The following is a 72,089-nucleotide window of genomic DNA, read 5'->3' as shown; positions in this document are numbered from 1 at the left end:
AGTGTTGTATTAAAAAAAAGGAAATCAAATTGGAGAATCCTCTGACATAAAAGGCACATGCCCCTTTCATGACAAACTGGACAGTATTCTGTGTGGAGGCGACTGTCCAAAGCCTACAAATTAACTAGTATGAACGGAAAGAGAATTGAGGCCACATCAGAGCTGAGGTGGACCAGTCATTTTTCCGTTAGTCCACTTTTTGGGACACTTTGGACTGCGTTTGGTTTGTTCAAAAAGGACTACATGTGAAAACACTATAACCCTTGAACTGATGACCATGTTGGACAAAGGCATTCTCATGACAATGTGTTCTGTACTCACTTCCTGTGAAAGGCATGTTGGCATGGCAACACTCCCAACTCGTCTTTGACTTTGAAGTCTTCCAGGCAGACAGCACATGTCTGCTGTGTGAGTGACAGACAAGGAACGGGTGAAAGAGAGAGAGAGAGAGAGAGACGAACAAACAGGAAGAGATACCAAAAGAGAGAGAGATAAGAGCCATTGGCTGAAATTATGATATACTAATTTGTGGCTTTGTTCCACATATTCTCCAAGGAGAGCAACCCATGTTCAGACAAGCCTTGCATTGGCTCAGTCTTATTGATTTGTTTGATTGATTGAATGAATACTTAATTGACATGATTACTAACAGTACAGGTAGTGCAGTCAAAGGTCATGCTAAAAGGATAACACAAAAATGTCCAAAGTTTCCATTGTGGTCCATTGTACTCATTTCATCAGCAATACATATTGTTAAGACGTATTACGAGTTGCAACATATAATACATACAATTATTATTCTTACCCCATGAAGATTCAGCTTCTTAGGATCCCCTTTTAAAACCACCTGCAAGAGAAACACAAAATTATGTTAGAAAGATGCCCAATTAATTGGAAGCCTGGGGGCAGATGTGTTAAACAGCCTCCTGAAGCTTACCTCTCTGTATCCAAACCGCTCACTCTGTGCTTGGTGTCGTAATTTACTGCAGAAAAACAAAAACAAAAAAGGTCAATATTTAAGTGAATTTACAATTTACACCACTATTCTAATTTAGTACAGTGTGGTGCAGTTATAGGCCTGTGGCTGTGTAATTTCTACTGTATGTACTGTGTACTTTGGCATAATGAGTGACCTTGTCAGCCACACATACAGCATATCCTAGAAACTACATACAATATATGCATGGACACATGCATGCTCGAGTGCAAGTCCACACATCAAATAAGATCTCTGTAAAAACATACATTGCCTCACTTCCTCAAACCCTCAAACCCTCAGGAAGTAGAGCAGCTGTCTGGGAACCGGAAGGTCCCTGGTTCGACCGCTGGCTCCTTCTGTGTTCAAGTGTCCTTAAGCAGCAAGACACTCAACCTCTAACTGCTTGTGATGACGAGTGAATGTAATGCACATTATAAAGCACTTTGAATAAAGGTACAGACCTTTTACCATCACTTATGTTATGTACCCACTTATTCACCATGTCACGCACCCGTTCACTTGCGCGCGCATGCACGCACCCACACACACACACACACACACACACACACACACACACACACACACACACACACACACACACACACACACACACACACACACACACACACACAGGGATCTGTTTCTGTCATTTTACCCCCCCACACACACACAACTAATGAGTATGTTGCTTCTTCAAATCCCTGAACCACCCCCATCTTCAACAATGGATATGAGATCTTTATCAGCCTGGCGGCCTGTGTCTGTTCAGTTATTTTTGGTGTGTTTTTACACAACTAAACATAGACTGATGTCTGTCACCGTCTGCTGGTTTGGCCCAAAACAAAATGCAACGTGAGCACCTGAAATGAATGATGAATTTTAGCTTTATATGCCCAGGAAAATAAGAACTGAGTCACCGCTTAAAGCATGGGGAAATGACAGCGTATTTGTTATTATTTCTCTCTCTTGGTTTATTGTTTGCGCTGATTGCTACAAACAGTCTTCCATAGAACAATGTGAGGATATACGTCTGACATGAGCAGAGGTTTCCCAGGCCTGGAAGAAGATGTCTACTGGGTGAAAGGGGGTAAGGGGGTTTGGGGGTTGGGATATTTCTGTTCAGCTTTTGTAGATTGATTACTACAACAGAAATCAACGAAGAAAGCCCTAATAGAGCTTGTTAACCACTAACAGACCTATACTTCATCACATGACTTATAGCAAAAATAGCCAGCCTACAAGCTCACAAAGTGTTGCATCATAATACGTTGTGAGCTTGTACTGTAGATCTGCTATTTTCCCTATTTAAACATATACAGTATATAATTATTTTTGACCCGCATGGTTCCCAGTGTGGTTCTAAAAGAGAATGGCATTCATCAGCATTAATTTGGTGAATCACCCAGGCCATAAATGAATTCACAATCACACGCCGACTCAACGCTACCTTACCTTCATGCATTCATGGCAATGGAGGTGAAGGAAGTGAGTCATCAGACATGATTCACATGCAAGTGCTTCACAAGAACTGGGACGGATCCAGCTTTTTATGACACTGTCATCGGACAACGTTTGACCCTCACTTCAACCTTTATTTTTCCACGACACAACATGATCAGGTCAATAGAAATATAATATAACCTTTTATTCAGTGACACAGACAACCTACACGAAGGTCTTCTTTTCTGTCTCTTAAGGCTGTGATACATGAGGCGTCTTTTTATCTCAGCAACATCGCAGCAATAAAATATGAAGTCCAGGTTGCCAGGAGACGTTTTAATTACTTTCCCCCCAGGCTCACTTTATTCCTCAGTAGTGGAAGTGTTGCCCAGGTAATATTGACAGAAACATCCTCCATTTTCAAGCATTTTCCCCCCCTGTCAGCTGTAAAAAATGATCATGTGTGTGTGTGTAGTTTACAGTAATATGAGGTTGACGGCAGCACGTCTATTTAGCCTGAAGCTAAAACTGGAATCTAGTTTTGGTTAACCACATGAACCCTAACATATCCCTTCTGGGTTTGTCATAATAGGCGAACATTCTGCAAAAATAATTATGCAAACATTCTGCAAAAATAGCAGATCTACCAAGTGTCGCAATGCGACACGTGGTAGATCTGGTAGATCTGCTATGTTTGCTATTTGACCAACAATGAAGTATAGGACCTTGACAGCAGTCCTTGGGACCCGGATAAGTGAGAGCCATATACAAAAATTAACAAAACCTCAGCTGCATACCAGCTGCATTCCAGCTGTATTGTGGCGGTGACATCATTTGTTTTCTGATATCTCTGTCTCCGGTTTGCTGCGCTCTTTGTTATTCTCAGAGTGTGTTGACACCCTTCCCTCAACAAACACACACACACACACACACACACGCAATTGTGTTATAAAGGCTGAGACTTTTAGTCCGAGCAGAGCTACAAGGCTGCTACAAGGTCACAACGTGTCGCATCGGCTATTTTCATTAAACGTTTTTAAAATTTCTGGCATATATTATTGAAAAACGTTTTTCTGAAATATGTAGATTTTGTATCTTTTGAAATAATTGTTATAACAGTTGAAACATTGTTGAAACAGTTGTAGGATTTAAATGGGATATTTACTCGCAAAATGGATCCCGACCTACTGTTAGGGAAACACTGACTTAACACACTCCCTTTGCTGCACTTAAGTCTGTCCCCACACACACACACACACACACACACACACACACACACACACACACGCACACACACCGTATGTCAGACTGCTTCCTGCTGCCTCACATCCTGTCCCTCGGACACAATCATCCCTTCAGCTCATCAGGGAGTTCATTGTCAACTGCAGGAGAGGTTATACTCTTCCTCCTCCCCCGCACACACACACACACACACACACACACACACACACACACACACACACACACACACACACACACACACACACACACAGTGAGACGTCCTGTTCCTCTCACCTGATGAAGTAGCAGCAAAAGATTAGGCTGAGGATGAAGACGAAGATGCCGGTGCCGAAGATGACCATGTAGATGTTGAGGGGCAGGTCCTGGAAGGTAATGGGAGGCATGGTGCACGACTTGTTGGAGTAGACCAGTCCCAGACCACAGAAGCACCCTGCACAAACAGACCAATAATACATATTAGACCACAGACCGTAAAGCTCCAAAACATAGACGGGACTGAGCAGGCTATAGACCAGTGCTTCGCAAACCTTTTCATGTCAAGGACCCCAATTTTATATATATTTGGCCGTGGACCCCCCCATCTGAAAATGTTTTGTGCCAGGGACTCCCTGAAGATTTATGCAAAATTATTCAAAACATTTCAAAACACTTTCAAGTCACGAAGTGACTCGCTGTGAACTTGTATATCTGCTATTTTTAAATAGCCACGGTAACAAATGTTGCTGGGTACCCCCTCCAAGGACCCCTGGGGGTCCCCGGACCCCACTTTGAGATCAACTGATCAACATAGACCACAGACCATAAACCTCCAGAACAGGCTGAGCAACGTTAAGCAGGCTAGACACACAATACACACACGCACACGCACACGCACACATACACATACACGCACTGAATGCTCACTCCCATGGGTAGGCTGCTACAGGTCAGCGTTGCAGCTGTGTCCAACTCCAACTGAAACCAAACAATGCAGCCTCATGCACACAAAGACACACATACAATACACACTATGGTCCTACAGTATATATGTGCAGAACGTATTGAGACAGAGTCATTGTGTGTTTTAGCTGTTCTGTACTCCACATTTCCCTGTTTCTTCCTTTAACCACTTAATCCCTACCTACTTTGGCATAAGAAGAATAGTGTCTACAAGCTCACAGTGTCTGAAAATGTCCAACTTTAATGACATGCACAAATTAGAGACGGCAGGTCAAAAGTGGTTAAACACACAATTTTTTTACTGCTGATATGGACTAAAGCTGTGGAACAAAAGTTCCTGGGCGATTCTCCCATTAAAACTGAGAAAGCATCTGTGTCCTTTTAGATTTCAGCGTCATTTCGTGCCGTGCTGCGAGATTGTACATTGTACAAATGCTTTGAATTTTCTTTAACACAAATCTCCTCTTCTGGGAGATAAATGATATGTTTTTTCAAAATACATATCATTTTGGGGGTTCTTGACATGAAAATGTTTGAGAACTACTGATTTAGAAGGCATTTGTAGAGTCAGCCTCAGGTCTTAATGATGGGTTATTCCCCTCTCTCAGCAAGGCCCAGTGTTTGACAAAGTAGTCAGGTGAGCGAAACACATCTATATCTAGGCAACTGAGTTGTAATTCATGGCAGACCACATAGCCTCATTTGTTTCTGAGTCTGAGAAAAGGTCTTTCACTCGCAAAATCCATTAAAGTCGAAGGACGAGGTGATATTAACACTCACAGATGAAAAAGCTATTGAGTTTGTTCAATCTACTGAAGTTCTTCTCTGTGTGTGTGTGTGTGTGTGTGTGTGTGTGTGTGTGTGTGTGCGTGTGTGCGTGCGTGCGTGCGTGCGTGCGTGCGTGCGTGCGCGTGCGTGCGTGCGTGTTTGTGTGTGTGTGAAATTTACAGCTTATAAAAAGCCATTCCATTGCAATAAAAAAAGGACTCAAAATGATGGCAGACGCAGACACTAAAGCAGGCCTAGCATTTGAAATCATGAGATTGGGCGTTGTTTAGAGGCCCTACAGGAGGGGGTGAAAGTTAAATGGTGCTTTTGTGTCTGCAGTTTTCCTGCCCTGTCCTGAATATCCGCAGCATAATCAAATAATCTGAACCTCACATTCCTTTGCGCACGCAAATGTAATTGTTTGTAATATTATTATATTCCACAAATAACAGATATACAACGTAAAATCTTAAAAGAACCGCAGACTCTACCCTCAATGAACACCATCTATCTACTTCAAACTACACCATATGACTCATTTCTTCAAGAAAAAGCTGACATTTTGCCAGCAAGTGAAGAAATTGAAAATTATTGAACAACATTCTAGCTGTCGCACGTCATTGTTTACATGTACTTAGGTGGCTGCATTCTTTTTTGCTTTAAAGTAGCCTAGTAGGCTAAGCCATTTTTCTAGAGCAGCCTTTGTCTGTACTGTATGTCACACATAGATGTTGCAAGAAATGAGGGCAACCTCAGTGACGTTTCGAGTTTAAATAAATGTTTCAATGTCTCTTCAAAAGTAGACCAATGACAGCTTGCTATCCATGAAGCCAGTAGAAATGCCTTAAGTGAAAGTCCTGAGGACTGTGGAAGTTGGATCATAGTTGAAAATCTATGCATGTAGAAAAATACTCCTCCCCCCCCCCCCTCCAGTCAATCTTTTAGTTACAACATTGTTGTACTTTTGTACTTATAGGTGTATTTATAAAGATGTTTCCATTTGGCCAAATGAGGCGTACATCATCACTGTTCACATGCACACAAGCAGACAGCCTGTGATTTAGATTAGAGGTCTTTTATTATCCACAAGGGAGAATTGTTTTGCTCGGGTCAATACCTACATTCAAGACAAGACAATAAATAAATATACACCACAATTAAAACACCCAGCAACAGACAATAAAAAATAAGCACTACAATTCTACTGCTATAATAAGGCATGTCTAATTTTAAAAAGGGTCTTTAAAGGAAAGCAATGTCCTCTCCACACTCATAGAAGATGTGTGTGGCTTTGTTCACAAACTGCACAAATACAGTAGTAATTTACTAAAGATTGGACAAGGAGGCCACATTGTTATTTGACTGTTCTAAACATATGGAATTATGAAAGCATCTTTCTTTTGCTTTTCCACGTTGTTAAAGAACCTGTGTGTGTGTGTGTGTGTGTGTGTGTGTGTGTGTGTGTGTGTGTGTGTGTGTGTGTGTGTGTGTGTGTGTGTGTGTGTGTGTGTGTGTGTGTGTGTGTGTGTGTGTGTGTGTGTGTGTGTCTTCTTTTTCATGAGGTATATTATCTGTGCAGAACTGCTTCAAGGTCAGAGGTAGAGAAGTGGAGGAGGTGGCAGGGGGATGGGAGGGAATGTAGTGATATTCCTTATGGGCTGCTTGTTGTGTGAACACTGTATACTGTATGTATGCACGTATTTACCTTTATTTCAACCATAGCTGATAGGCCTAATATGATATATACTGTATACTGTACAATGCAACAAGTTAACAACAGAAGATAGATATAAGACACACAGACAGACAGACAGACAGACAGACAGACAGACAGACAGACGTGTATGTGTAATATCAATAATATTATGTGTAATATCATTGACTGACTTCTGAATAAAGGAAGTAAATTAAAAAAGGAAATCAGAGACAGAACAGAATACACCACCACAGTCTATAATGATGCAACACTTCCGACAGTGAAATAATACGACTACAGCATTTCACAAGTGCACACCTTTTCCCAAAGCACTTTCACTCTGTGGGTGTGTTCTTCCATTGATCTCTTTAGATCTAATAACGCGCTAAGGCGGAGGAGGCAACATGTTGACTTCTCCATCACCTCGGAGTAGCTCCTGTTGTAAGTCGAGGATCAATATCCTCCGTGCCCCTTCGCTCCATTCACTCAGACTTCCTCTGCTGAAGTGCACTGAGCTGGGCCGAGGCTTTGATTTGTTCTGCTAAATGACTTCACTCCATGGGAGGCCGCCGGTGGCAGGGACATCATTGACGTCTGGTTAATTCACAATCACGGTCCACACAAACACATGAATGTAACGCAGGCCGGGCAGAGACAAACTGACGTGTTAACGCTCTTGTGTGCCGTACAGTACATGCTGTACGGCGGTAAATGGCTGCTTGATAACCAGGCTTGCGACCATTATTAAACAACACTGCACTTTAGTATTGCACTTTATGGTAGGTGTGCTTGTAGATCCTTTTTTTGCTTGAAACTGTGTTTTGTCATTTATTTGTATTATTTATGGTGTTGATTGTAGCGATGTGTTGCTGTATCCGGTGTATTTACGCTACATTATTATGTACTATTCATATGCTCTGTCCTGTCGAAATAAACAAATGAAGTAAAGTATGCACACAGATGTACTGTATTCTGTAAATGCACATGATTATACATAGAGGGCGTCATTTTGGCAACCGGAAGTGTGGGCACCTAAACATTGTGGCTATTTTTTCCATGGATCTTAAGTAATGTATACGTGATTTGAACATGCTTGAAGATTTGACATTTAAGGCCTAATATTTCTACAAATTGCTACAAAACCTGTGGCTAGCCAGTCATTATCGGCATAAACAAGAAGTTGAAGGGTAAATGTAGGTCTGATAAAGATGTACTGTGCATGCTCACATCATGTATACTTTACAATACCTTTTCTGAAATTCTTGTTTACATTTTGGGGGAAAATTGCCGATTTAACATTGTTTAGGTGGCCACTTTACATTTCTCATTTTCCGTTCAGTCACCCTCACAAATAAGACTGGAGGATCAGGGCAGAGGGGCAGACAGAGAGGAACGAGAAAGATAGACACACAGATGGAGATGGACATAGGAAAAGAGAAGAGACAGAGAGACAAAGAGTAGCCTATCTGTGTGCCTCAGCCTATCTGTGTGTCATCCTTCTGCGTGTGTGTGCGTGCGTGCGTGCGTGCGTGTGTGTGCGTGCGTGCGTGCGTGCGTGCGTGCGTGCGTGTGTGTGCGTGCGTGCGTGCGTGCGTGCGTGCGTGCGTGTGTGTGTGCGTGCGTGCGTGTGGTGTGTGTGTGTCTGTGACAGAGTGTGTTGTTGTAATCATATCAGTTCACAGCTGATGGCACATGTGATGTCACCTATGAAATAGGTGACAGAATAAAGCCCAATTTAAATATTTGTATACCAGGTTGTGCACTAAACATAACTGATCTTTTACAGAACAAAATTACAGTTGAAAATCAACAGTTTTTGTGTCACGTTTTTCTGTGTAAAATCAAACTATTTTCGGTGAGGGCCACGGTATTACGACAAAGAAGAAATTAGCCCTATTAGACTCAGACTTGAAATGTGGGTCATGAGCATGAAAGCCTTTGTGTGTGTGTATGTTTGTGTGCATGGATGGGTGCTCACATCTGCCTCCATCTTTGTATGCTATAGAACGAAGACCGCTACGCTACATAGTAGATTGAGAGGAGCCCCGTAAGACCACTGACCTATATCGGCACTCTCTCGGGAGGCACCCATGTTGCTATGGCACCGGGACCCGAGAACGCAGAAGGAGGATGTGTAAAGTTCTCATTTTAGGACACAGAACCCGACACAGTCACCCTGACTCGATTCTAATGTGTCAGAACAGAGCTGCGCGTCACACAGCTCCTAGAGACGCCTGGTGGGGGTTTGGCCCATATACTAAGCGCTTCACACACAAAGCTTTGGCTGCTTCTTGTTGCTCGTGCTCCAGGCAGAACCTTCTATCAAATATTCAGCAGTTCACAAGAGGGAAAGTAACACCACAGCTGCTAGTTTTCATGCAAAAGTAGGTTGACACAAACCTCCCATCATCATACGCATGACAAGGCAATAGATGTGTCACAGTGACATGCACTGGAGCAGATGCACGCCGTCTTCATCACTGGCGCACACAGATTCTATACTGGGCTGTGGCCTACTGATATTGAATTCATTATTTGAGTAAAATGCAGATTTTCTGTAATTCTTGTGTTTCTGTATGTGCACGCAGACACGTGTTTGTGTGTTTGAGTGTGTCTGAACTGTGCACAGCACTTTTCCCCCCTCTGAATTGAGCAGCACAAAGGGAGTAATTGTTCTTGTCTGGACACCATCAACACTCCACTGAGGTCACTTGCCATGGCTGCTGCACTCAACTGGGCAAGTCAGAGGAAACAGGCAGCACTAATCCATCATCTTCACTGGGTCTTACCCTAACAATGAGTGACTGAACACCAATTTTCGGGCAATAAGAGATTGATTTTGTGGAGTGTGAATGATATAGCATAATAACACAAACAGTGCCACAAGATAGCAGCTGAAAACAGCACACAGCACCTGTTTGGTCTTTTGGAGACACTGGTCAAAGCTGAGGGCTCAAGTGAGAAATTCAACATACAGTCAAAACAAAGCTTTTTTCTTCTCACTGTTCCTATCCTAAACAAATACAATGTGGGTGACAAAATAGATGTAAATAAATAGGTCTACTTGAAAAAAGAAAAAGAAAAGAGGATACATAGTCTATTAACACTATTACATCCTATTGGCTATTGAGGTACAGCAAACAAGGCTATTGCCTTTTTTTCATATTTGAAATGTAGGCTATACCCGTTTAAATTATGATAAAGTATAGGCTAATGTAGTCAAGTATAGTCTAATGTACGAATTCGAATCTATTTTCTACATCAGATCACCAATAACTGAACATGACTCGCCTACTCTCTAATTTGTCAAATATGACAGGGGCCTGCTTATTAAAAAGGCTAAAGCACAATACATTTTCTATGGATGCCAAGCAAGAAATACATAAGTATAAGTATTTTTACTGTGACTGGTCAATGTGACTTTCCTTTTATATATTGTTGTGATGAATTTACTCGGTTTTTACTCCCAAAATTTTTCTTATTTTCTTTTTGCTGATAATTTGATTATGATTACTAATGATTATGATTATGACCATTATTATTATCATTACTATTATATGATTTATTATATCAATCATTTAAACCACATTGTGTAAAATGCTGAATCTGATGATACATTTTTTTTAGAATATATATATATTTTTCAAAAGGCACAATAAAACGATGCTCACCGTTGCACCACTGAAACGGGTGCATCAATGCACCGGAGAGAGTCCTTGGTAGAGGATCCGAGTCGTGTTGATCAACAAGCCGATGGCTGTTGAGAAGAGATGGATGGGTATTCGGACCGTTGGCCAAAGGGCTGCTATAATAACCTCCTATATAATGTCGATCTCTCCGATTCTAACGGTGAAGAAGGCAGATCGAAGCTCAAACAGCCTATTGAAGGCCTTAATATAAGGATAAAATCTTAATCGAGAGTTAAACGGGTAAACGTCAAAGAAAGAATGGGCGATGTTACGTCTATTGCGGACACACCGTCTGAATTAAAACCAGGGAATGATGGATGGATTCCCCGCTGCGCACAGTTGACTCTGTTATTATTAGACGGCAAGAACACTGACCTAGCATCAGGGTTGCCAGGTTGGGTGAAAGAAATAAGCAACCAGCTCTATGAAAACAAGCCCAAAAGAAGCGACTAGGCTGCATGAGGCCTTTAACCTACATACATTACATACATCGGCTATTTGAAAATAGCAGGTCTAAAAGCACACAACGCGTCGCGATGTGACGCGTTGTGTGCTTGTAAACCTGCTATTTTCAAAAATAATATTTACATTTTAAAAACACAAATCTTGTAGGGGGGGTCACCTGGTATAAAATATTTTCATTTTAAGCCTAACCCTAATTTGGGGGTCCTTGACTTGAAAATGTTTGAGAACCACTGATTTAAATAACATTGGGAAACAAGCCCAAATAAGCAACTACACTTTAGAGACAGACAAGCCCCCCCAAAAAACGCAACCGAGCCACAGGGCCACTACAAATATGTACAAGCAACTTACCAGAAAAACAAGCCCAAAGTCGCTTATAATAAGCGGACATGGCAACACTATAGCATCTGTGTTGAAAACTGGTACACTGGCTCGATGTTCCTCTGCCCCGCCCCCTATTGACAGCCGATGAGACCAATCCTCAGCAGTGATGGAACAAGTGCTCAAATGTTTTACTTTAAGTAAAAGTATCAATACTGCAACGTAGAAATACTCTGTTACAAGTAAAAGTATGGCATTCAAAAGTGCAAACGTATTGGTATCGAAAAGTACTTAAAGTACCAAAAGTGAAAGTACTCATTATGCAGAATGTCCCATTTCACATGTTTTCAAATGTATAATTCTTTTTGGAAAATAAAAGATCTACAAACTCACAACACATCACAATGGTCTTGTAGATCGGCTATTTTCAAATAGCCAAAGTTTAAATAGGACTGTGTGGTTAATGTATGTTTTGTAATAATGATCCAAATCTACAAAGTGACCAGTAAGTTTTCAAATAATCGTAGTGGGGTAAAACTACAATATTTGCCTCTGAGATGTAGTGGAGTTGAAGTAAAAGTATTGAAAATTGGAAATACTGTACTCCAGTATTGTACTTGAGTAAATGTACTTAGTTACTTTCCACCACTGATCCTCAGCCCTTGTTCACTTGTGTTAGATAGATGGACTGTGCATGCTGCATGTGCCTGTAGATACTCAACTCTCACATAATTAATATTCCTTCACCTCAAGAGGATCTCTGTAGTCAGTAGGAGTTTCTTTCAACATGTTATTTAATCAAGTTTTGCACATGGTGCAAGGTCATTCTAAACAATGATTAATAGCCACCAATAATTAACAGGACTCCTACTAATCAATGAAAAAATGCAAAACTATTTGAAATGATTGATATCAAGCATTAAATGCCTAAAAGACTGTGAGAGTTGTGGTACAGAAACTGGTTTTCAGTTTGTCAATTTAATACAAATTTTATTCAACACAGAATGGTTTAACTTGAGTCTGTTATGATCAAAACAAGCAGATTGGCTAAGTCCCTTTATAAGTAGAGTGCAAGAAAATAAAACTTTAAGATCTCAGAAAAAATATATTTGTTCATATGCTGTGAAGTTTCCAGCGAAGACAGGAGTGTGGTTGTAAATCAGTGAAGCAGCCTCTTCCTCAGGCGTATCAAAATGATGCAAACTTCTCTTACCTAAAGAGAGTGAACATGGGAGTAATGTAAGTAAAAGAGAATGCAATAATTGTAATTACGTGTATATTATCTTTTTGTGCTTTCTTTTACCCCTTTTCTCCCCAACTTAGTCATTATTCCAATTGATTCCTCCCCACACGTCTGTGTTGTTACTGCTGCTGAATCCTACCAGTGAGGAGCCCCCACCGGGAGAACATAGAGCCTTTGTCCTACTCCTCCCGCCCAACACTCCTGGCTGACAGGTACCGCCCCAGCCCGTAGGATTATGTGCAGTGACAATTCTCACCCTCCCTGCCCGGCTTCCCTCCCCTGAACACGGGCCAATAGGCTCTATGCACAGCAGCCATATTGAAAATAAATAGGGGCCTCTTCCTTACTTCCTTCACAGGTTTTACCAATGATACTAATGAAGGCTCTGTTCCATTTAGTGTAGCACAGTGGCTCTCCAACATTTTTTATTTCAATGACGCCCATAACTCTGAGAGTTATGGGCGTATAACAACAAATGGAACCAAATGGTTCCAATTGTACACTCTCAGAGTTACACACCTGTAAGGGGCCATTTGGAACCCCCTCAAGGAACCATGAGGGTCCCTGGACTCACTGGTGTAGCATAGTGTTTCCAGTGAGCCAACATGCACAATATCTGCACAGTGACTCTGTTTGACCAGAATGGAACAGAGCCTTCATTAGTATCATTGGTAAGGAAGTAAGGACGAGACCCAATTTCTTCCCAATATGGCTGCTGTTCATAGAGCCTATTGTGTTCATGTAGACACTCGACAAAGCCGGATGCACCACGGTGGATTTGAAACCCATGACCTCCTCGTGAGGCGGACAGGAACTTTACCACGGCGCCACCCAAGCGTCATTATATAATTTTAAAAGCAGTAAGCATTATAGTTGTACAATTTGGCCTACAATTCTGTTACCTTCGTTAACAAAAAACTCGGCGAGGAGAGAGGCTACACGGACAGCGTTTTTGGAGTGAGGATAGTGACTTCTGGGATTCCACTGGAAACGGTTCACCTCTGGGTGCCACTGAACACCATAAAATGGATATCTCTTACCTGGAAGAGAAAAGCACACAGTAAAATACTCGATTCGGTTACATTTGTACACTCTCAGCGTCACAAATTGTGAGTGAGGATTTTACCGCGCACAAACATTTTATTCAACTGTTATTTAAAAATATATATATTTGTGTGTGAAACGAAACAGTGATCAAACATCTTGGTGACCTTCCATGGTTGAGACAAAATTGGCTCCATTCTCAGCAATGTTTGTAGACAGGATGGAGAAGAAATTTCGCAACTTCTCATTGTCTTGGAAATTCTGCAAGAAGGAATAATCTCTCTGTAATCGTAATCGTAACCATGCAGGATGAAATAAACCCTTTACATCACACAGTACACAACATTATTGAAGGCATACATATTGGTTATGATTATTTATTATGTGTATATAAATTATTTATATGTTTTATTGAAAAAGTTAGCTCAGGAACCATTGGTTCCCAAGGTTACTTAATACTTATGCTACTTGATCACAAATAGGATAAAGACAAACCAGGGGATGTGAAATATGCGCTGGTTGACATAAGAATCTACCTTTTTCGTGACTCCATAGTGATGAAAATTACCCGTGAGAGGTTCCTGAGACAAGGCCTTCATGACGTCACTGGGAAAGTCCTCAAACATTCTACTGGAATAAGACTCTGGAGGGATAGACGGAAGGAGGATGTTGAGATTGACATACAGATATTTACCATACAAATGCACTAGTTATTTATTAGGAATAGTGGAAATATTGAGCATGAGGCTGTGGAAAAACACAAGTGGTCCCTGTTCAGTTACCAGTTCCCCCTCAAGTTTTAGAATTAGCAACTACTGACACCATGTGGTATAATTTAGCACATGCAGTTTTACAGACATTTCTAAATTCTTCTACAAAGCTTGAGTGAAGTCCATTTAAAAAGTAAAGACTCAAATGACATTTATGGTAATTAATGGCTCATTTATATTTTGTTGTAAATCACAGTAATTCAGTAAATCAGTTATTTTCGGCAAGTCATGTGGTCATAAACTGACCCAATGTTCATCAGTATGTTGCCAAGTCAACCTCCAATGGAAATATAATACACTGACAGATAAAATAATTGTAGGAGGGGGGGCCTAGTATAGACCCCTGGGGGACTCTGGTCAATAAAGTATAGGGTTTAATTGGTTAACTTTGTATGGCACTCTTTTAAACAAAATTACAGCCATCAAAACAAATAGACCATTAAAAAAAGGATTATAAACATATATAAAGACAGTATAAACACAACAACTATGTAATGAGAGGGACATGGCCTCGTTGTGCCTACCTGCAGTGAGGTTAAGGGGCAGCGCTATGTTCTCAGCTTCGGTCTTTGTCAGCAGATTTTCGCCACACACTAGCACAGTCAGTAGCTGCAAGCCCAAACACGTACCCCAGATGGGAAAGAAGTCTCCTGCATCATTGGCCTGAAATACACATATAGCTATTAGCACCTCAAGGTTTCAGTGCAGTGTTTATGTCAGAGGTTTATTTGTTTGAAACCTCTTTTAAAGGTGGATTTAGGGGGCACACCTGTAGGACTACATCAAAACATCCCTGGTTCAATTCTGGCATGAAACATCTGTTGCATGTCCTTCCCCATCTTCTGCTCTCAGTTTCCCATCTATCTACTATCGTATCTAAATAAAGCAAAAATCTGCCTTATAATATAATTGCAATCAAATTAACCAATTTTCTATAAAGTTCTAGTTAGCCCCTCTAAGCATATTGGCTTTCCTGCCTATTTATTAATAGGGCAAATGCAGACAATAATCTGCATTTGTATTTTATAATGTATAGGTAAGTCACTATATAAACATTTGTGGTAAACATCTTCCACTGTGTCCAGCCCTTTTGTAATTATTTCATATTTAGAGAAAAAAGAATCCTTGCTGCTTCAACAGCTGCAAAAAGGCCATTCTTAAGAGCTGGTTTGATGTGGGTATTGTGTTGATCAGAGTATGGGCTGCAATGTTTTGCGATATTTGTCTTCTGAGAGAAAAAAAGCTGAGAAACTAGTCTCTTGGTCACATGCTATACATGGCATTCCAAACTTCTTTTGATATACCATTCTTATAATTTATTTTACTTCTATTTGGTTATTTTCTCCCCAGACCCTCTGTCCTCTGAATGACCTCTTATTTATCTTGTTAAGTGCATTTATAGTTTAAGAGCATGTATGGTAGTTGCCTGCATTCTTTCCCGTATGCATATGTTTCAGAATGTACACATGCCCATTTGTGTTTTATGATTTTCTGTTGCACTTTGGTGGATTTTCGCTCCTACATGCATTTGTTTATGTTTTTTGGCCCAGAGAGTTTGACTCAGTCTATGCATGACACTCTGCATGCTACTTTACTAAACTTACCAGTCTGGTGTGGGATGACCATGATCACTTTGCCTTTAGTTCAATCGTGACTTATAATGCACACTCATATTTACTTTTTCTTTGTACCCCCTTTCTTATATATATTTTTCAATTCCCCCCTTTTTTCTCCATTTATGCTGTTTTGTTAGTCTGCTTGGTTGTCTGTTTTGTTTGTTTATTGCTGTACACCTTTATGTATTAAAGTCAATACAAATGTGTTCATAAAAAAAGTATACTGTAGATAGACACTAACAGAGCCAGAAAGTCAGGCAGTCAAACAGGCAGAAAAGACAAACTGCACTACTGGCAGAGATGTTCTTTACCTTCAGGGCCATCTTGTAGAAGACCCCTGCCACCCTGGCAAAGTCTGATGTCTCTATGTCCGATGATCCACCAACCAGAAGCAGGCTAGACACAGATCATATATTTAAGAAACCTCATATGTCCAAAACTGTTACTTTTCAGGATTCAAATACAAAAACAGCAAAAGTAGCAGATCTACAAGCTTGAAACGAGTTGCCTCGCGCTTCGAGCTTGTAGATCTGCTACTTTTGATGCTTTTGTGTGACGCTGTAGTATGATCAAGTAGAGAAAGAGAGAGAGAGATTTATTGTTTTCTCTATCTGCACTTGTACTTTGTGTTAAAGTTATATTTTTGTGTGGAGCAGACTATATAGGCTATACAGTATGCCAGTGCCACAGAGTAAGCTATTAGAGATAGCTGATGTATAGGGTTCCTCACCCATTAATTGAGTTGAAGATCTTTTCATACTCAGCAGTGCTATGAGTCAGTCTGTGGGGGAAATAACACAGTGGAAAGATGATGGAATGAAGGTAAGCTACATACAGTAATATGACACGACGTCTACAATCTGTAATTATAGTGACCTGTTGTTCCAAACCAGCAGCTCACGTGAATGCAGTAGAAATGCAAGTCAGACTGGTAGTAGCCTTGTTTAATGGCTATTATTATTGTGCAAATACAAATTGAAGACAGGCTTACTTGATTGGCATAACTCTGCTTCCCCCTGATTCAATGTATTTGACATAGGCGGCAGATATATAGGTGCTCCCAAATGGTTTCATCACGTCGTCTACCACAATCTGAGTCAAAATACCTGTGTGATACAAGCGGAATGCGTTGAGATAGCACATTCGTTCAACAAGGCGACCAAATAAATTAAAGTAGGTTACTATGGTACATAATAGGCTCACTTTGCTTTGATTAGTTTACACTTTACTTATGTCAAATTTACAGTGCTGTAAAGTAACTAAGTACATTTACTCAAGTTAGAGGTATTTTTACTTTACTGGAGTATTTCCAATTTGCTGCAGCCTACTCTTACTTCTACTCCACTACATCTCAGAGACAAATATTATACTTTCACTCCACAACAATTATTTGAAAACTTTAGATACTAGTTACATTGTAGATTTTGATTATTATTACAAAACATACATTAACCTCTTCAGCCCTACAGTATATACAATTCGGCCATTTGAAAATAGCCGCTCTACAAGCTCACAATGCCATTGTGAGTTTGTAGATCTGCTATTTTGAAAAGATTTTTATAGGCTACATACATACATCAGAAAACTTGTGAAATCGGACATTTTGCATAATGAGTACTTTCTACTTTTGGTACTTTAAGTACATTTTGATACCAATATTGTACTTTTACTCAAGTCAATTTTGAATTCCGGACTTTTACTTGTAACAGAGTAATACATACATGTACATACATACATACATACATACATACATACATATTGTAAAATATGTGAGTACTTTTTCCACCATTGCAAATTAGTTTTGTTACCTCAATACCTTCACAAACTCTTTCACAAAATGCGCAACTTACCAATGATCGGTCTGTCGTTAACAGGTGTCTGTTGGCTGTCGCGATTCATCGACACTGCCATACTGCAATAACTAACATAAAGTAAACAAAATGACATATATAGTGCCTTGTCCATAGCTACGGTCTTGATTAATGAGACCTGTACACACAGCTAAAGGCACGTAGGAAGTGTTTTTAAAGGAAGCTGTGGTAGTGTGAAATGTTTTAAGGGAAGTGAGGAAAAAACATGCGCTGGCAAGCCTGTACTGTCCAATTTAGCAAATGTTAATATTCCACTGACCTCCTGTACTTTTGGTAAACGCGTGACGCTTTGAGAAACTGCCTTTCTGTAACCCTGTGTTTTGCAAAAGTAGCATAAAGGTCGCAGATGTTGAGTCAGTGCGATACAGTTGGTACAGAATGCAGGGAGGGACACATTCCTGCAGTTCTGTTCAGCAATGCAAAAAAACACAGTATGAAATGACAGTGAATAAAGACCTGAAATAGGCCTACAGCTCATAGTGGTTGCATTAGCCTATACAAGCACTACAAGTAGCCTACTTACAAGTTTTACTGGATGGACTAGAAATTGGATGGACTAGAAAGTTCTAGTTCATTCAGTAACATTTGAAATAAAAGTTTGATGTTTTCTTGAGTCAACTGAGAGTTTAACACTGGAAAAAAACATTAAATAGTCAAAATGAATAAAAGGAAAAATGCATCATAAATGAAGAGTCATTCATTACTAAATACAAATATAGAGTAAAAATGTTGCGATTAAGATACACAACAATGTCCTTACATTATAGCGTAACCCAATCATTGTATTGTGTATAGCGTTCTGCTTATGTTGGTACAGTAAAAATCATGACATTGAGAGAAAACAACAAGGTAATGGCTCCTGAACAGGCAGTAACATACCCACAATGCATTGCACAAACAGCCAGAGGCGAGCTGACCTAATTTCAGGAATAACATTAAAATTGTTGTGTTCAGGCATTATGTTAGAGATGGTTAAGTTCAGGTAAGGTCGAGTGGCTAGTCAAAGCTATATCCCCTCCTCCTCACTGCCTGGCAAATTAGACCAACAACAGTTTGTCTGCAGACAAAACAAGTCAACAGACCCGTGTCATCAGCCTCACCCTCCACAGTTTGCTGAAAACACCACCGTCATTGACCAAATCACAGTCAATGGTGAGATGGCCTACACAGAGGAAATGAGAGCCCTGACATCATGGGGTCAGGATAACGTCCATCTCAACATCTGCACAACAAAGGTGATGATTGTGGACAACAGGAAGTTGCAGGGAGGACAGTCCAACATTCATGGAACTGATTAAAACAGTGCACCACATAAACAGGACTGCCAGCCATGCAGGACCTCTACTACACCCAGAGGAGTAGAAAGAAGCCCAGATAATCATCAGGGACCCCGGCCACCCAATTAATGCATTGTTCACTATGTTACTGTCTGGCAAGTAGAGCCAAACAGAGCCATAAGACCCCAGAACTCTTAACTGAGAAAGTGTGACCCCCACATCCCCATACACTCACATGATACAAAACAAAACAAGAATTTATAATCAATCAATCAGCCATTCATGTTACATAAATGTTATTTAAAAAAATCTGAACATTGCCGTGTAGCAAATAACAATATGACACAAATACATCAGACAAATATTACAAATTGTTTCCTTTGTTTAATCTCTTCTAAAACTTACTGTATAGTTGAAAGGCCTTTCCATAATTAAAATTTTGACATTGAGTTGAGTTGAGTTCAATTCTCAATGTTTTTATTTCACACTGCAGATTTTATACATGCCATCTTATATTCTGTTATTTCTTGATTTTTATATAAAGCACTTTGTAACTTTGTTTTTATAAGTGCTCTATAAATAGAGCATATTATCATTATTAATAATAATAAAAAGCAGCTAATGAATGTGGAAATACTGTACTTGGTGAGCTGTATCTGGTAAAGAATCAAAGTTCAAATGAATAAGACAGACATTAATAATAAAAATGATAATGTAAACAGCATATAGCTCAGTGGATGGAACAAGCATCTCTTCTGTTCCCAGTAGCCCATTCCAGAAGGCTTTTATGGCATCTACTTTATCAGTAGTATCCTTCTTTAAAATGACAACAAATTTAACCCAACCCTTAGTCCTCTGTAAACAGAACGCAGCAAAATAGATGAATTAAGAGGTATTGCAAATGCAAATGCAAAAAACATCAAAAGCCTGTCATCAAAAATCTGGTGTCTGGATTGAGAAAAAAAAGAAAGAAAGAAAAAAAGATACCACAAAGCTAGTTGATATCTCTTACAGGGTTGTACAAAAGTAGTTACTCAACTTGTGTGTAGCGAGATTGTTGAGCCAGCAGATAATAAAGGAACTAGTAGCAATCTAAGAAATTACACAGCCAAACTAATATAACTACGACCCACCTCTGCAACCCGCAAACTAACACATCATCCTTTTTATTTCCGTGGTAACATCTTCATACACAGAGGCCATCAACTCCTTCTTTGACTTTAGTCCATCCAGTAAAACTACAAAAGAGAGATAAATATTGGGATTTTTTGTTTATATTCATCACCATTGAAACTCACTATCACGATCACTTTCATCACTGCTTTTGTTGTTGTTGTTGTTGTCTTTACAACCAACAGCAACCTGTCATAGTATACATCATAATCTTTCATACCACAATCAATCACATTAATAAAAATATCATTGTCATCATCACATTCATCCGAGAAGGGTATCAGCCACAGATATCTCTACTCACCGACGCCAGACACCACCCTGTCCATCTCCTGCCGGTTCTTCAGGTACATTGGCCACACGTATCCGTCAAAGTAGCCTGGGGGATCTGGGGGTGTGTACACCCTTGAACTGACAAACAGAGAAGGGGGCTGAGCAAACACGTTGACATCTAGACCTTGTTTTCCTTGTCATTACCATAAAGAAAACCCTGAAATTCACGTCAAAGCAATCACGTTGCATTATGTATAACATATCAATATTTGTATTGATTTATTTTATTGTTCTTCTTTCTTAAATATTTGTTGAGTATTCTATTAAAGTAAAGGTAATTCTAGAAAATTATGCAAGAAAAAAGAAAGGAAAAGAAAACACCTTCTTCTCTCCTTGCAGACATCATAAGGGATTTCCAGGAAATATCTTTTGTCCATAACTTCACTCAAAGGCCTGCCAATCAAAAATAACTGCAATATTAAGTTATAATATAATATTTAAAAACACATTTGCTCATTCCAACACATAAATGGAATTATATAGAGAAAATGCTACAGCAGGTCAGACTGAACACTCCTTGATTTACCTGAAGTTAAAAATAAGGAAGCCCTCCACTATGAGCAGGAACACCTTCTCTTCCACTGACGTTGCTGTGTGCTTTGCTGTAAGACCTTGCTGTGCCAGGAATGACGCAGGGTCTCTTAACCATGCCTTCACCTCACTCATCATCGTGTCCATGTGCAGGGCATCAAGTGCTAATCAGATAATAATTCAAATATACAGTAAATTAAATGTTAGGCGATTGTGAAGTGAGATTTCCTTAATTTGGTGAAGTATGTTACCATAGGTTTTTACCAGTGACAGATTATGATCTTCACCAATGGTTTGAAAAGAAAAAGTGAACTGACCTACTGAGGAATTTGTTTGGTGAAAGGTCAAAAGTTCAGAAAAATGTAGTGTTGATAATATTTCTAATTATAACACCACCATTACACTATTAATGTCATGCACCCCCTAGAGGCAACGTTTGGGAATCCCTGCATTCAACACATACCAAACATTTAAATTGTCATGGTGGGGACAGGGCAATCACAATCAGGCTGACAGTCACAAACAAGTGAATCAAAATAATCAAAATAATCAAAATGTAAAAATGAATTTGTAAATAATAACAGAATTGGGGAGAAATTATAAATCATGATGTAATAGGCATGCAGCATTGCACAAATCGTGATTATTGCATATCGTAATATACTGACTGAATGACATGTATAGGCAGATAAAGCAGCCCTACTGTCATATTGCTTGAAGCTATTGCTGTCCACAGGAACCACAGAATCATCCTAAAGAGGAGAGAATCCACAGTTAGGGGCTCACTTTCTCATCATTATGCCTATAGCCTACATGTCGAGATCAAACTATTTGATATCACTGAGCAAGATAGCAGTAAAGTTTCAAGTTAACCCCATCTACATGTAGTGCAGACAGTATTTGTGGTTTGTGGTGGGCGTTGGTCTGCTACCTTGAAGAATGCATCCTGTGCAATGATGAAGCTGTTGGGTATTTGCTGGTGTAGACCTACTGAAAGGGTCGACTTTCCTCCATTCGTCATCCTAGACAGACCACACAGGACAGTAGATAGTACAGCAGCTTAGTGAAATGATACTTCACTTTGGTATAGAAGCATGAAATTTGGCACAGATACTCTCCAAGGTCTACTCTTTAGGAAAAAGGCGCGTGCCACTCAAAATTCCAAGATGGCGGGCCCCAAAATCCAAGATGTCCGCCCAAAAATGTGTTTTTTCCTTTATAACTCAAAATGCCTTGATTTTAAGCCCCATAAATATATTGAAGTTGAATATAAAGTTGGGTATCGTGGACATTTTGGTACCAAGTACATGTCTGTATCCATTACGGTTCTTGAGATACAGCATGTAGAAACTTGTACAGACTCGGGAGAGTGATACATTTGTAACATTGATGGTTGTTAAGTGAATATGGTCATATGAAAATGTTATTTTCATAATCTTTTACTTTCCTTAGGTTTATAACATAGAACTCTTAAACCAGACTTTTTTTCAAGATGGCCGTCAAATTCTCATTATATCAAACGTACAGCAGATTAGTGAAATGATACTTCATTTCAATTTGTTCCTGGGATAAGGGGTAGATATCCCCATGGCCAACCCTCAACCTGGAGGCCCAGGGCGCTGCTTTGTCTGCCTCCTCCCCTTTGACCTATCCGGCTTAGTACTGTACTGCAACAGCTGCGCAATAGCCTGGTCGGACTGTGAACTGCCAAATCTCAGCTGCGATTTGATGTCGGTCCCATGTTCTACCATACCAATGAACTGCAGGAGAGTTGGAGGAATGGCATCTTTGATACATCCCTCATGGAACGTTCCATCAAATCTAGACTTATGGTCCAGAATTTGTTTTCTCAGGATTTTTGCAGCTTTGGCTACGATAACTGCCTCTGAGTATTCAGATGCTTGAGAGAGAGCCAAGCCAACATCTTTCTTGAAAGCCAGGAGTACATATTTGCCTGTTTTGTTCGCTGTGAGTTCAGGGATCTCTGCCAACAGTTTTTCCTTAAGTCTAGTACAGTTTACTGTAGGGGAGTTAACACCCAGTTGCTCCAGACGCTGCTGGTACAGGTTGCACATATCTGCAAGTCGGAATGAGGTAGGACCATCAGAACTGTGACTGGTGTCTACAATATAGTTCACCAATTCACAGAGAGCCTGAGGAAAGAGATCTGTTTGAACTGTTTCACTCTGAAGGGACTCAAGTCTTCTGAGGTGGAGTTTCTCCCTGTTGTAAAGACAAGCGAGGCACGCTTCTGCCATTGCACGCTCCTGTGCAATGGCATCACCCCCACTGAGTTTAGCCAATAATTTACCATCAATCAGTGTGTGTGCACATTCACTACATTCATGTAGTCTGTTGTTTGTGTGCATTGTCATGACCTGGCTGAGCTCAGATGCAGGAGATATCTTATCACAAAGAAAGCAAACCTGATCATCCTTACTTTTTTGCATCATGGATCTGCGATGCTTTACTTGGCTGTCATCTGTTTCACTGCACTGAGTATTGGAGTGTCTCTTCCTTGCACAAAGTAACTTTGTGTTGGTGAACAAAGCTTGACAGTTTAAATGGTACTTTGCTTGGTTCCTTCTCAAAGTAGCTTCTATCCCACCACCTTCATCCAGCCTTCCCAGGTACAGGATCATTGGCATTTGCTTGATCTCATGGAAGAGTGGAACGTTGGTGGCGAGCATTGTATAGCCATCATGTTGAAGAACATGATGGGTAGGTGGTGATTGGAGATCTTCTTGTCTGTCTGACAAAGACAGCATTTCTTCCAATCAGTTTGCCTCTTGGCTAACATTGGGTTTGCATTTGCCATGTCTGATTAAGGCCGAGGGGTTATCCTTATATACCACCTTAATCATAATGCTACACATTCGGGTATGGGATTCAACTAGGCTTGGGTCACCTACACCTAGCCCAATCATTCATCCAGTGCCATTTAAGTCCTGTGTGATCTGTACACCTTCCAGGTAAGAATACATGAACAAGTCTTGTAATGCCCCACTTACCCTTGGCTCGGCTCTCCCGCGCTGGCACAACCTGTCAATTCAGGTGCGGCTATCTAACTACATCTAACTAGTTTACTAGCTAATTGACATGGGGCTGTTAGACAGCATTTGGGACACTAAACAAAGCTATACTATCACTACTAGACAACAACTACAGTATTAGTACAACTAGATCAGCTGGCACTGAACCCCATGCTGAGTTCCACAGCAGTGATGTCACCAGTGTGCCCTGGTTGTGTAGTGACATTCACTCTACTATACATAATTATTAAACTCATTAAAATGTTCTCTCATACTGATACATGAATCAGCAGCATAACAAAACCCTTGCTGAATATTTTTGCTTAAATGTATGTTACACTTTGAAAAATTGACATAATGAGCATTCGGTATAAGTGGCAGACATCTTGAAAAGTGTTGTCATCTTGAATATGAGGGACAAGCACCCTTTCACTAAAAAAAACCTTTAGAGTGTACTTATATACTTGCATCACTGTTTGAACGATTGATATAATGAGAATTTGACGGCCATCTTGAAAAAAGGGCTGACATCTTTAACTAATAAGACAACCCTCAGGTTGTCTTAATAGTAAGTAACCCAACTGAAAATATCAGGTTATGAGAGTAACATTTTCATAAATCCATGTTCTCGTAACAACAATCAATCTTACAAAATTCTCAATTTTCTTTTCCGGGTATACACAAGTTTCTATATGATGTATCTCAAGAACCGTAATGGATACAGACATGTACTTGGTACCAAAATGTCCACAATACCCAACTTTATATTCAACTTTAATATATCTATGGGGCTTAAAATCAAGGCATTTCGAGTTATAAAGGAAAAAGCACGTTTTTGGGCGGACATCTTAGATTTTGGGGCCGCCATCTTGGAATTTTGAGTGGCACGCGCCTGTTCCCTAAAGAGTAGACCTTGGAGAGTATCTGTGCCAAATTTCATGCTTCTATACCAAAGTGAAGTATCGTCTTGAAAAAATGAGCAGTAAAGTTTCAAGTTAACCCCATCTACATGTAGTGCAGACAGTATTTGTGGTTTGTGGTGGGCGTTGGTCTGCTACCTTGAAGAATGCATCCTGTGCAATGATGAAGCTGTTGGGTATTTGCTGGTGTAGACCTACTGAAAGGGTCGACTTTCCTCCATTCGTCATCCTAGACAGACCACACAGGACAGTAGACCTATGTTAATTATTTGCTAGCTTTTTTATGGTTTACCTCTTTGTTTTGTAAAGCACGCCAAGAATAGGCTACCTGCAATACAAGCTTCACTCACCAGAAAGGTGAGATTATAGCCTACCTACACCAAGGGTTCCCAAACTTTTCAGGCCGCGACCCCCCAAAATAATCATATTTGAACTAGTGGGGACCCCCCACCCTGGACAAGCACGCTTGAATGGATTACATTTAATTTGACTCGGTTCCACAGATAAATATTGTGAATCCGAGCTCACAACAACACCTCGCACTGCAGGCGGTGTGAGCTTGTAGATCGTCTATTTTCACAATGTTTGGCCCTTTCTTATGTATTATTTGCCAATTTGATATTCAAAATGTCTTAAAAATCATTAAACTGTCACTTTAGAAATGTACAGATACCCTGTATACACTCATACTGTATGTTGGTTTGTTTACTGTTGAGTGAGAAAACAATGTTGCACATTAAGCTAATCATTTGGGGACCCCCTCCCTGGTGTAATTTGTGTTCAAGAATTTGGTAAGCAAGAAAGTGAAATATTTCATTTTCGTCAGTACTGACATTGATTAAAGGTAGGGTAAGTGATATTTTTGGGTTAAAACAAAAAGTATTTTGTTAAAAGGTTAAAGCACTATATTCTGATAGTAATCATTGCTATAGAGTGTTTGTTCAGTAACAGGAGTCTCCCTGTCTCTCCAGCTCTTTAATAAACAGAAAATACATTTTCCGGTAGGTGTCAAAATCTCAGCCAATCAGGAGAAAGTACCCATTTTTAAGCTTAATTTTCATAGTGTTCCAGTTCCAATTTTGCCTGCTCATTTCTTACTGTCATCACTTCCAATTTCACTTGTTTAATCTATATCCTGATTGAGTTCTCTATCTTTATTGGATAAAATTGGAAATGAAACTGAAACTGAAACGAAAATGCATTTTCTGTTTTATAAAGAGCTGGAGAGACAAGGAGACTCCTTTTACTGAACAAACACTCTATAGCAATGAGTACTATCAGAATTATATATAGCTATTTAACACTTATTTTAACCAAATAAATCACTTACCCTACCTTTAAATAAACTAACTCGAAATGGGAGACCCTGGGAGGGAGAGAAGGATTGTATAGCTACCTCTGCCTGTATTCAAATAAGTGACCATGCATGCTTTTAATGCTTACCCGCCAATGCCAACAACCAGCGTCTTCATTGATCAGCTTGAAGTGTCTGTTATCTGATACAAGAGATAGCAAGGTGACAGGGTGACGTTCATAAAACAGGTATAAAAAAACAACAACACTTACTACCAGTTTACTAACCTCACGTCACAAGTTTACTACAAGGAAAAGTTGCGACTTTCCTCCACTCCTTTCCGCTATTAGTTACTCGTGATTCGCTGACATTACTAATGTGATGCAACGCGTCACTGACGTCCGGTCCTCCTCCTCCATGTGGTAAATAGTACCTTTGAACCTATGCTTTGAACACTCCAGTTGGTGGTCTGGTCTGCAAGTATGAACCTTACTCCCCCCCCCCCCCCCCCCCCCCCCCCCCACACACACACACACACACACACACACACACACACACACACACACACACACACACACACACACACACACACACACACACACACACACACACACACACACATATACACGTATTGTGTTCAAGAATTTAATTTAATGTTTTTTTTATTTTTTTTTAGTATTTATCAGAATCACTTCTGCTCAGACAGAACCTCATTTTTATTACATTCAACATTCAGAACACCCCTCAACAATAATTCAATTAAAATACAAAAAAAGTAAGAAAACCTAACACCAAAGGTACAGGGTCGAACACATCTCTTCACAGCTGAGAAATCAACCTGGAAGTGTCCACTTAATTTATGAGTGGTTGCCACATCTTTAAAAAGCCTTTGTAATGATCATGTATGATGTATGTAAGTTTCTCTAAGGGCAGTATCCTTATATATATTTATATTTATATTTATATTTATATTTGCCTTAATTACTAATCAATAATTACATTTTCGATTGTTGCTTGGAACACAGACAAGAGTAGAATACTTAAGTAGAATAGTAGTATTCTACTTCAGTAGAATAACCGGTGAAGTAGAATAGAGTAGAAGAGTAGACACTAGTCTACTAGACAGTAGAGTAGAATAGAATAGAGTAGAAGAGTAGACACTAGACAGTAGAGTAGAGTAGAATAGAATAGAGTAGAAGAGTAGACACCAGACAGTAGCGTAGTAGAGTCAGACAGTTGTGACAGTTTTCTCTTGCGCATGCGTACTCCACCTTTCCGCGTCGCCCGGAGTGAGTAGAGTAACTTCCTCATTGGAAGAGTCAGAGCCTTTTTGGCCGAGCGACGTTTCTCTCTACAATAACTATCATTTTGAGACTCGCATCATGTCGAAACCTCCTCCTAAACCGGCCAAGCCAGGTAAGGATAGAATTACGGTCATTTGTGATGGATTTTCCGTTGAAATTGTCCCTACTGTGTTGCGAGTGAGCGCTGCGAACGCAACACACCTTGGCAGCCAATATGAAAGCTGATGTATTGGGAGGGCGGCGGACGGACGCACCAACACCGGCGGTCGGTGCGAACTTTTGACATATTTCAGTCGATACTAGTCTGTACGAGTTTGATCCTCCTGTCGACATTCTACAGAAGGCGTCTGGTTGTTCACTTTAGTTCACGATGCAGTTCATAAACGCAGCCAAGTTTTTATTATAGTAAGAAAGCAGAAATCCAGTGTAAGCCAAAGGCCTCCTCTGTCCTCACCGACTTCCCCCTTATTAACCATCATCCATGCAGAGACACTGCAGGTCGGTGGAGAGGGTGACAAAGGCTAAAAGTGCTGATTAATCAATATGGTTTGCAGTGGCATCATTCGTGCTTCCTGGAAGCTGATTCTGCAGTCTGTCATGTTCCCTGTATCCCCCCCTTCTTGGATATGTATATTAGAAAGTAAATATAATGAGCAGTAGATTGCCTCAGCAGATTCTGATCCATCATATTTTGTCTGCTAAAACTGGCAAATTATATGACCACGATGGAAGTTTTGCATGTTTGCTTTTTATTCAGCCTGTCATCGCTAATTTTAGAATCAATAATTGCAAAGACCCTCTTACCTGGTGATGTCAACAGGTGTGCATTGTCCTTTTTCTAGTGTTCTTGACAGATGACTGCCTGATGCAGGGTGGAGTGAGAGAAGGGGGAGCTTGTGGTCTGACTCTGAACTAACCATGAGTGATATTGATTTAACCCTTGTAGAGTTACATTGTGTTGTCTGGTGCTCTCCTGCACACACTGTCCCTGTCGTTTGCCACTTAGTCTTACAGTTGGCTGGATACATTATTAAGAACTGCAAATGAAAGCAGTTAAAGTACTCAATGGAACTTGCATTTATCCTTAATTAAAGTTTGATGTTTCACTCACTGAAAAATATTGGCTCTTGCTTGCTTATTGAGATTTTTCTTCAGAGAGGAGGGCTCATGTTCAGGCAACTGGAGAAGAGGTGCACCGTGCAAAGGAAAAGCAAAAATGTAGCAACAAGAGTAGACATGACACGTTCCTTTAATGCATGTTTATCACCCCAAATTATGCAATCTTTAGGGGCAGCCCCTTTTGGCCCCTTTGAGAAAGGCTACCCCTTGTGTGATGAGTCTTGCTTCGACCTCTTAAACACAGGCTTTTACACATTTTAAAACGCATGCACAGCACACACATTCAGCACTGGCATATGTTGGTTGGAATTTGAATAGATTGACTGATGATGTAGCCTAGGTGTAATACAGTAACAACATTTTTACAAACTGGTCTCTGGAAAATCTATATCCATGAGGCTCATGCATAAACAAATCTAAGCTGGAACAGGTCTCAGAACAAGAAGCCACACCCACTGGTATGAATGCTGGGTAAGATAGAGCCTAAACCAAATCTTTATTGGTCCAAGGCTACTGAATGAGAGTGGCAGGCCTTAGGTAGTGATGTTGTGGACTTCATGCACAAATTGGGGCCGGGGGTTGAAGGTCAAGCAGAAATCCTTGGGACCAAAAATAGTGCCGTTGGAAAGCGTCCTGAAATATTAATGCATGGGGGAAAAAACATGTTACTCAAAGTCAAATCCAGAAGCCATATATGCAAAGAAAATACACAACGTACACCACAGCCTCTTGGGATTCAGCTTGTCCTCTAGATGGGCAGGGAAAGAAAACCTGAGCATTTAAAATGCTGGGCTAGTCAGCACAGGCCTCTGTGCGTTGAGAATGACAGGACTAGGCCTGTCGAGTAGACATCACTGGGCTGGCTGTGTTGAACAGAGCCAGGCTTGTCTAGTGGCTTAGCAGCTTTAGAAACAGCCTCTCTTCATTCTGGAACAGTGGGCGAGTGTGTTGGATAGAATCATTTAGAAACGGCTAAGTAAGGCTAATATTGAGGCTTGTTTATCTATTGAGCTACAGTTTTCAGACCAAATGTCTGACATAATGAATCTGCTGACCAAAATTTGAGGTAGACTTCTGATCACTTAACATTAAAATGATATTCATATAAACATTTCAGCAAGAAGCACTAGACTTGTTATTATTACAGCCTAGGCTAGCTTACACATATAGGCTATACTACTCTACTCTACTGCAACTAGAAACAGTAAAGCCAAGCAGAAAATGTAATTGCGAAATGTCTTTGCACTAGTAGTGATTGAACAAGATTTTAGGCTTGCCTTGTCTAGCTATTTAACTAACAAGTTGGCACTAATGTGCCATAGGGCCATTTATTATGGTAAATTCAGCTGCTTGACCCATATGCCCTTACATACAGTACAGTCATCTTTGTTGTCTGTTTTGCAGAAAACATGCTTCTCCAAAGAGACAACTTTTCAAAATAGACAAATCCTGAGTACCTTTCTTATACACACACACACACGCGTGTGTGTGTGCACACACACACACACACACACACACACACACACACACACACACACACACACACACACACACACACACACACACACACACACACACACACACACACACACACACACACCTGTGTATAGGAAACCTACTCGCTTGTAAATGTGTATGGTCTGTAGGAGAAAAACGAATAGATAAAAGAGGGATTCTTTAAGTGCTTTTCCTCGGCCGCAACCACTCAGGTGGCATTCCATCAGCAGAGCTTAAAGACAGTCCCTGCAGCTAGCATGTCCCCCCACATGCCCTGAGGGAAGCTCTGTCCCAGGGGTGCAAGGTCTCGGAGCAATGCATGTGAATGTGCTGTTCACTGTAACTCAATAGCAGTCACAGTTTGAAGGCTTTTGGTCCCAGTCCTACCAGACAAACTATTTGTTTCAAGTTTCTTGAGAAATAGTGGGTGATCCAAAAGGGAACGTGAGAGAATGTTATGTCCATGTGAAAATAGCCCATACAAGCTGACAGGATCGGCTTTTTTCACTAATTAGAAGGTTTTTGATTTTACGATTTTTGCTTATAATGACATACCCAAAATAGAGATAGATTATTTGATTATCGATTAGTTCGATTAACTGTTGCACCGCCATACAACTGCCATGTTTGTTTACTCATTCTAGGTCAGGTCAAGGTGTTTCGAGCCATGTTCACTTTTGACCCAAGAACGGTAAGATTTGTTTGTCATTTAGATTTATTACATTTGATTGATCTACTGATAGTTTACATTGTTTTTGTTATTAATTAATACAATTGGTGAAATGCCAACTGTAAATGTTAAATTTACCCACAAATCCTTGCAGCAATTGGCACTCCCATTTTTATTTGTTTGACCAAACCTTTGATTTATGTTGGTTCCTCAGCCAGACGAGCTGTACTTTGAAGAAGGAGACATCTTGTACATCTCTGACACCGTAAGTCATGCATCCATCAGAGATTATTTAGAGTTACCTGCTGTCCTCAGGCTGATTTATACTGTGGCTATGGCAGTGTCACATGCTGAAAATGGCACATCTGCGTGTGACACCATTGTACGTGTATAAATTCAGCAGTGTATACATTCAGCATTCCACTTCATGTCCTGTCTCATTGCTATTTCATATTTCTTTGTTTCTCTGCAGTCTCTGTAGGTTTTTACTGCCTCTCTTCACATCTTTCTTTCCTCTATTGTGTCCATGCATATTTCAGTTTCTTTTTTTTCTTCTAAATTTAGAGTAGCCAATTATTTTTTTACCACTTTTTCTCCCAAGTCGTTATGCCAATTGATTCCTCCCCATACACATTGCTGTGTTGTCACTGCTGTTGTATCCCACTGACTCACCTGCCAGTGAGGAGCCCCCCCCAGGAGGACGCAGAGCCTTCGTCGCACTCCTCCCGCCCAACACTCCCCGCTGACAGGTGCCGCCCCAGCCCGTAGGAGTACGTGCAATGAGCGTTATCAACCTCCCTGCCCGGCTTCCCTACCCCGAACACGGGTCAATTGTGTTTGTGTGTAGACGCTCGACAAAGCCTGATGCACCACGGTGGATTTGTACCCACAACCTCCATGGTGGTGGGCAGGGACTTAAAGGGCAAGACCACTTTGGTAGAGGTTTGGGTTGTGTATTTACCTTGCCATGGTGTAACTCCAAAGGTGGACAACAAATCAAAAATAATTGCTCCATTGATTAGAAATTGATAATTCAAAATATGCTCCTCATTGACTTACATTGTACGGTGAAACAGCTCTCAAAGTCACTCTTTTAGCACATAAACTAACACAAACAAAGCTGATTCAGAGAATATAGAACATCACCAAACCCAGTACTGTTTGTTTTTTTAATAACAATGTCAACTTCCTGTTGATTTTACTATTTGAAGATCCGGATCCGGATCCACGGATCCAGTCCGGGTTTTCTTCTAAATAAAAATAGCAAAATCAACAGGAAGCTTACATTTTTATTTTAAAAGAAAACAGTACTGGGTTTGGTGATGTTCTATATTGTCTGAATCAACTTTGTTTCCGTCCATTTATGTGCTAAAAGAGTGACTTTGAGAGCTGTTTCAGCGTATAATGTAAGTCAATGAGGAGTATATTTTGAATTATCAATTTCTAATCAATGGAGCAATTATTTTTTATTTCTTGTCCACCTTTGGAGTTACATAATGGCAAGGTAACTACACAACCCAAACCTCTAACAAAGTGGTCTTGCCCTTTAACCACTGCGCCCAATATATTATTTCAGTTCCCGTTCCTCTTTTCTCCCTTCATTGCTGGTTCCCACAATCTTTATTTTTCATTCAGAGTGCGTAAGAAACAATGGCACTGCATAGTCAGTAGGATTTCACTGCCTGTCTATCCTTCTTAGAGTGACAGTAATTGGTGGAAGGGGACATGCAGAGGAAGGACGGGACTAATCCCTAGTAACTACGGTGAGTAGATAACATGTTAACATCGTTTTGAACATCATCAATTTGGTCACAAAACTAATATTAGTCTTGGCATCCCTGTTTTGTGCCCCCCCCCCCCCCCCCCCAAAAAAAGCGTCCGATCAAACTGACAGTAGATTTTGATCTTCTGATTGGCTACTGACTACCGCAGAGGGGATTCGCTTGTATTGTAAATATCCATTAGTTGTGTTTACACAACGGGTCTAATTTAAATACTCACAGCTCACGGAATGCTCCATTTGAGAGGGAGAGAGAGAGAGAGGACTACCCTACCCTACCTGAGCTCCTGCTAAATTGTGTCCAAAACAAAGTCCAAATGTGTGGTGCAGGTAACCTCGCGTCACCAGTCTTTCCACCTCGGAGGAAAGCCTGGTATGCGTTACTAAAGACCCATATGATCCGGTCTAGGCCACGCCTACTGAAAAAAAAAATGGAAAAAGAATCATCTTTCCGGATTGTCGCGATACGTTTTTGCGGTGCCGCTTTGTTTTGGTTCCCCAATCCCTATTTAAATGGAATAGAATTTCCCCGTGGTATAATATGGATAATACAGACGCTAAATAGTCTCCGGAAAGCACACTCACATTTATATTTAAAAAATAAGCTAAACTACACCGCATCAAGGATTTTATTAGGACGGTCCTATTTTGGGGTGAGACGTCTTTCCGGTTTGTCGCGATCCGGTCGCTGATGACGCAGATGACGTGCCCGGTGACGTAGGGCTACTTCCGCTCCCGACCGGATCATATACCCGAAAAGGAATGCTGCCCAGGCTAGGTGCAGGTGCTAATATGTTAAAGTTGATATCATCCTCTTTAGGTCCTTGTAAAAAAAAGTCTGGGTTTATTCCACTTTGAATGTATTTCTAGTTTAAGTAGTAATATTTTGTAAAAGACAGCACGCAGCTGTGTAGCTGTCAGCTGAAATGATACCATGGGATAAACCAATGACATCACCCCCCCACAAACAGACCTAGTATGTAAACAGCAGAAGCTCTAAGCTATACCTCACCGTCTTGTTCTTGTTTAATTTGATCGTGCTTGTGCTTTCACAATATTAAGTTGATTTCACAGCAAGAAAGCACAATGTTCACACAAACGTGTCACGGCAAAAGGCTCCATTTGGTTACATTTGAACAATGTTACAAATTGATAGGTGCTCCTTAATGACTGAATCTTGGGTCCTTCACAAACTTTTATGTTTTTTCATTGACCAAACAGTGGCCGAACAGGCGGAGTCCATTGACAACCCAATGCATGAGGCAGCCAAACGAGGTGAGCTGACCTTCTGCAGACTTGCATGTTTCTACATCTTCACCTTTTCAGTCATAGAGGCATCACGACATTTGCATTTTTAACAAGTCCCTTTTTTTCTTTTTGTATTACTGTGTGTGTGTGTGCGTGTGTGTTTTCCAGGCAACCTCAGCTGGCTGAGGGAGTGTTTAGAGAACAAGGTGGGAACCAACGGACTGGATAAGGCTGGAAACACTGCCCTCTACTGGGCCTGCCATGGGGGACATAAAGGTAATGAACCACAGAAAGAGAAGAGACTCAATTAAATAAATCTGCTGATATGATGGAAAAGTTACTTCTTTGAAGCATTATTGAAGATACTAGGTTGATAAAGATCTCAGTGTCAGAATATAAACCGAGCATGTTCAGAATGAAAGAATTGGTTCAGACCTATTATACTGTAGGATGTAATTGTTTGTAATAGTTTTTAATGTCCAACACAAAAGCAAGTAGTCTTGTTGCGTTAGTGCATACATATCTGAATAATTGACTGAATTACTAATTGTATGAAGCCGTTATTGACAGATAGCAAATTGACTGTAGATGAGGTGAGCACAACTTGAAAACAGGAACTTGTAACCTATGACTGTAATTCATCACCATTCCTACATCATATTTATGCCAACAACATGCCATTAACTAAATCATTTCTTGTTTGTTTCTGTGACAGATGTGGTGGAGCTGTTACTGGGCCAGTCCAATGTGGAGCTCAACCAACAGGTTAGAACCATTTAAGACAATCATTCATTTAACATCATTCGTATGGACCAGATGACGGTTCCCTCGCTACAGGTTAACAGGGCAGTATCCACTATGTCAGTGGTTCCAAAATGGTGTGCCTTGGGATTTTGTACCAACCACACATTATTATTGCAATACATGCAACTTTACAAAAAGTAATGAATTATCTTTTTTCTTTTACTATATCAGTATTTTGTGTACTTTACAGAGGCAAATGCTGTATCCTGTTTTTAACCACTTTCAATCTGGCGTCCCTGATTTGGACATGTCATTATAGGTGAAAGTCTGACATGATTTCCTTTTGCCACGCTATTTTGGCTGTGAATACAGGTGTGCCTTGCACATTTGACTTGCCCTTTGGCATGCCTGGGTCACAAAACATTTTATATCTTGGGATGGATAACGATGACAAGGCTGACATCTTTATGCAGCGTTCTTGTCTTAGTTTTAACAGGGTTCCCACCCTTGATCAAATGCAAAAGGCCTGACTTTTCCATGACTTCCCATGACTACAAAAGTTCCATGACCTAATAAACCGTAGATGCTATGACTTGGGTTACGGCAGATCTCAACTGTGAATTAGCAGCACGATTGACAGTTTAGCATGGCTGCATCCCAGGGGTGTAGATAGAAATCCTGGTTCTCCTATTAATAACAACTGGCAAAAAAAACCTGCACGGATGAAACCATTTCCTGATTGAGTAGGAATACTTTATTTTTTGAGTACTCACTAGTGTTGCGCGGGTTGACCCGCAGGTTACCCGCGGGTCATTGTGTGGGTTCATTCCCGACAGCCTGATGCTGCTGTGTCTCACAGCACTGCAGTTATCCGATAGATCAGCCTATTCTTCGTACCATGGTACGAAGATCAGACCTACAAGCTCACAACACGTCGCAACGCGCCGCGTTGTGAGCTTGTATGTCTGCTATTTTCGATACACAACAACACCGCCATACGGCGAAGCACAAATGAAGCTTTACACAACAGCTGGATCTCCTCCTAATCAGCGCTGCGTACGGTTGGTTCGCTCGGGTGTAATGATAAACAGAACCTGGTGCCCCGAAGTGATAGAATATGAACCAAGCCGGACCCACTTGATGATAATAAAACCCGTCAAAACCAGAACACGTGTGAAAGTAGACAGTTCTTTGGAAAGTTGCTTTGTGCTCATCTCTTTCGGGTTATAGGAACGATGTGGTGTAGAAAGACAGCTCATTGCAAAGTTGCACAGGTGACAAGCAGCAGAATGCTTCTCAGTACACCTTTTGAAATACTACCAAATCACTGACAATTTGGACACAAAGAACTGTCCGAACAGATGTGTTCAAGAAAGGGGGGAAAAACCTAGATAAATATTCGGGGGTGGTTCTTGACGTCGGCGCTTACTTAACATTTAGTGTTTCTGCCATTGACTCACATGACAGTCTCTGTAGTACATTTTGCAACCAAAGCTACTGCAATATACATTTTCCAGGCATGCTTGCCACCACAAGTTGAGTCAGTGGCTTTGGTGAATAGCTAGGGAATTTAAAAAAAATGAGACTCACTAAATTCTCTGATATTCCATGACTTTTGAAAATTCTGTGACACTCCAGTGATATTCCAGTTTTACTGAGGCAAATGTTTCATTGTAATGATGAAATGTAAAAAGTGCGTTCTTTGCGAAAATGAGCTTTTTTTGTGTTTCAGAATAAACTTGGAGACACTGCTCTGCATGCTGCTGCCTGGAAGGGATACTCCGACATAGTAGAGATGTTGCTGAATAAGAGTGAGTATACCCTTTCACATATTATTTCATACAATTACACCAATGTGCATGTTCCACTTTCTGCCTGTGTTTTTCAACAGCACTATAGCTCCCAGGTATACAGTGTTAAATCTGTGTGTTTCAGATGCAAGGACAGATGTTAGGAACAATGAGAAGAAGCTAGCTCTTGAGATGGCCACCAACGCCCAGTGTGCCTCACTTCTCAAAAGGAAACAGGGAAGCAGTAAGTCACAACCAACAGCAGGTGGCAGCCTTGCATCCTTCACCAAAGAGATTAGGACACACACACATACAATAACAGAGGTGGTTGCGGAATCATCAGCTGTACATGCCTAAAAATGTCACATGCAATAATTCCCCCTCCCCCAGGTCAGGTGTTCATTTGTCATTTTCTGTGTTTCAGACATCACCCGATCCCACAGCAACGCAGAGGAGTACCTGGATGATGAGGATTCAGACTGAGTTGGCCATGTTGAAATGTTACCACTGTCATCCATTCAGTTCAGGGAGTCCAGGAGCGTGTCGTTTTGCTACAAATCTAGAATGGAATTCTCATCTCGGCTTAGATTTTGATTTCCATTCTAGCTCTGTAATCTGCTCAGTCGTCAGCCCTCTGCCCCACATCGATGTGAATTTCACAAGCATTCATTTAGTGCCTTTTCTTTATTTTGTTTTATTTTTTATTATACAATTTTCTTCAAAGCCAAGTGCATTTTCACATACAGAGCACAAATTGTACACCGTGGGCAGAGGGATGGAAATGTGTGTGTTTGTGGATGCGATAGCAGTGGGAGGGGGAATATAATTTGGAGACATGCATTCCAACAGTATGGTGTATTCTTTACCCTACCGGTATTTACACTGGGTAATTAAAGATGGGGGGGAAAATGGTTTGATTGTGTATAAATGGGGCACCAATTTAATGCACTCAAGGACTGAAAGGAGATTGCATTCCTTCATGGTTGTATTTGGTTTTGGGGCACAAGATATACAGAATCTAAATATATTAATGTTTTGTACATGGGAATTTTAAAAGCAATGTAAATCAGACCTCAGGACATCTGCATAGATGAAAGAATAATTGGGATGGATTATAATCAAAGTAATATATTTACCCCCCCCCCCCCCCTTCATTTGGGATGCGCCAAGGGAACCTATGAGGACCCATTTTCCTCTGCTTGCATGTAGATATGATGGCAATCAATTAGATCATATGTTGTGGGCACTGTTAACCGCATGAGACTAATTTAAGACTCTGTATGTACTGTGTGCTAGCCAATGTCCAAGATAAAATACTCAATTAGAATAGTGTGTTATTGATCATGGTTAAAACATTGTTTAAATTGGACAATATGGGAGATGTGCCCTGTTAAAAATGTTTTATGGGTCGATTTACATTCTGGGAGCTTTTTTCTGTTTCTATTTATCAATGATCGCTGCTTTCTAAACCACATGTCACTAAAGCTTGCATTGTACAGTGTGGTTAAGGATTGAATGGGCCTTCTGTTGTTTCAGTATATTTGTGTGAATGTGAGGAATGTTGTGTTCTCTGACCCTAATGAGTTTTGTTCTACATTTCTATCCAAGTGCTGTATCTCTGTTTAAAACTATGCAATAAAACAATTTTCCTAAATTTGTCACCGTACAACTGAATCATGGATTGGACTAATGGAATTTATCCAGTCGATTTGTCACAGCCTTACAGTAAACCAAATGCAGTTTCATTGCATAATAGTGGGCTTAATGTTATGGCCTGCATGACAAATTATTTTAAACGTGTTGCAGAATGGATAGATAACAATAAACTGGAATTAAATACTAATAAAACTAAAAACATGGTTATATGTACAAATAGAAAGAGAAAGAGATTGGGGCCATGGAGCCTATCGCATGGTGGGGTTCAAATTGGCGAGGTATCGGAGGTTAAGTTATTGGGAATTAAAATACAAAACCTCTCGTGGACAGCCCATATTACAGATATATCGAAAAAGGTGTTGAAATTATCGGGAATGGTGGGACGTATTGCAGGGCTTCTCCCTAGGGATACTTTAAAAATAATATCTCATAGCTTAATTTATAGTCACATTAATTACTGCTGTGCAGTCTGGGGCAATGCAGCTCTTGGAGACATTAAGAGACTGCAGATCACATTGAACAGGGCAGCAAGAATGGTCTTAAGATGTGGATATGAAATTGGTACGGTTGAACTGCAAAGCATAATGGGATGGCCCACAGTATCTGAATGTGTGAGACAGCAATCTTTTGCACTGATTACAAAGATTAATGTGTCTAACAAGCCAGTTAGTGTAAGGAATCGGTTGACATTAGTTTGTGACAGTCATCTGGTCAACACAAGATCAAGATGCAAAAACCACTATGTTATACCTAAAATAAAAACTATCATGGGAAGCAGATCTTTTATTTTTAGGGCGGTCAAAATATGGAACTCATTGCAATAATTTGGATGTTTGTTTAATGATTCGTGCTTTTTTCTTCTGTGTCCTATTTTTATAGTAATAAATAGTTTTTACAATGGTATGCGGTCAGGTCTAGGCCTGGCTCAGGGAGGAGGACGCCCCTGCCATGCATAGTCCACCATGGGTATCCATGGTCATCCCTTAGGTGCAACAGGCCTAAGGCCTAGTAGTAGGTGTGTATGTGAGATGAGTTACATCTTTTTATTGTGTAACTCTGTATATTGGTGCTGTTTTTACATTATGGTATGTTGCAATATGTTTATTGTAATTTTTATCAGTATTGTACACTGTACGTATGTAATGTATTGTATTTCTGCTTGCTGGACTCTTGGAAGATTAGCCTCGGCTAAAAGAGATCCAAATAAAATCAAAATCAAAATTTCAGGCTATAGGCAAGGAAGGCAAATTTAACACAACGAAAATAAGCAGTAATAATTCATCTCAAACATTTAATGTTGAAAATTCAAAGTATTCCTTTATTACAAAGTCAGCATATTGATGACATTCCTAAGAAGGCATAAAGGGCAAAAACAATGATACATTGACGGAAGTTAAGCAAGTCTCCATGATGGGGTTCAGGTACATGCTTACATAACTACCAAACCAGAGAAAAACATTTGAATGGTGGAGAATAGTTTCCACACTTAGCAGTTTTCCTTACTAAGACTTATATCCTTGACAGTTCTACGTAGCCAGGGGAGGTAAATCAGTTTCAAGTCAAATCTTTGCTTCACATTTCACGCGGTCATCTGATACTGTGTCCCAAAAGACTAGCAATGCATCAAACCCCAGACGAAACCCTCTCTCCCCCTAATGTCTAGTAAGTAATTAGTGCCGATAGTAGGGAGATAAGGAGACACACTTGTTGAGATGCACCATGGTCCGGTGCTTATCAAGAGTGCTGCCCTAGGACCAGCTCAAATAATTAAAAAGATGGTGTTAAAAGGGGGTACAGACATTGATCCAAGATCAGCATTGTTTACATGAGACCCTGAATAAATACGGCATCTCGTCTCTTTCTACTCAGTGCAGATAGGGGGAAGGAGAGGAGGAACTTCATTAAAATGATTGAAATGTGACCGTGGTTAGATTGAGATAAGAGTCATGAGTTAGTCTAGGCTTGACCAGTCTTACCAAGCCTAAATGTCAGTCCAACAACATCCTGGAGTAGCATCTACTTACCAACTACACTGAGGATGTGGGGAGGGGAGGTAGCATTTTCAAATCAGTTTGCCATTCTGTGAGTTTAATAACACTGAACTGAACTGTGCAGAAAGCAGCTACGTGGTATCCAGCAAGAGCATGCGATTCCCTTGGCATATTCAAAAGATGTTTTTAATATCAAGTTTGATATACAGTATGCCTTGCATCTACACAACGTAAATAAATACACCACCCTTCAATGATATTCCAAGGTCTTCTTTAGGTAGCTATAGATATGACTTAAATGTGTGGATGGGAAAGAGAATAGGAAGCAGCTTTGATTCATTGATAGGCCTCCAGAAATACATATCACAAAGTAAATTCTCATGCTTTCTTTCATACATAACCATACGTACATAGCCCACACACACACACAGGGTATAGTCAAAATTCAAGAAAACACCAATATCAAGTTGCACAAAGGTGCAGGGGTCTGCTGATTCAGTACCAGAATGCATTTCTTGGCATTGGCCAATTATCCCTAACAGAGTAATGAAATACTAACCACTGCCGTGCCATGATTCTGATTGATCCCCTTCATCCCATAATGAATTTATATGGATGGGGTAGTACTAGCCTTTAAGGATGGTAGTGCCCCTAATCAACAAGGCACAATAGCTGGGTGAGCATAACAAGGCCATCCCCACAAACACATCTAATCTTTGCTGAGCACAGGCCTTGAACTCTAGGAAAAATGAGTGGAAAATCACCAACACTGAACAGTGTCATAGTGCTAGTGTTTTGTTAAATCTTTTAACCATATCCTGTAAACACAAACAAACAAAGGAAGGCTCACACTTTGTTCCTGATGTCAATTGCCTTAACTGTGTTAGTACATCGCACCAACCTTTGTGATTTTCAATCTAAAAAAGGATATACTTATTTGAAGGCCAAAAGTAACGAGTCAAACATTAATCTACACGTTTTTTTTTGTGTCGTTTCTGCTTCTTGCGTATAAAGGCTAAAGACTTCAGCAATATGGGGAATCTCCAAACAAACAAATTTGAGAAGAATCTTTTAAAAAGAAAATACATATCATAAATAACGATTACAATAAAAAAAAAAGTACTGAACAAGAGACCATGCACCCTCTTGGGTGTTTGTGGTCTCTGAACAATGGACTCAACACGGTCCCATTCAAATACCTGGACAATCCCTTCTGAGAACCACTCTGACGAAATAACTCATTTTGTATGACTGAATTGGGACAAAACAGTGCTGTGGTAAGTGTGCTTTGGCAGATCAATCACATATTCATTATTACCTGTATGTCATGTCATGGGTAAGCAAATGGGATGGAGCAATTAACCACTTTTAACCTGGCGTCCCTATTTTGGGCTTGTCATTATAGGCAACAATTTTCAAAGTATAAAATGGAGCTTAAGTGGTTAATTGTATTCAATGGGACCATTCTTCGATAGTATCCAATGAAGTGGGGAGAGGCGCGAGGAAGATCTGTTAGCCAATAATACTGACAACACAGATACATAACATCAGACATGTACTGTACATGCATACATTGTTAATGTGACATTTGAATAAAATGAACAAATAAACAAAATGAATGTCTTAAGTCACTATTGCACAATCTGTAACACAGCAAGTTATGTTTTTGCAATTCCAGCAGATCTGATGTCAAATTATTACTTCTAGGTTCGACTGATCCTGTCTGGTACAAGAGCCAACTGAACTGCCCAAAAGGGGTTAACACTTCTTGGGTGGGTGGGTGAAATGCATGACTCGGTTACACTCATGTATTGTACATTACCTATCAGAATAATCACGGTATAAAAGGCATGTATTGATCATTGTTGCACTGTGGAACTGGTTCCATGGTGGAGGACTGAAGTAGACTGATGTATATGAAGCCTTCAGCCCAATGCCAGCTGCTTAATGTCTGCACTCTGCACACACTCAAATCAGTCTGAGCTGTCTTAAGTCAGAGAGAAAGATGGAGAACAGTAGACAATGACTGTATAGGAGCAAGAGAGGGCATGCCTCCTGGAAGAGATTTGTGCTCTACTGAGCACACCTTTCTAGTTTCCACCTCATCTTAGGGATGAAGTTGTTCACCATGACAAACCTGGACTCTCTGTCACCACCTGCCAGCCATGACAGGTCCGTTAGCCTCTCAGTCTGCAGGTATGAGGCCACTGGACTATTCTGCTTGTGTATGAGCCAGCAGCTGACATTGCAAAAGACCAGCTTCACCCTGTTTTGCCTGAAGCCTCTCCAAGACAAAACTCTGACAAAATGTGGGGTATACTCTCAGCCCTATCAGAACGTTGCCATTGATAAGTACATTGAAACCACAAAAGTTAGGCCTTTTAGGCAATTGCGGGAACCAGAAAATGTCAAGCTAAACCTGTCTTACAGGGCCACCGACACCAGGGGAATACTTACAAGATATGCACACTGCATTACCACAATCATTGGTAGATCAAATGTGGCAGGAACATACTATTCTCAGTCCCACCTCTGACACAGAACACGCCAGAAGTGTGTCTAAGCCAGGAACCGTCACTGAGTCACAGTAACAGGATGTCAAAGAGATGGTGATACTGAATCAGGATGTTTTTTCCGATCTGCCAGGCGGTGGTGGTGATGGTGGTGGTGGACCATGAGAGCCCTTGATGTTATCTGTGAGCAGCCCTACCGGATGCTAAAAGCTCGCTGTGATGCCATACAGAACATGAACAGAATGGCAGCATTTCATTTTATAATGATTATAGCAACAACATCATCTCCCTCTTTGTCAATCTGATGCCATAGGGGTGGTCCCCCTAATTGCAAAAGACAAGACCGCTTTCTCAACCTGATTATATCAATACACTGTCCTCGCATTTGGGGTACATCAACAGATGATGGACACTATCCTGAGGTCTCATTAGGATTATGCAGCCACCTATGGACACTATAAGAACTCATAGTGCAGACTTGGCTTCACACTTGCAACAAATGGAGCCTGTGCTGGGGGCTCTATAGAGGGATTAAGTCAGCATTTAGGGCTGGCAGATTAACCGCTAACCCTAAATGCTGACTGGGCGAGTGGGCGTCAGAACTCAGAATGGGTAGACCATCAGGAGGGTAATGTACAATCAGAAATGAACAAGGTAGAATGGATCGCCACTTGGCCAAAGCCCCATATAAAGCAGCAGGTAAACCCCTTTCTGGGGTTGGGCGTGCAAATATATAGCACAGGCCCTCCACAGGTCATGAAGAGCATTGAGCACCTCCCTGGCAAAGGGAGAGTCTTCAGCACCATGGACAGTGAACACTCTCTCCCAGGAGTAAGCTTGGTGAGGTAACCTATTACCCAGCAAGCACACTTGCTGAATCAGTGGAATTGAACTCATCTGCTTCACATCACTCAGTAACCCTGTATTTACCTCCCTATCAAAATCTGACATTCTCTTCAAGTGTCTCCATGGCGAAAACGGTGATGGGCGGCCAATCAGCGGGACACTAGAGTTTAATATCGCTAGTGAAAGAACCTTCATTGTCGTTCTCCACCATTCACCAACCCCTACACTTTAGTTCATAATAAATGTAAATGTTGGAACGATAAATTGTTTGTGAATTCAAGAGTACCGTAGTCAACCAGCCTGTAAACAATAATGTTGCATCTCTGCTTGCCTGTCAGAATGTTATAACTATTATGCTCTATTTGGATTTAACAGTTGATATATGATACTGATTGGAATATGATGATCATATTCTATCGATACGTACGTATGTTCAGCTTGGCAGCCAAACATGATTATGTCAACATTTCTGAAACACTGATAGGTCACCCACAAAAACACAACATTGATGCTTTGCTCATATAGGTTAATATTCTAACAACAAGGTGTTTAGCTGGATGTCTGAGTGGAATACAAGAGTGTAACCAACTTGCTATTTCCCCAGATGAACCTCCTTTCTCAGTCCAACCTGCATGTTGAGCAAAGCAGTCAAAAAAGCAACTGAAAGGATTGAATTATTGGCCCAGATGTGAATTCCAGTACATTCGACAACATTTCTGAAAAGCAGCAAACCCAGCCGACCGCATCATCTCTCACAACATCAATGTCATACATGAAGACTACTGTCTGATTTATTATTGGTTGCGCGACGGTGTCTCGTACTGAAAAAAGATTGTAGATTGTCTATTTTCAGTGTTAACACAGGCGCGCAACTAAGTATAAATCATCCTTAACTCAAGACCTTTTCCAGCATCACATCTAGATGGGGAAAAATACAATGGAAAACAAATACAGCTATTGAACTACAACACTCTGCATTTCATTTAACTTCCCAGAGCAAGCTCTTGAACACCCTCATAAGGGAACATAGATTGTCAGATAAGCCAAATGAAGAAATCTGTACTGCTTTTTCTTTACTACTAAAATATTCAATTAGTTAATTTGGCCTCCTCCATTCCACCATTAAACACTTGGCAAAGAATGTATTAATCGATGCACTTTCAATCACTCATTAGGCACCGGTGTCAAACTGAGTGTTTGTGGAAAATCCAGACTAAACTATGGCCTTCGAACAAGCCAGTCCCTCTAGTGTTTTAGAGCAATCTAAGGGCCTTTTGTTACCAGGGTGCTGGGCAGAAGGATGAAATGCAGGGCTGCATTTGGACTGTTTTACAAATGGCACCCTTTTGTTGCACCCCCGTGCAACATCTCCCCCCATCAGACTTCTGCTAGAAAGGTCAATAGGAAGTTACATAGAAAAACAACAAAATAAAAATAAAAATAAACAACACATTTAGACAATTCAAATGTAGCCTGTGTATGGAAGAACAGTCACAATCTATTGACTCTACTTTAGAGCCTATTGCCAGGCTAAAGGATCAGTATAAAATAATGGAATTCTTTGTTAAATAAATATAATTCTTAGGATGGTTAAAAGAGCAAAAATAAAATAGAATAAAATGAAATAAAATTAGTGGGATAACACACATAGCATCTTGGACAAGCGGCTAGTAAAAATTCCCTCCAAGAAAATAATTTCTTTCTTTCGATGATTTTTCTGCTCTTTTTGTCTTTTTTTGTCTTTTTTTGAAAAAAGTGAAAATATATCTTCTTTTCCATGTTCTTTGCAGTTGTTCATTTAAAAAAATTATAGTACTAATGCCTCCTCTTTGAAATATATCTACAGCTGTACAATAGATCTTGCAAGTGAAATAATGGGGGAAAAAGTCAATCTTAGCGCATTAATTTACATAAAAAAGCCTCTTTACAGTTATGAGCTTAAAAGGGATATAATAAACAATAGAAAAGGAGATAGAAAGACTGTTTGCTACTGAGACTCTTGGAGATTGGTCTTCTCTTCAATGGCCAGTTTCACTATCTCAGCCAGCTTCAAGCGGTCTACTTTGTCAGAAAAACCTCGCCCTGAAAAGAGAGAAAAGTGAAATTAACAGAATATCCACCAATTTTCCCATTATCAGTTTGGTGTTAACTATAAATAGCTCAATAATAAATTCATCATCAATAAGACTTCATGGACATTCACTTTAATTGACCCTTATTGGGAATCAGACCTAATCAAAAGGTAATCAATACATTTCAGCAGCTTAAATGTTCTTACATTTGAGGCTACTATATGATTAAAAATGTTGTAATGACATTTTCTCATCTAGCCTGACCCTGGGGTCGTATTCTCTACACACAGCAGATGATGTAGCTGTTAATGAGCAATGCAAATACATGCATCAATTTGAGAACGGTAAACAGATATACTGGAGTTGCTTGAATGTGATGACCTCTTTCATTCTGCTAGTTACTTTCTATTGGTCATTTATTGATATACTTGATATACTGTTACAAACGGTCAGATGACTTACAGTATTGTTTAACAAAGTGTTACTCTCCAATGAAACAATTTTACTCTATTAGCACCTTCAAGCACCTCAAGGAGTACTGTATGCAATGCATGTCCAATGCATGACCAATATATAGTACATACTCTGTGCTATGACCAATTGTTGCTTTGTTATTCTCCATTATTGCTGCTATAAAGTTGAGAGAAAGACATAGACTAAGTAGAGTGCTGACCGTCCCAGCTGAGGCCCTGCAGACCATCTCTCAGTAGTTTACAGTCCCTGTTGAACCTCCAGGCTTCATGCATCACCTCGTTCAGCTTCTCATCTTCGTTTTCACCTGCACGTTTCAGAGGGATTACATCGATGAAAAACCCATTAAACCATTAAACCCTCTGTATTATACATGTATGAACACTAATGCAGTCAACATACAATTACAGCAAGTCCACTTATTCATTGAACCAAAGCATTACAGCAGAGCATTTCAATTAAACTCTTTTGTACATACGGTAGTGCTGTTAAGTGGCTGCTCCTTGCAAAGTTGACAAAGTTGTGACAAAGATTGGAATCTTTGTCACATTGCAAATTAAACGTTTATTTCCGACCATAAAGTGAGCACACACATGCAGAAACATGCACCAGCTTCTTTTAGTTCGTACCAAACGATGTCACATACTGTATAACCCTGATAGCAAAATTATACTGTAATATTCGCTGGCTGCTCCATCAATCACTGTACGTGGTTGACTAGAGTTCAGGCCATTTACTGTAATCGTGCACTTTGTGAGTCACTCTGGATAAGAGCGTCTACTAAATGTCGAAATCGTAAATTGGAGCTCCCCTTGGCATTGAACACACCAGCCACGCTCACTAGAGTTTCGCCATCTGGTCTGCTTTTTCAGTATGTGCAAAGAAATTTTAGTAGAATCAAGTCATTTCAGGGGTGGACTGAGAAAATCAGTTAGTCCCGGAATCTAGCCTAATCTAATTTATAAAAATGAATTTTATTTGAAATGGAAGTTTATTAAATCCCACCAAAATCCCACCTACAAACACAACCCACTGGGTTAGGGTCAAAAGTTATAGATTTTCGGGTGCCCGGCAGGTAAATTGATAGGGCGAGTACCACATAAGCTTCGACTCCCGGGTGGGAGATTTGCCGTCAATTAAGGCTCAGAAGTAGCAACAGTAGTACATAGAACAGTGTGTGTGTTTGTGTGTGTGTGCGCGTGTGCGTGTACTGACCAGCCTGTGGTAGTATACACTGGGCGATAACATCGCGTAGTTTCTCCAGCGCTACATTGGAGTCTTCCCCTCCGTTTTCTGGGTCATGAATGAAGAAACCATCGCTTGGCTTCGGGCTGGAATGAACACATACACATTCAAACTATAAAACAATGATAGTCAAAATGTACTAACAATAAAGAAAAAGGACAAGGACTGCAATTTCTTTCCATATGGACCACGAATAATAATTGGTAATATACATACTTAATGAGAATCGAATGTGAGGACATACAGTAGACTCTCACACTGACCTGACAAAAGTGGAATTAAAACTACACATGTTTTAGTGGGGACCTCCTGAATAGTAGCAGACTCTGGTCTCCCATTTGCCAACTATGGTGTCAAACAGACACTACATCAGCACATGCACAAATGGCATATCTTTCGGATCTCGCTCACATATCCTTGCTGTTGGGCAGAAACCTTGCATCTCCATATTTCAAGTTTTATGTTTATGTTTTTTCGTAAATTAATACCCTACTTCGTCATACTACAGTGTTACACAAGAGTAGCACAAATAGCTGATCTACAAGCTCACAACGCGTTGCATCATGATTTTTTTTTTTTTTTCTTGCAACCCTTTTTCACCCAGTGCCTCTAAGTAATCCTGGCAGCGCCCACAGCGTCCCCGGCAGGAATCGAACCCAGGTCCTTCTAGCTGTGAGGCGACAGCGCTATCGGCTCTGCGTCGGGGGGAAGATACGGAATGTGCCTTGCGCTAAGCAGCATTGCACCGGGCGGAAGAGAGTGCCCTATGTATCAATCAGTGAATAACTTTATAGATCCAAGCAGCAAGATGATTAACCTTACCCAAGCAGTTTCCGCTTCCTGAGAATTGGGTTGTTGACAGAGTTCAGTGGCTTCAGGCTGACATTCAGATCTTGAATCCTCATGTTGGCCAACTGCTCTGCATGGGCCTGCTGGATACCAGCTACAACCGCCTAGAAGGGTAGAGACAATAAGGGACATTTTCTTAAAAGAGAGACCTGAGAGAAATACGCAAGAGAGAGAAAGGGCAAGAGAGAAATAGAGGCGGCGAGGAGCACAAATATGGAAAACCTGTGCAGGGTTTCACTAAGATACCTTCATCAGTCCATTCAGAAACCTTAGCAGGGTTGAGGGTAAATAGATTTAGCATAAAAAGAAGCTCAATTTTCTGGGGTGCCCAGTGGCTCATCAAGTTCATGCATGGACCACATGCTCCTTGTGAGTTGCGATGACCCGAGTTCAAATCAAACTCCTGACATGTCTCGCACGTCTCCACTTTCTTTGCTCTCAGTTAACGTTCTCTCTATACTCTCCTAATTAAATACAAAACAATTAAATAAAGAAGTGTGGTATGCATGAGAGATTTCAGCACTTGTGAGTGTAAGTGTGAGAGAAATTAAACTGGATCCAAACAAGCGAGTGAAAACCTGTTATTTTGGTCAAGAGGACCTACTCTTCAATGTGGCCCTAACAGCCAATACACAACCCTTACAACTATGAGCTTCACAAGAAAACCATTTTTTTTAACACATTTCAACATTTCAACAAGGTATATTCATTATCTCTGCCAGGCCACAGGCAGGTTATGTTATCGTCCTTTGTGTGCGTTTGCCTTTCTGCAGGTATCTCGCAAACCTGTCAACGACAATTGACCGCTATTTTTATTTCCTTAATCTCAGAACCACTACCCCTCCAGGCAGAAATGTATGGGATGTGTGTAAGTGAAACATCCGCTATCCGTTAAGTGTATGGGATCTAAAAGCAGCGAATTACAGCACTCCTGTCCTTCTAGTGCAAGCCACACTGAAATGCCAACACGTCAAACTTACATATTTGAAATCTCGTATTATTCCTACTGACTCAGACAAATGGACAGGAACTGACAGAGAGAGAGGGAAGGAGTACAAGCATGACCGCACAGTTAAGTTGTGGCTCAAAGGTTATGTTACTACCGTTCCTACAGCGGCAAGTGTACATACATTAGTCAACTATCACTGACCACACGATCCTTTGATACGTGTGTGTGCATGCATGCACATGACACAGAGAGACAGAGACACAGAGAGAGAAGGAGAAACAAGCAGTTAATGTGTCAGACAGTGAATTATTATTGGAGAGTGCCTCTAGGCAGAGATTTCTGCTCAGCTGAGCGCACCTTTCCAGTGTTTTAAATAATTTTATTTCTTTCAAAACGCAGGTTAAAGGGGAAGCAACAGAGAAATGTACAGTAGAGGAGATGATTTGGGTGAATTATGTTCATTATCTTTTTATTATTATTTATTTATTTAATACTGATGGCATTGGAGAGCTTTCTATACTGCTCATCTGAACTTAGTATGTCAATATTTTGATACCTTGCGGTTTATTACAATTCCTTGTACCGTATGTGCAAAATAAAGAGTTCTGATTCCTCCTCCAAACACACACCTTGTCCATCATCATCTGAGCAGAGGGCAGCACGTTGTCCAGAGCCTCTGTGCAGTTGAGCCAGGGGTGACCCAAGACCCCCTCAATAGTGAGCCTCTCCTCTGGCTTCACCTTCAGCAGCCTGCAGAAGAAGGGGAGGAGTTCAGGTGTGCAGAGTAGGAAGTACAGGGGGAGAACGGTGGAATGAAATAAATTAGAAAGGCAAAAGGGAAGCACCAGCCCCGACATAAACTTGTGTACAAACACATTTTTTTCCACTACACATTGTACGAAAGGGGAGAGGTGACCTGGCATAGTGCAGTTAGTTATGTTGTGGGCAAGAGATCATCATCTAATGGGCTCAACTTACAATGGTATTGGTAGTAGCCACAAATTCAGGGTCTCATGGGCATGTCATATCTTGTTGCCACAGCATAAGTAACTGAACCACAAGGAAGATCTTGTTGTGCCCACGATATCAGGATCTAGTGGCCACAAGATCCTCGTCTTATAATTGTAGTGCCCACATAAAGGGTGTATGTGGGCATGTCTTATATTTTGTGGGCCCAAAATAATTAACTGAAACATGCCAGGTCACCTCTCCACTTCAGGAACTTGCATCATCTTTATTATGGGGCCAGGCTTCCAGCATGGACCCATATTGTTATTCGCATTATTTCCGTTTCTTCTTCTGCCACTTTTGGCAGTTCTGGCTGAACCGTGCAGTCGCTTTTTATGAAACTCGGCCATATGATAGATGGTCATGAAAAACGATCAAGAAATAATTCTCACAATCTTTCGTCAAAAGGTGGCGCTATAGCACTCAATTGAAAAATGCCAACTTTGAACAGGTACAACTCATGCCCTATTTGACCTACAGCCATGAAACTTCGACGCACACATGCGTCTCCTCATGCTGAACAACTTTCACCCTCTGACTTTTGACCTCTGACCTTTAGATCTCCCTCCATTTTGAATTATATGAAAAACAGTTAAAACCTATCTCCTCCTGGGATTTTTGAGTAATCTGCACGAAACTTTTTACACATGAACTTTGGACCTATACCAAAAAACGTTTGCAAAATATCTTCCATAAGTGAAAAAATGAAGCTTTAATGAGCCAATGAATATTGCAGTTTTATGACAATTATTCATCTGCCCCTAACTCATACATGCAGACTTACCATTCTTTGAAACTTTGCAGAAATGTAAAGGGCCATTCCAAATATCACTGAAACCAATCTTACTCCAATTGGTCAAACGGGGGCGCTATAGCAATTTTTTGAAAATTGAAACTTTAAACAGGCAAAAGTCATGCCTCGTTTGGCCGACAGCCATTAGACCTGCTTACACATGTGCCTTGACTAATGAGGAACACATCTATCACGTTGACCAGTAAGCACCGCCCTTAGATTGTCCGCAATCTTGAGCAGTTTGAAAAACACTTAAACCCAGGATTTTTCAGCTATTTGCGTGAAACTGTATCATCTGTGTGATCTCCTTTCACAGGTTCTTGTCTGTTGGTGGCTTCTCGCTTAAATGTGTGCCCCACAACCTGAAGGTCACCAGTTCAAGCCTCACTTGGTGCAGACTTCATCTAAGTTGCATTTCACACAACATGACTATCAATGAATACATCTGCAATTGTTAAAGATAACATGAAATACTTAATTGAGTGTTTTTTACATACAGCTGATCTACAATCTCACAACTTTTCAGATAGCAATGAGAGTATGTTTTTTCAATGTATAACATACTTCATTGTGAAAATAGCCGATGTACAATCTGACAACTTTTAATGGTTTGTGAGCTTGTAGATCGGCTACTTTTACTAGTTTTGGTTCTGAGGAGATGTACAATTTTGAACAGTTTGAAAAACACTTAAAGCCAGGATTTTTCAGCTATTTGCGTGAAACTGTATCATCTGTGTGATCTCCTTTTTCACAGTTCCCTGTCTGTTGGTCCAATGGTGTCTCCCTTAAATAAGTGCCTCACAATCTCAAGGTCGCCAGTTCAAGCCTCACTTGATGTAGACTTCATTTAAGTTGAATTGCAAACAACATGACTGTATCAATGAATACATGTGCAAATGTTAAAGATAACCTGAAATGCTCATTTGAGAGTACGTTTTTTCAATGTATGACATATTCATTCTGAAATTAGCCGATCTACAATCTCAAAACTTTTCAGATAGCAACGTGTTTCTGAGCTTGTAGATCGGCTGCTTTCACTGTTTTCGGTTGCGAGGATATATACAATTTCTCTATTTGTAAATGGTTTGTGAACGAGTGGTCTTAGTGTTGGCTTGGTTCATGACAGAATGCAAGAGTTTATGATCTTCAACAGACAACATCAGCCTGGACAAAGCTATAGCAATATAGGTAGTGTTGCAGCTACCTAAGAGTGCCTCATGACCGCAAGGTTGCCGGTTCAAGCCTCACTTGATGCAGACTCATTTAAGTTGAATTGCAAAAAACATGACTCAATCTATTCCGTTTCCATGGCTCTCTCTCTCTCTCTTCAATCTATTCCGTTTCCATGTCTTTCTCTTCAATCTATTCCGTTTCCATGTCTCTCTCTGTCGCTTCAATCTGTTCCGTTTCTATCTTCAATCGATTCCGTTTCCATGTCTCTGTCTCTTCAATCTATTCCGTCTCTCTCTCTCTCTCTCTCTCTCTCTCTCTCTCTCTCTCTCTCTCTCTCTCTCTCTCTCTCTCTCTCTCTCTCTCTCTCTCTCTCTCTCTCTCTCTCTCTCTCTCTCTCTCTCTCTCTCTCTCTCTCTCTCTCTCTCTCTCTCTCTCTCTCTCTCTCTCTCTCTCTCTCTCTCTCTCTCTCTCTCTCTCTCTCTCTCTCTCTCTCTCTCTCTCTCTCTCTCTCTCTCTCTCTCTCTCTCTCTGCCATAGCTGAGTGGCTAGGGAGCCAGAGGCTCTGGTTGACCTGGTTGATGAAATTTGTCCCTGAGCAAGACTCTTAACCCCTAATTGCTCACAGGCCCTCATTGGAAACAAGACCGCAAGGACTTTCATGAACTGACCTGTTAAAGGAATTATCATTTCTCTTTCTCTCTCCTGGCCCCATATTATCGCTGCTTGCAGCTATATTTGCATTTCTATTTCTGGATAGATAGAAACAAACTCCTTTTACCTGGCTCCAGTTGCCAATATACTGACTGATGACTATGTATATAAATACTGATTACATAGAGGAGTAGTCTATTCAGTGAATCACTGATAGTGATTAATAACCAGATCCTTCTATCTTGCAATTTCTGTAACTATGCACCGTTATGTTTCCTTTAGCATTTGGCTGCAGTCACAATTGAATTTCCCCTCAAGGGATCAATAAAGTGCAATCTAATCTAATCTAAAAGAGAAGAGAGAGACGATATCTGACAAAGAGAGAGACTAATCGTAGAGGTCGGTCTCAAAAACAGCAGCTCCTCAAGCGTGTTCTGCGGGTAAAAGAAAATAATCCTACTTTCTTATGCAAGGATGCAAACACATGCAGGGTGCAGTCTAAAAAATAATACGAAAAAAAACAACAACAGCATATAGGCAGCCTTAGCCAATATATTACACACATGAACACTCGCATCCCTATTCTGGGCATGTCATAATAGGGGAACATTTGCCAAAAATAGGCGAACATTCGCTGAAAATAGAAGCTCTACAAGATCACAACGCACTAGCTTGCATCTATGCATTGTGTATTAGTGCTTCTGGACAACTGCAAAGTCATTTTGTTGATTGCAAGGTTGTGAACTGTATCATGGTTTGTGGGCTGAAACGTAGGCCTATTGTTGAATTGTGAAATATTGTGCAATTGAAATGGCCGGCGTCTGTAGCACTGATAAAAATGTTACACCTGCATTGTAGATAACTTTAGTAGTTAGTTAGTGTAAAACTACACACCATATTGAATAACATTAGCCGGGTAGTATACACTGCTCTATAAATGTGTGTGTCGGGACAATGGTGTGTAATGTAGTGATGGTACAGTTTAGACGTGTGTAAATAAGAAGTCCTTCAAGAAGTCCCGTAACCAGTGATGAAATGTAAGATCCTCTCAACAACTCCTGACAGTTGAGTAGGATTTTTTTAACTACACTGTAAGAATCATTAATATTCGTCCGTCACCCATAACACCCCCCCCCCCCCCCCAACCGGCTAGTCACCCAAATTGATGTGAACAAAGCGACCGTATGCATCCCTGCATATGGTGTCCTTGGACAAAGTCTGACTTACATTCACATTTGGCAGACCTCGCTATGAAGAGTGACTTCAAATGAGAGAGAGCTGTCTTATGCTTGAAGACACTTCAACGGGACGCATTGAGCCACATGGCCATCGGGGAGCGATAGAGACAGATTGAGGGGGAGGGGGGACCTACTTGCGTACAATGTCCTTGGCCATCTCTGAGATCTGGCTCCACTCGTCCTCGGGGAACTCGAAGCTGCCCGTCATGATCTTCTTCCTCATGTCTTTGGGAATGGTGCGGCTGTGGTGCTTCGAGTAGAACGGCGGGTAGCCGCAAAGCATCACGTAGATGATCACGCCCAGCGACCACAAGTCACAGCTCTGGAGGAGAAGCGGGTGGGAGGGAGGGAGGGGGGATGAAGAAGAGAGAATGAGAGAGACATGGATTACGGCCAGAAGGCCTGGCGTAGATAACAAATAGGAGAGGATCAGATTATGAAGAACTGGGTGCATCAAGTGGAGGCCACAAACAGGCCAGTGGAATGTATCTCACCTTATTATAGGTATAGGGAGTGGGTGAGGTAGGTATGATTCCAGACTTTTCCTTCTGGTGTCTTCGTTGAGCCTCAAGTACCTGGAGAACAAGTGTACGATAACACAACAGATGAGCAGAAATCCTCACACTTATTTAACAACAGGTCACTTGTAGGACAGACTGACATCAGTATGACTGACATCAGTATGGCATGTAGCCTATTCCCAAGCTGAATCAAGACTCAAGAAGGGTGTAGTTGTCACTTACTCATATAGATACAAGCAGTAAAATGCTGGTGGGACATATTCCACAAAGACTGTGCTAACATAACAATACAATATAACAAGATAATAAAATAAATGGCCCAGAGATTAGCTTGTCAGAGACAGACACATGGACTGACGGACGGACAGGGTGCAAAACATAGTTTCTGCCACGCCTTCGGCCTGGCGGAGACAATAAAATACAATAAAAGTAATAATACTGGATGGGATAGCTGTTTAATAATATTGCATCTGTAAGTCTGCCTGTGTGTGTGTCTGTCTGTCTGTCTGTCTGTCTGTCTGCCTGCCTGCGTGTGTGTCTGTGTCTGTGTGTGTCTGTGTGTCTGTGTGTGTGTGTGTGTGTGTGTGTGTGTGTGTGTGTGTGTGTGTGTGTGTGTGTGTGTGTGTGTGTGTGTGTGTGTGTGTGTGTGTGTGTGTGTGTGTGTGTGTGTGTGTGTGTGTGTGTGTGTTTTGTACCTGAGGTGCTACGTAGTAAGGAGTGAACTGAGGGGTCATCAAGTCTCCCTGGTCAATCTTGGCGAAGCCAAAATCACACAATTTCACAGGAGCATCCTGTGTGGAACAAGACATAAATAATCACAGAGGAGGAAACAGAGTTGTGTGTTTTGTGCACACACAAAAGATATTTCTGTGGAAAATACTGCAGAATGTGGCTGAAACCTATTTAGAGCACCATTTTCTCTGAGTTCCATGCATTCGCAATATTTTTATGACAATTAGCCCCCCAAAAAAGAAACAATTACCCTTTATTTGGAAAACCACGTAGATTGGACAGAGCACACAAACTGAAAACAAATATAAAATGCAATAAAAGCCAGTGTTCCTGTGGTGGGTTGTCCCTTTTCATTAGGCACACCTTTTTAGTAAGTTTGTTAACGCCAACTATGCGGGTGCAGCTGCAGTGTCAAACTCGTGATCAGTTGCACTGCCGATAAAAAAAAACACGTAATGCCTTCAAACCAGAGAAACGCGTCTGCATGACACCATCTCAACCGTGCATCTTCAATTTCTGTGTGGAAATCCTAGTAACGCGAGGTTAATTTCCTGGTATTGCACTTAGCAGCCGCAGCAGAAGGGAGACTAGTAATAGTAATAGCTGTGTGTGGCTCTTGGATGAGGTCAAGATAGTTTGTGTTTCACTCGGGGGTAGGTGGGTGTTATTGAAGAGCTGAGTCTTGGGGGTTCCAGAAATATCAGAGATGGTGTTGCTTGTGCAAGAATGGATGTTAGGCGCTAGCCTGCTGCTAATGTTACATACAGTATATACCATTTCCACACCATCTCCATTAGCTCAACTGAATTGAGGCCGTTGCCAGGAAAGGACACATGTTTCAATAGTGTGGTCTGAAAAGTAACAAGTAAAGTGTCCTGTATCATTAGCATATAGGTTGAGCTCGGAACCAGCAGTGGTCACGTGACATGGCGCTAATGAACTGACATGGCAACCTGGGACTGTGTGTGTGTGTGTGTGTGTGTGTGTGTGTGTGTGTGTGTGTGTGTGTGTGTGTGTGTGTGTGTGTGTGTGTGTGTGTGTACCTTTGTTACCTATAACTTACCAGAGAATTGTCCTTGAAGAGGAGATTCTCCGGCTTCAGGTCTCGGTGTGCAATATTCATAGAGTGACAGTGTTCCAACGCCTGACTTATCTAAAAAGTGCAAAGAGAGAGGCTCAGTCACATCTTCACATGTGTGTGAGTTCATCAAATAGCTTATTGTGTAGAGTTGACTGGGTGTTCACAGTATTGACTGCTCACAGAAAAAAAAAGGTCTTAGATATCATGTCCAGAGCGCTCCCACACAATGTTTATTGTAGCCCGCAACGTTGAAACCTATCAGCTGTTGCTGTGCTCGAACGTCCTGTCATCTGCATTATAAACAGCTTAGTTGAAACAACTTAAACATGGGCTTCTCATGGTTGTGATAGCGATTCAGCGTCGGGTCGCAAATTATTCTCAGACACAATCAGGAGGATGACCGGTGCTCTTCTCCAAAAGATGAACTATTGTCTGCTTGAAGCAGACACTCTGGCAAGCACACCGGGCGCTAAGAATGCTGAAGCATGATGTTCGGGCACTGGAGAACGAGGAGCAAACCAGCGCATCTTTACCACAGAAATGTATGGCAGACAGGCGATGCCAGTTCAAGAAATGCATTCTGTGGACACAGCCCTATGTTACAGTAGCTAGTTGATCCACGTAGGCGAGCAGCTAAGAGCAAGAATGTTATTGGGTGCAATAAAACAGTGGAGGAAAAAAAAATGCTCAAGAAACAGGCCGACAAGGACAGAGAAGTGTACATAGAGTAATAGACGAACGCTATATGTAAAAGACTTTACATTTAGAAAAAGACAGGTAGAGGTCTTCAACTACTTGTGAATGCGCGTGTGTATGTGTAGGTGTACCTGCTCAGTGACCTGGCTGGCCATCTTCTCAGTGAAGTGTCTGTGCTGACTTATTCGGTGGAACAGCTCACCACCCTCCATCATCTCCATCACGATTAGTAACCTCGCTCTAGAAGAAAGGAGCATCGATAATAGATGGAGGGATAAATAGATGAAGAAATGGATAGATGATGAGCGGGGGAAGGCAACTGGTTGACAGGGAGGATCTAAAATATAGCAAAACATATATGCAAACGCCCACACACATTTCTAGGCCAGTGTGTGGTTTTACTAGTAGCCTATCAGTAACCATACTGCTGACATTTAATACATGAAAACATGAACATTTCTACAAAGATTTGCAGTGTATTTCTGTCGTGCAGTTCTGTACGGCCGTAGACTTGAGGCAGGAAAAGGCATGTGCTTCGCAAGGCGGTCTGCCTGTGCGTGCATATAGTCATTGATTAACATGGTATTGATTGATAGAGGATATGCTCCATGCCAGCTCTGCGTGTAGTGGGAAACAGCTGTAGTAGTAAAACTCAGTATTACCAGTGTTCAGGAAAGAATCGTGCCGGTGTGAAAGCCTTTACACTGCAACAAGCTTAGTAAACTCCACTAAAACACACACACACACACACACACACACACACACACACACACACACACACACACACATACACACACACACACACACACACACACACACACCTTGGGCTGGACTCATGGGGAAACTGGACGCTGTTGGCATACACTTCCAGGATTTGGACTATGTTTGGGTGGGTGGCACACATCATGTGAAGACGGACCTATACCAAGGTGAGATATGATATGAATGATTAATTAGTTACTATAACAATGTCCTCTAAGATAAGATAGATAAGAAACCTTCATTGATCCTCAGAGGTAAATTCATATACTGTGTGTGTGTGTGTGTGTGTGTGTGTGTGTGTGTGTGTGTGTGTGTGTGTGTGTGTGTGTGTGTGTGTGTGTGTGTGTGTGTGTGTGTGTGTGTGTGTGTGTGTGTGTGTGTCTGAGTTATTTGTTAGTTAAAGGGAACATATATTCAGCAGACTGATGAAAAATGATGGCTTTGGTTCTTCCATCTATACAGGAGCTCTGGCAATTACAAGACAGACAGTGACAGGCAGCGATACACCATGTCTGGAGGCAGACTAGACCTGTGCAGTAGACAGAAGACATCATTATACAAATAGAGAACTTTGGGAGCAAACAGCGGACAAAAAAACAGCTCAAAGATATATGGGCTTGAAGATAGCCGTGTTTGTGTCACAGTATTGTTTGGGGCAAGAAAGACTGTTTGTTTCGACCTGCTCAAAAGCACGGTAAGCCGCTTGATCTAAGCAGGGTTCTGCCAATGAGAGGCTTAGAGACACAGTTAGCTATGGAAAGATGGTATTCCCAACAGATAAAACAAAACCAAATACAGACAGAATTATTGATGGAAAAGCAAGGTATGCCTGTCTGACAACAAAAATTGTCAGACAGGCATACAGAACAGACTAAGGTAGAAGTATGTCGATAGATAGTCTTGACTGAGAGGCAGACAAAGACAGCAAAATAGCTGATACCACTAGCGGAACTGGGTGACTCTGACCTCATTTCTGGCCTTGGGTCGATCAATGAGAATCTTCAGGGCCAGGCGTTCCTGCGTCGACTTCTTCACACATACTCTGTGGAGACGGAGGAGGAGAAAAAAGCAACACCTCAGACCTCACCCAACGTCGTAAACATTTCAGTGTCCCACATAGGACCACATAAAGCTCTCCTACCTCCTGAATCCTGATGTTTTATACGGTTTCTTGGATGATCCAATCTTTAAGATCGGAGCAGATGAAGGCATATTTTAATTGATCTGTATTCTATTGTATATATTAAGCCCAATCAAATTCTGATCCTTTGTATATTTTACCCCATTGCACACCTGTCATATAAAATGGATATTAGCCACAACTTGGAGCAGCGAGACAGAAACTGTGACTGTTCAGAAGAAGCTAAAAATGTTTGCAGAGTGTAACTACTGCATATTAATTCGACCTGGGCCTCATTTTCCTGTTATTTCCAACCATAGTGATAGTCTGACTAAAATCAAGTCAATGTTTCAGTGAGCTATTAGACTCTATAGAGCCACCATTACATCAGCAAAGTAGTTGCAAAACTTTCACCAAAATGAACATCAAAACCAACACAAGACAGCAATGTCTTGAAGTTAAGTATTTTAATTACAGCCATGCAGCATTCCAGAACTGGATTTTCGGGTTCTGGATGACCGCCGGACACAGACCCTATTCCCAGTCGCCACAACACACCCTTGGATTCTCGACAATACACATGCCACCGCCAAGTTTAAGTAGATCGGTCAGACAGTTCTCGAGTTATGCAGGACACACACACAATATTAAATAACTTGGATTTGGATGGGTCAAAAACATTTAATCGGGATATCCCTCAGCCGCTCCATCATTCATCGACTTTACCAGGTTTTGCATGAAACATAATCTGTTCAACTGATCACTATGTATGTCTGTCTGTTTCAATATTTCAAAATTAAGTTGCTGAATTAATTGACTTTCCTAAGAAAGCTGGACTCTTGTACTCTCAATATTGTAATTCCTCTTCTTACTTCTAATCTTTATAGGAACTGCTTTCAGACCCACTTACAGTACGTTCAGACTCAGAAATACATCATACTTTGATTTCTAGTACAATTCAGTATTACACAATACACAGCCATACAAAACTACTCTGTTCTGCTGGGTAATATTTTCTGTGACAATCCAGTGTAAAACCCCTTTCAATAAATGTCGTTTGACTTGACCAGTGTCAATGAAAGCAGCTTATACCCAGCAGTTATAAGAAGAATATTTTGTCAACATTACAGTCTGTCTGTTGTGTGAAACGCTCAGGCAGCAGCACAGGCACTCCTCGGTGACTCAAACAAGAGTGAATCTACACAATGGTGTTTGAGTTTATTGTTTGTCTTCTGAAACTTTTGGGAGTTTGATATTTGAATGTATAGACGAATCCACAATCATAACTGCGGTGTCAGAATGCACACCGCAGCAGGAGTCTGACACTGCAGGGCTCTGTGGATTTGTCTATACATCTCCTGTCAATGTTAATTTCACTCTAGCTTTCTTCCACACTATGTAGGCAAAGCATTTTGTTTCACAGTCTGACTGGTCCATTAGCCCTACTCCCTTCCTTTCGGTGGACACCAAACATTCTCTTTAGACTGTGAGTTCTGGCCCTATAAGTCTAACCTGGCACAGCTGTATGGTTCTCTCCACAGAACCTTCTGGGAAGTCTCTATTTGAAACTGCTTGGAATAGGAGCAGCACCACCGGGCATCTTTACATTGACTGGAATGCAAACATTTGTCAATGACAATCGGTTCAGTATTGGTTCAACACTTGCATTGTGCTCTTTAAAGTGAATGGATAGATCTTTTCTAAAGCAGCTCTGTCTGTGTCAGACAGTCCATTGACCAAACTTGTCTCTACACAATCCATGTAGTTCAAGGGGCAGGAACTCCACTCAGTCCAAGGGTAATGGTTGTTCGTTTAGGCCTCAGAGTCACTTTAGTTGCATTCTCCATATGCAGCAGCTTAGTCACCCAGCCTCTGTTCTTGGTATCAGCAGAATGATGCTGTTAACAACAATACAGTTGTACCTGAAAAATGAATACCATTATCAACTACGGCATGGCTGGGTGCTCCAACGAACACAATCGGCCATGTTCGTGGGTGGGAAGCTGGCAGGGGAGGAGATCTCTCTCACTGCTCTAGAGACTCCTACAGGGTTTGTTCAGCAGGGAGCTGAACTCTGAGAGACACCGTGTTCCTCTGCATAATACACCCTCCTAATGAAACTCCTCATTCTTTCTCACATTACTAACTTGGGGCAAAAATGCAAAACCAACAAAAAAGAAAAAAAGAAAAATACATTTATCACCAACCAGTTATGGTATAATAGCTGAGAAGAGTGGGTCCAGGGACCCTCAGGGTTCCTTGGGTGTTCTAAATGGGACCATTACAGGGCCTGTACCTCTGAGAGTGTACCAATGAAACCAAATGAACCTTTACGGTCCATTTGGTTCCATCTGTGCACTCTCAGAGTTATGGGGGTCCTTGCCATGGAAAGCATGGGCTGAGAATTATGTTAAAGTTCTCAAAGGTTATTTTATAAAAGTATCATAGAAATCCAGATGTGGATGATATCTGCAACGCATATAAAATCTGTTTCATCCTTCAACGCTATACCAAACGTGCACACGTTATTATTTATTCATAGATTTACAATTACACACATTTATTATCTTCTTTACTGTCATCAGAATTTTAACCTTTCGTCTTCATGAAGGTTAACTCACCTTTGGCAATGTATTTGATTTCTTTGCAAGAATTTCTTAGCATTGCAAATCTCTCTCTGAAGGCTGGCTGAGTACACTTCTGAAGAAAGCATATTCCTAAGTATTGAGTAACCAAGATTAAGGGGCTACCAAACACCAACTGGCATCGGCCATGGTAGATGTCGGGGTCATTGTCTCTGAGCTGAATACCAGTGACCTCCAGCTTCACAGCCTGTCTGATTTGATCTTCTATGATGGTAGTCCCTTGAGACAGACGTGTTGACTGACTCACACAAATTGGGATGTCGGATTCAAACCGGGGCCGGCTGTGCAAGGACTGAGCCTTTATAGTATACTATGCACTCTACCAGGTGAGCCACCCCTGTTTTTGGGGCGGTGTAACCGCCCCCTGCACCGTGATTGGCCAATAGTCTACAACGCAGTCTACAACGCTAACCCTTCCACAGTCAATACAAATCTATACTTTTGCAAAGTCAGCCAATCACATTACAGCTAGTGTCATCACCACTAGCTGTAATGTGATTGGCTGACTTTGCAAATTCAGGACTGTGATTGGCTAGCGAAACACATGACACATGTGCAGCCCTATGAATAGCAGTATGGACTTAAAAAAAACACATTTGTGTTTTTTTTAAGTGAGTCATGTTGTGATGACCACACACCGCCCACTTCACACTGGGTGTGTTTTTTTTTTTTTTTTTTACAATTAATCAAATTAGTTAAATGTCACTAGCTGCTTAGCGAAATGACAATTCAAAAATATGACTATATTTTCGTGAACTTAGATGACAAACAGATGACAGCTTCCTGCCACATCTTTTGTGCAGGCAGAGACTCTGTAGCATTTGTAGATTTTGGAAGAGTTGTCTGGCTTGAGAGACTACTGAGGGCAACTTTCTTCACTACCATTTGAGCCAGCTGGTAAAACTCTTGCCAAAGCCAGTTAAGAAAAGAAAACATCATAGGCTATTTTCTTTTGGGAAAAGCCTACCCAGCCATTCAATGCTATCCACTGTTATGTTCAAATTCAGTCACTTCTCATTGTTGCCATCGCCTAAAAAACACATTCCCTAGTTCAAAGGACGCTGATTGGCCCAGTCGCCTAGGTTTCAGGTAGAAATACATAAGCTTACGCCTCACAAGATGGACTTGCGTATAAGAATGGAACTGTGATCTCACGAGGCCAGCTGCTGTGCAAAGTTACTTGCACTCAGATTACACTATAAAAGCATTAGCACAAGGAACATTCTGCTATGAACAAAGTTCTCTAAGTGATGTTTGTACTCAACTAATGAATCACAGAGAGACAGAGTGTGAGCAAAAGACATACATACATTATGAATCATAAATAGATGTAGAGGAGGTGAGCAATGGTGAATACAAGAGTAACAGAAAGATCCCAATTACATAACACTAATGATGAATCAGACTCAGTGTAATAAAGAAGGAGAGACAGTGAGTAAAAGCATGAATCATATTAGTTATAAAAGGTACATCTGAATAAAGGACTCTTTCCATAACATGGTGGGAAGTCACATGTTGTTCTACAGTGACTCAAAAAAGAAGGGGTTTCAAAGAAAGCAAGCAGAGGACTTTTCCAGAGTTTTCTACTTTTTATACACATTGGCAGGATTCAATAAGTAGCTGTTTGCTTACGTTTAAATCTAACTGCTTACTAATACTATATCCCAGTAAATGTGAAAAGAGACCACAGCAGTCAAAACTACATGATGTTGTATAAAGGGAGTGCCGTTTTTATATTGGTGCTGTATCACATACAAATAGAGTGACAGGCATGCATATGCACAGGCATGCACAAAGGGTAGCCTTCCAAAACAAAGTGGCTGAGTCCAATCAATGACTGACAACACAGTGGATAGCTGTGGAGATTCCAAGTGAAAATAGCAAGATCTGGAAGCTCACAACGTGCCGCATTGCGATGTGTTGTGAGCTTGCAGATCAGCTATTTTCACTATTATTATAAGGATAATCATTTATAATGTATTTTTGTATGGGAAGACGTCAAATTTATATTTTGGGTCTCTGCTGGAAAGGTTTTGGAACCACTGCTTTACTCCATCTCAGTGCTCCTCAAGAGACATTTTATTCACGAGCATTATAAATTACATAATCCTTAAATTACATAATAACCATTTGTAAACCCCCTTTCATTTTCAAGTAAAAATGTTAAACTATTATTGGTGTCTAACTGAAATTTGTAAACATTGCACAACTCTAGGACATAGTGTTGCCAACAACGTAAACCATATATACCACCTATAAACATAATCTTAACTCTCAGATTGGTCTGGTATGTTAAAGCCTGTGTTAATGTGTCATGGATGAGATGAGAGGACTGGTGCCACATTAAACAAAAAAGACACACTCTGACACTACAAGGGAGGTGAATTAACAGCAAACTACACACTGCCAAACTGTAGCCAGAGCTGGTACTATAATGCTCTGTTTTAACTGGCAGTCCAGCCTGCACCACACTGCATCTTTTGGCCTCGCAAAGCTCACTGCTGCAATTAGCATTCATAATCATTTTCCACCTGGATTCCTTTAGACGCATTCCAGTAGCTCCTTGCTGAGTGTAAATGTGTAAAGGAGGTGGAGAGCACGACACTGGAGGTGAGCGAGTGACATGCAGATACCCCATCTATCTCACAAACTCAAAAGTATGTAGTAAGTTGCCAACAGCAGGAGAGGCCAAGTACGGACAACTGCGTGTGGTCTGCCTATGTTAACCTGAATGGCAGACTGTAATTGTTTTATGACGACAGTGCTGTTAACTTGTGACATATCATCAATGCATGCAGTCTGCATACCACCGTGGAGAACTGCAAGTTCCTTTTCAGACAGACTGACACACTCAAAACACAAACGCACACAGCCACAGTAGCTATAGTCAGTCAGGCTCACCTGACAGGTCCACTGATGCCAGCGCCCAGCTTCTGGGTCCAGTTGATGTTGTACTCCTCTAGGATGGATATCTCCTATGAGGGGAGACACCGAGCAAAATGTAAAGACTACATCACATGTTAAGGAGACTGGTGTGCAACTCAGACAAGTAGTCCTGAAATTCAAGGTGATTTTTCTGACACAGACTTGTTGACCAGGGAAATATAGCTAACTGTTGGTGTGTATGTGCGTTTATACACAAACACATCTATCTATATATCTACCTCACAAAACGTTCGGAAACTTAACTTTGGTCGATTATTTCTCCACTTCAATAGTACCAGTTGGTATATCATTTTTATCATTGATTAGTCACCTTTACAACAAGGTATAACTTGTAAGGATCGTGCAATCGTGGAATGAGCAACACAGCTGAACGTGTGGGTAGCGCCCCTAAAAAATGTGGTAGGTAATCGCTCTTGCTTGAGCGACCTGCCAGCACACACCTGCTGGCAGTCACAGGTGTGTGACTGGCACCTGTGCATGGGTCCTGCAACTTCGACATCTGTTTGTGGTACCGTTGTGCAAATCTTGCCAGTAAATCTCTGGAAGAAAGCCTATGGTTTCTCAGCGAAGCAAGGGTGAGGAACTGGTCTTCTTGGGATGTTGTCTTCTCCCTGGGACGGCCACTTTGCAGTCTGTCTTTGACTTCACCAGTCTCACAGAACTTGCCTCTAAGTTTGGAAATGATACCAGGGCTGACACCAAATAATGCTCCCACTCTGCGAAAGCGGAACAATCAGCTTCCACTTGCCCTTATCCTGAAGGGACATCTTTCCATGGGGGCAGTGTTGCTGCTTGAAGCATTAACCCATTCAATCCGGGGACGCTCGCATCTGTGTAATTTTAGATTTGTTTGAGCTATTCAAAAATAGCAGATGTACAAGCTCATAGAGATGTACAAGCTCAAGCGCACAGAGTGCTGCGCTATGAGCATGTAGATCTATGAGCTTGAAGAGCTTGTAGATCTGCTATTTTTTTTAAATCATGACATTTTTGGCAAATCTTGAAATGTATATTTTTTAAAGCGAACATTTGTAACTCAAATCTTTGCTTCTGGGGGATTCTACAAATATCTTCTAAATCCTAACATTTTATTTTATTTTTATTATGTTGCTATAATATCAGTAGTTCTCAAACTTTTTTCATGTCAAGGACCACCCAAAATGTTGTTCCAGGGACGCCCCAGAAGCAAAGATTTGAGGTTAAAAAAATCACTTTAAAAAACTATATATATTCAAAGATTTGCACACATTTTCATGATTTTTCAAAACAATAGCAGATCTACATTTTGAATAGCCAAAGTATATAATATTGGTATTGGTCACAGATGTGTTCCCGGGTCTTAATGGGCTAAACAAACCCAACAAAGTTGCAGGAGCCATGCCAACACACACCTGCCAGCAGGTGCGTGCTGTCAGGTCACTCAAAATGAGAGCGATTATCAACAGAAGCATATTGGGGTATTTTTTGCAAATTCTTTGGGGGCGCTACCCACACGTTTGGCTGTGGTGCTCATTCCACGATTGAAAAATCCTTCCAAGTTATACCTTGCTGTGACTAATCAACGATAAAAAAAAACAATACCAATTGGTATTATTGAAGGGGAGATTTTTTGTGTGTGAAGAGTTTATATACTATGTATGTATGTATGTATGTATGTATGTATGTATGTATGTATGTATGTATGTATGTAGGTGTATATACATATATATATATATATATATATATATATACACATACATACATACATACATACATACATACATACATACATACATATATATATATATATATATATATATATATATATATATATACACATATACATACATACATACATATATATATATATATATATATATATATATATATATACACATATACACACACATATATATATATATATATATATATATATATATATATATATATATATATATATATATATATATATATATATATATATATATATATATATATATATATATATATATATATATATATATATATATATATATATATATATATATATATATATATATATATATATATATATATATATATATATACAATACTGTATAAACGACCCTGTGCCAACACATTCCCGGAACCTGGACTCCATGTAGTCTAATGTGTTCTCCCTACCACTGGTCTAAGCCAGTCCAAGCTGCTTTGTATAAACACACAGAGACACACACGCGGAGTCTGATGATAATCACAGCGCATGCCGTCATTACTCCGCATGGGTCACAGGGTCATGTCATGTGCAGCACGATCCAGAGAGAGAGAGACAAACTATATGTTCCAATTCTCTGTGTCCCTCTCAACCCATGGCCTCTCACATTTTCACCCAGTAGTGAGAGTAGATTGGAGTTCACTTAGGATCACATTTTACTGCCGACATGAACGCCTGTGAGAGGAGAAGCCAACAACTGTTTGAACTGCCCTGAAATCCAAGCCAGTGTCGGATACGAAAATCCAAATTGAGTCCAATTCCTCCGTCCAGAATCTCAGAGGCTTGACAGATGGTTAATGAAAGTGGAAATTCTGCCTAAAATAGAGGCCAATATTGTAGACAGCTAGAACTCTCTCAATATAGCATACAAGATAAATAACTCTCTCCCAATGCTCACATTCAGTGAACTAAGGTTATCTGTGCATTTACTTGCTTCTCTCTATCTCTGCATTCAATGTGCTCCTATGTTTAAATGGACTGAAATATTTCTATACTAATGAGATTACAAGAATAGTCACTTTCTTCAGTTGAAAATGTGTCATTTTTTGGCAAGCTACGTGGTTGGGCATGTAACGGAAAACTAAGACGGGATGTCCTGATCAAATCACCCAAAAACATGCAATTTTAATCTAACATGTTTGACATTGTATAATGTAATGCACCAAACATTAATAGAAGTGTTGGGTGTTTTACAAACACAGGATATGATGTTATTATCCAAAGTGCAAGATTTATCAGCATGCTAAACTGAAACATCTGATTTTAGTTGCTGTCGCAAGTCGTGGATAATGTCTGTGTATGATAGACCTAGTGCAATGGACCAAATATACAAATTATAGAACATCAGGCTTAATATAGCCCATTACTGATCAAAATGTAAATATACCATGACCAGATCTCTAGTTTCGTGGAATACAGGTGTTTTGCTGAGTGCTGAATCTGCCTATCCATGTCAAACTTCAAGCTATTAAATGGTACCTAATAATAAGCTACCATTTGAGATGGGAAGTCTTCCAAATAGCCCTGAAAAGTCCTTCCACACACTGCTCATGATCAAAAAGCATTTCAATAAGGTTGCAACGATATGAACCCCATTAACACTGTGCATTAAAATGCAATCCATATCCGGAAATCTTATCTGGATTTTGGATTATGAACGATATGATCTCTCAATTGTATTTGCACCTGGCTGACTTTGACTGAGATGAGATCTGATCACAATATGACCCAGACAACCTCCATATCATCGCATTGGTATTGCAATGTGTGCTGTGTATTTAGTCTATTTGCTATACAGCTTGTATATTAACGTGTGTTTCCAAATAAGCTATCGAGGAATCACATTTTAATTCAATGCAACAGACAACATCACAGATTAAAATATCATATATTCATAACTAAATATGACTCACCAGGTCCCCTAAGCCTTTTTGCCAAACCTTTAAAAAGCTGGTTCAAGTGAAGCACGTTTATTACAAACAACAAGAGATAAAATCTCTAGGCCTGGGATGTAAGAGATGTGAAACAACACAAACGTGTGTGTTCACAGTCACTAACAATATCATAATCAGTTATGGCATTTCTACAGTATGTCATAGCTCATACAGAAAATGCACCTGATTTAACTTGCCAAGTTGCCAGAGTAGCCTAGATTTCTAGTCTATATTGTAAAGCACCTTGAGGTAATCTATGCCTCTCTAGGCATAAAGTATTGTGCAGACTTCAGATTTCTTTCTTTTATTACCTTGATGAAATGGTCTGCGTTGTTATCGTCGGTCATGATGGTGTCCCACTGTTGACAAGATGATCCTGTCACCCCGGGGTGGTTGACAAAGGTAAACAAAGGCTTGTCCTTTGACCTATCAAAGTTTCTATTCGGTGATGTTGAGATAGAGGTGGCCGAGGATCGAGTCCCTGAGCCTTGTGCTACTGGTGACAGATCACGGTCATGGATGCTAATTGACACTGTCTCACCAAGCAGCAGCCACAGTGGACGTGGGTACGTTCACTTCTTCGGGAAGCCGACGTGAGGCCACCCGGCCGGGTAGGATATTTATCAGGCCAGCTCGGCTCACAGCCTCGGGTTCCGACTCGCTCTTCCAGTCGTCTTGGATTCACTGTAGCGACCATGTAGAGTGGCAAACTAAAACTATCCCAGCAAGATGAGCAGGAAAAACAGCAGTAGACACGTAGCCCCGATGTGGACTAGCTCGCCACTTTTGGTGGGCGCAGAGTACGGGACAAGAATAGGGTATTTTTAGCCCGACGCAATGAGTGCTGTAGTCCCGCTAGCGTCACGTTATGTGGTCGCAAGATACCGGGGCTCGGCTAACTTGTTATTAGCTTTTTTTGGCTAGCAATTAATCTGAAGCGACTGACTGTATCGCGGATCCAGTGTGGCTAAATAATTAACGCTATGCGACGACGCCAGCCGTGAAACATAAAGCAAGCAGGCCAAAGGTATCGTATGATAAAACGTGGCGTCGGTCAGCGATAGCGACGTTAATCAAAACTCGGCACACCGTGTTCCAGAGGTTGGATAGCAGATAGAGGAACGTTATACTACTGTAACATCGAGTTGAGGAGGCTGGAATAAAGGCACCAAGGAGGCGTCAGTGACCTCACCGTCACCCGGAAGTGCCGTTCGAATCAAGCTCTTTTTTTACACACTGTCCTAATATTTGTGACGTCACTACAAAGTCCTTGGCATCTTTTTCCTAGCGTCGAGCAGAGAGGTCTGCAACGCACCACCAGCTACTCCAGTGCTCAGTTAGAAGTCTCTAGACTGAATAAGTCATCATTCACCAACATTGGCAGTTGTATGTAGACGAATGTAAAAAGCATTAGTGCCAACAAGGCCGAATAACAGTGTATCTCAATAATGGCAAGAATGTCATGAAAGGTGACCAGGGGAGAACCTCTATGGGAGATACTTGTCAAAGCAAGAATATACATACACATAAACCGAACCGACTGGCAACTACGCAAGAGCGGTCTGTACGACACGCCTGACCAAAAATCAGAGGAATGTTATGAACATTTTGAGTATTTAGATTCACGAATTATTATTGACTACAGTAGTCTACAGTGTAATGTTATTATGTATGTATTAAGTGTTTATGCACCAAAATCCTAATTTCATAAAAATATTTTTGATTTGATGAGAGCAGTTATGAAAAGCCACTCGTGGACCACCGTGGTTGGGACCTTCCGAGGTCCTACTTTTTGATGCGGATACATTACAGATCAAGGAAGCTTATTTAAAGAAGAGACCCGCTGGACGCCGGGGATGCGCCATGACTCTCATGGGTGGCAAACCTCGCACCGGAAGTTTGTCTACATGGCAGTGAATGGAGCCGGCTGGACCAGCTCATGAAAAAACACTATTTCTGAACGATTGCAAGTGCAACCTTTATCATATAATCGGTTCAGGAATATAAAATAAGACATATCACAGGTTGTTTTCTAATCACTTGCTTTTTTTAAAGGCGCCCCGCAGAGTACAGCAACTTGAAATGGGCCTGGTCTACAAGATATGCTACACTGACCATATGTACCTGCTACTGCTACTTCACAAACGTCAATGCTGTTCACAATCAGAACACCAGAGGGAGCTCCACTAATGACGTTCAACCCAGATTTGGCTCAAACAAGGGGTTCAATTTGTTCTCCTGCTATGCGACTAAAATGTGAAACGCCCTACCAACAGTCAAAAAGGAGTGTAAATCCCTACTCTCCTTCAAAACCGCTCTAAAAGAGCACTTACAGGTGGCTACAATTCGAAACTGGCCCCTGTAAAAAATCATATAAAAGTCTGTTTATATGATGTTTTGCATAGTATTGTATATTTGTCTGTCATTAAATGTTTTGATGAATTGAGTACAACGGACCCCAATGGAAACAAGCCATAGACTTTCTTGGGTTTAAAATCCTCTCAGCTCTTGGAAAAATCCTCTTGGAAAAATGCTAATAAAGTATTCAATCAATCAATCAATCAGCTGAGTATTTTCTAAAGGTCTCAATTGTCCAGAAACAGTGTTTGTTCATAAGCTGTCTAGCCGGCTCTCATAGACTCCAATGTTATTTCACTGAACTTCCGGTATGAGTCTGCCACCCAGTGAGACAAATCTGCCGTCTGGAATTGCTGGATAGAGAAAATGACGTCAGTGTCACAGTTCTGACCAGAGTTATCAGACAGCCGGAGCCTGCATAATTTTCTTTGAAGAGAAATCTGGCAGTGATTTAGCTAAGTACTTAAAATTTGCCCATGAGGACAAGACACACATTGTGTATCCAGCTATGGGTATAGAATGTATTTTGCATGCCAACCCCCCATCATATAGAGTCTACATGATGGGGGTGTTATGTTCTAATAACACACTGTAATACAGGGGGGACTTGAGTAAAGGCAGAGTATGTTCTGACTTCTGACGTTGAAACGTGTGTGCGTGTCAGTCTTTTCCAACACAACAGGGGGGTTGGCATGGGGGGTCTACATTGTAGACTAGACAGTCTCGACTACACAACACACTACCCCATTATCCCCAGAATGTGTGACCCCGATGGTGTGACCACACCTATAACTCTATGGACCACACAGGGTCGTGTGTGCTTTTGCAGAAGCCCTTCTGTCATTACATCATTGATAACAGAATGCTTTTCTTTTTTATTACTTAAAATGTTGTATATCAAATCAACAGAAAATAACAATTCTGAGAAACATGCCACAATACAATAATAAAAAATAACAAAAAACAAAAATCTTAAACATTTATATATACAGAATGCTTTTCAAGTGATACAGAATTCCATCCACCTCAATAATTGGGAATTACCCCTAGAATAGTAGCCTACTGCATGTAAGGATGTGGTTTGACACCCATGAGCATAAACATATTAGGCTATGTATAAAACTAGAGTTTCGGGCCGCTACGTGGCCCTCACAGTAGCCTAAAATATAGGCTATATATAGTATTATTACAATTATTGTGGACATGCACATGGCTACATATTTAATGACAAACGCGATGCAACAACAGAGGACGCACAACAGATGAGCACAGACTTTTAGTTATGTGTGGGCAAGGCGTGTGTTCCTATGAG

General features: G+C 40.8%; 4 protein-coding genes across 7 annotated transcripts in view; 1 reads left to right on the top strand and 3 right to left on the bottom strand.

Annotated features, from left to right (window-relative positions):
- Positions 1-10,987, bottom strand: part of rnf122 (ring finger protein 122) — a 13,715-nt gene extending 2,728 nt beyond the window's left edge. The window contains exons 1-5 of the mRNA XM_084056328.1: positions 10,736-10,987; positions 3,935-4,091; positions 938-983; positions 806-847; positions 322-404 (exon numbers count right to left, since the gene is read on the bottom strand). Of these exons, the coding sequence (XP_083912454.1) occupies positions 322-404; positions 806-847; positions 938-983; positions 3,935-4,091; positions 10,736-10,760 (353 nt within the window). The 5' untranslated portion in view covers positions 10,761-10,987. The remainder of the gene's footprint in view (positions 1-321; positions 405-805; positions 848-937; positions 984-3,934; positions 4,092-10,735) is intronic.
- A 1,498-nt stretch (positions 10,988-12,485) lies between these two features.
- Positions 12,486-26,929, bottom strand: LOC311043654 (gamma-glutamyl hydrolase). Of its 4 annotated transcripts, XM_084054965.1 has the most exons (11): positions 18,844-20,493; positions 18,343-18,396; positions 18,063-18,133; positions 17,204-17,318; positions 16,943-16,993; positions 16,524-16,608; positions 15,121-15,259; positions 14,363-14,469; positions 13,994-14,087; positions 13,685-13,822; positions 12,486-12,752 (listed from the first exon to the last, which is right to left on the bottom strand). In XM_084054965.1, coding segments are annotated over exons 1-11 (975 nt in total). In that variant the 5' UTR covers positions 18,846-20,493; the 3' UTR covers positions 12,486-12,633. The 4 variants fall into 4 exon arrangements, 2 of the variants coding, with proteins under 2 accessions (XP_083911091.1, XP_083911092.1); XM_084054966.1 differs by having other exon boundaries at positions 18,343-20,493; XR_014600626.1 differs by lacking the exons at positions 12,486-12,752; positions 13,685-13,822; positions 13,994-14,087; ... (2 more) ...; positions 16,524-16,608; positions 16,943-16,993 and adding exons at positions 20,494-20,598; positions 20,838-20,944; positions 21,188-21,259; ... (3 more) ...; positions 25,488-25,578; positions 26,793-26,929 and having other exon boundaries at positions 17,240-17,318; positions 18,063-20,308.
- Positions 26,930-27,926: 997 nt separating this feature from the next.
- Positions 27,927-37,422, top strand: ostf1 (osteoclast stimulating factor 1). Its single transcript, XM_084054967.1, has 10 exons — positions 27,927-28,059; positions 31,208-31,254; positions 31,448-31,498; positions 32,933-32,996; positions 34,235-34,288; positions 34,430-34,537; positions 34,977-35,026; positions 36,738-36,816; positions 36,941-37,039; positions 37,220-37,422. Exons 1-10 carry the CDS (start codon positions 28,026-28,028, stop codon positions 37,276-37,278), a joined length of 645 nt encoding a protein of 214 aa, XP_083911093.1. The 5' UTR covers positions 27,927-28,025; the 3' UTR covers positions 37,279-37,422.
- A 2,326-nt stretch (positions 37,423-39,748) lies between these two features.
- mapkapk5 (MAPK activated protein kinase 5) lies at positions 39,749-69,898 on the bottom strand. Its single transcript, XM_084053923.1, has 14 exons — positions 68,731-69,898; positions 64,709-64,782; positions 59,009-59,084; positions 58,102-58,199; positions 57,412-57,520; positions 56,567-56,656; positions 55,467-55,562; positions 54,745-54,825; positions 54,385-54,572; positions 50,017-50,137; positions 48,412-48,542; positions 47,560-47,675; positions 46,547-46,651; positions 39,749-45,883 (listed from the first exon to the last, which is right to left on the bottom strand). The coding sequence occupies exons 1-14, from the start codon at positions 68,764-68,766 to the stop codon at positions 45,789-45,791; spliced, it is 1,416 nt and encodes a 471-aa protein (XP_083910049.1). The 5' UTR covers positions 68,767-69,898; the 3' UTR covers positions 39,749-45,788.
- Between the last annotated feature and the right edge of the window lie 2,191 nt (positions 69,899-72,089).

The sequence above is a fragment of the Gymnoscopelus microlampas genome (genome assembly GCF_963454915.1).
Source record: "Gymnoscopelus microlampas genome assembly, chromosome: 4".
NCBI lineage: Eukaryota > Metazoa > Chordata > Actinopteri > Myctophiformes > Myctophidae > Gymnoscopelus > Gymnoscopelus microlampas.
Note: the sequence above shows the minus strand (reverse complement) of the source record. Positions and strands in the feature narration are given on the sequence as shown.

Coding starts and splice junctions, on each gene's coding strand:
- LOC311043654 (XM_084054965.1), bottom strand. Junction 16,609..16,942: donor ATCTTCAACTCAATTAATGG/GTGAGGAACCCT, acceptor ATCTGTGTCTAG/CCTGCTTCTGGTTGGTGGAT. Junction 12,753..13,684: donor CGAGTTTTTTGTTAACGAAG/GTAACAGAATTG, acceptor CACTCTCTTTAG/GTAAGAGAAGTTTGCATCAT.
- ostf1 (XM_084054967.1), top strand. CDS start 28,026: ATGTCGAAACCTCCTCCTAAACCGGCCAAGCCAG. Junction 31,499..32,932: donor TCTTGTACATCTCTGACACC/GTAAGTCATGCA, acceptor TATCCTTCTTAG/AGTGACAGTAATTGGTGGAA. Junction 35,027..36,737: donor ATGTGGAGCTCAACCAACAG/GTTAGAACCATT, acceptor TTTGTGTTTCAG/AATAAACTTGGAGACACTGC.
- mapkapk5 (XM_084053923.1), bottom strand. CDS start 68,766: ATGACCGACGATAACAACGCAGACCATTTCATCAAG. Junction 58,200..59,008: donor GACCCAAGGCCAGAAATGAG/GTCAGAGTCACC, acceptor ACCTTGGTATAG/GTCCGTCTTCACATGATGTG. Junction 46,652..47,559: donor GTGTATACTACCACAGGCTG/GTCAGTACACGC, acceptor TGAAACGTGCAG/GTGAAAACGAAGATGAGAAG.